This window comes from Marmota monax, unplaced genomic scaffold (assembly GCF_021218885.2).
Source record: "Marmota monax isolate L192 unplaced genomic scaffold, Marmota_monax_Labrador192_F-V1.1 WCK01_AAM20220418_F8-fsc00012, whole genome shotgun sequence".
Lineage (NCBI taxonomy): Eukaryota > Metazoa > Chordata > Mammalia > Rodentia > Sciuridae > Marmota > Marmota monax.
This window is the reverse complement of record NW_026695227.1, coordinates 10151548-10223636: the sequence shown is the minus strand read 5'-3', so window position 1 is coordinate 10223636 and position 72089 is coordinate 10151548. Positions and strand designations below refer to the sequence as shown.

Here is a 72089-nt window from a genome sequence, read left to right as displayed (position 1 = left end):
TAAAGACCTAATAAATATTTAACTGTATAATAAGGTGATCAGTATATGTTCTATCTTGCCTCCTTTTCCTGTTCTGAGAATTAGATTATAAATCTATTCCATACAGTTGATCACCATCTGAGAGCAGGAATTTTGTCATTTTCTTGTTTATATTCTCCATGATCTTAAGTCAGTGTTCTTGTGACTATAAATCACAATTTGGGGCTTAATTAACAAAGAAACATAAACAGTTCCTAATTTTCATCATCTAAAATATACATGGGAGAACAAATTTTTTTAAAAGATCATTGAATGGATAATGAAAGAGGATGTACCTTACCAAAAGTCAGATCACATTTTAAAGCCATAAATTGTGGGGTTGGCAGCAAAAGAAATAGATCAATACATAAGAAAGATCCAATAAAAAAGAATAATTTTATTACTTAATGTGTAATAAGGTAACAGAGTTTGCCTATGTTGCTCAGGCTGGATGAACTCCGGGGCTCAAGTGATCCTCCTGCCTCACTTTGCTGGGACTACAGGTGTATGCCACTGTACCTGGTTCATAAAGGTAATTTGGGGGTGGGGGGAGTATTGGAATTTGAAGCCAGGGGCACTCAGCCACTCAGCTGCATTCCCAGCCCTTTTTATTTTCTGTTTTAAGATAGGGTCTCACTAGTTGCTGAGAACCTTACTTCCTGAGGTTGGGTGGAACTTGCAATCCTCCTGCTTCAGCTTCCCAAATTGCTGGGATTACAGACATAGGCTGCACACCCAGTTTAGATTAAATTTTTAATCTCTCTAGTTTGTGCCTGCTAAGAGCCATAGCCAAGTAGTATGATGCATGGCATTTTTGGTTGAAAGGTGACGCCAGCAAGCAATTGAGATGATATGATTATGTTAAGATCTGCATTCATATGGATATTAGACCCCTGCTGTCCACCTCAGCCTGCTACGAGAGTTCCCATTGGTTGGGAAGTGCAGTAGGAGGGAATTCCGGAGGAGGGATTTCCTGTTGCCGGTCGGGGAAACGCCTTTCCCCCCCCCCCCCCCAGAGCATACAGGGCATTGGCAGGAGTTTAAAAATAAAGTTTATTCCTGTTTGAGTGGCTCGTGATTTTGTGCCCAGCCAGACTGCGGCATGTGCCTATTTGATCCTTTGTAACAAGTATTTGAAACAATATTTTGATATTTTGAAGAAAATGTATTTTGGTAGAAAAATATATTTTGGTAGAAAAATCTAAGTAATACAAAACATTATAATTAACTATAAAAGAAATGTGAAGTGTATATCAGAGAAATTGTGTGTGCACACAAAAAAAACTAATGCCTACTATTTGTGTCTATAGTATCTGCAAAGCACACAAGAAAGGGCCATTTTCTCTAACTTCAGATTCTACTTGGCCTTGCTCAAAAGGATACAAGGTTGGTTTCTTATTCTTTAAGACTATCAAATTAATGAAGGAGATTAAAAGAATTTGAGCTTTGTAATTAGTCCTGCTATAGAATTTGAACATTTTAATCTCTTTTAATCTCAGTTTTTTCATTTGCAAAATGGTGATAATAATAGAATTGCAGAGACAATTTAAATACAGAGATGAAGGCCAGGAATACAGTTTAGTGTAGAATATGTGCAAGGACCTAAGTTTGATCCCTAGTATGCACACAAGCACACACACATGCACAAACATACATGATTGTTAAATAATTAAAATAATGCCTTGTCCTAATAAGGACTCACATATGTTTGAGAGCTTATTATTAAATTTTATCCAGATTAAATAAAATGATACTCAATAGGCTATTACTAAATGAGATTTTGTTGTTATTATTATGTAGTAAGAAAAGGTAAAACATTTGCTTAACACAATCCAAGGGAATTGTTCCAGTGTTTAAATCCTAGTTCAGGGCTGGGGATGTGGCTCAAGCGGTAGCGTGCTCGCCTGGCATGCGTGCGGCCCAGGTTCGATCCTCAGTACCACATACAAAGAAAGATGTTGTGTCCGCCGAAAAAAAAACAACTAATAAATAAATACAATAAATAAATAAATAAATAAAAATAAACCCTAGTTCAGTAAAGGAACTTTGAGCCAGGCACAGTGGCACACACCTGTAATTCCAATGACTTGGAGGATAGTTCAAGGCCAGCCTTGGCAACTTAGTGAAAACCTGCCTCAAAATAAAAAAGGGCTATGGTGTAGCTCAGTGCTAGAGTGCCCCTGAGTTCAATCCCCAGTACTAAAAAAAAAAAAAAAAAGTGAAAGAAATTCAAAATCCAGACTTGAGTTATAGATTTAGGGTTTGTCTTTCTTCTTTCTTTGAGATAGAAGACTTTATCAGAGGCTAGAACAGTATATTCTGGGGAAAAGGTAAAGAGAATATCAAAGACCTACTTTCTGTGGTCCTTTGTAGTCTACCAAGTCTACTCAAGTTACTCTCCTTTTCTTCCCATTGTATTTTAAACCAGTAACATGACCTGGGAAGAGCACAATGGCAAGGAATGAGTAGCGAAATGACTAGTGGCTCTGTTATAATGTGTGCAAGTCACCTACAACAACAGTAGTTGCAGGATGATTGGCTGTTTGAAATTTGACAGATTTATGGATGTGAAAACTCTGGATATTACTAAAGAGGTAAACGAAATTCTAGGTTTTTTTTTTGTTTTTTTTGTTTTAATTCATACAGGCAGAATATAACCCTATTAACTATAAGTTCACTCTGATGCCTAGGTAACAGCTAAACAGATTGCCAGGCAATCCAATAATAACCATTCAGAAGAGCTTAAAGTACAGTGAGGCAAAATCTCCATGGCTTTACAAGAGCACTTCCTACTACACTATTAATTGACTTTTATGATGATGTGAGGCCATTAGAGATAATGAGGAAACACTGGATTTGATCTATGTGGTAAAATGTAATTCTTGGGCTAAGGATATAGTTCAGTTGTAGAACACTTGACTAGTATGCTCAAAACCCTGGGTTTGATCTTCAGCACTACAAAGGCAAAAAAAAAAAAAAAGTGATTCTTTCTTATAAACACTAAATTTATGTGATCTAGAATCCAGCATTATTAGAAAGAAAATTGATGGTTAACCAAATGGTTAACAAGTATCACTGCTGCTGGAATGTACCAAATGGGGCTATTTAAGAATCAGTCCTTGGGAGCTCATAACCCACTTGAATCAAATTGTGAAATATGATATATCAAGAACTATGTAATGTTTTGAACAACCAACAATAAAAATTAAAAAAAAAGAAAAAAAAAAAAAAAAAAAAAAAAGAATCAGTCCAAGGGAGTTTTAATATGTAACAAGGATAAGACACTTTATAAAAGCCAGTAGCAGTTTCTATTCACTCCCACACTTCTGAGTCACGGTGCAGAAACAGTAATTTGTAAACTGAGGTATACCTTCTTGAACCAAATATATGAGGTGGTCAGTACAAAGGCCCTCAGATGGAAAAATAAGAAGGTAGAGGAGAAAAGGGAAGAGACAGAGTGGTAGAAAAATCTAAGTAATACAAAGCATTGTAATTAACTATGAAAGAAATGTGAAGTGTATATATATCAACTGGTAGTAAAGCTCAGTAGTAGTGAGCTTACCTAACATATGCAAGACCCTGGGTTAGATTCTGTTCATCCCCCAGGGCTGCAAAATTCCCAGCATACTATTTACTGATCCCAAAGAAAAATCTTGGAGAACTCCACAGAGAAGGTTTGAACATTTTATTACTCACGTGCTCCTCAGAGACAGCAGACAGGACAAAATAGAGGGCTGCCCTGCATCTACAAGCAGGGAAAAATAAATACAGGATAGTTGGCATGCCAACTGCACATATGGATTTCTCCAGATGTTTTATGAGTGCATGTTTTACTTCACAGCCTAGGTTGTTCTGCTTTGATCCCCACCTAAATATTGGAGATAAGAGAAGTTTCCCTCCTCCTTGTCTCACCAACATATTCTCAGCAGTCCTTCTGAGTTCACATGCAGGAACAAGACTTTCTAGGCACTGACTTGTCTATTGGCATTGACCCAATAGATCACCAGTATCATTAAATATATATATATATATATATATATATATATCCAGAGAGATACAAATTGATTTTTTTAATGTTAATTCTCTCTCTCTCTCTCTCTCTCTCTCTCTCTCTCTCTCTCTCTCTCTCTCTCTCTCTTTTTTTTTTTTGGTACCAGGGATTGAACCCAGGGGCACTTAGCCACTTAGGCACACACCCAGCCCGTTCTATGTTTTATTTTGAGTCAGAGGCTTGCTGAATTGCCTAGGGTCTCACTAAGTTGCTGAGGCTGGTTTTGAACTCTGAATCCTCCTGCCTCAGCCTCCAAGTTGCTGGGATTATAGGCATACAGCATGGTGCCCAGCTGTTATAATTATATCTTGAGCTGATTACAAAGTAATAACACCTGAAACCTGAGCCAATCAGGAAGCTGAAGCAAGAGGGTCACAAGTTTGAGTCTAGCCTCAGCAATTTAGCAAGACCCTGTCTCAAAATAAAAAGAGCTGGGATGTAGCTCAGGGGTAGAGCACCCTGGGTTCAATCCCTAGTACTGCAAAAAAAAAAAAAAGTGGGGGGGAGGGGGATACATGATGAATCATACAAAATCAAAATTAATAACCTGAAGTTGAAAGAAGGGCCCCAATATTAAGAAATAAATAAATGAATATTCTCTTAAATAAAAACCAAGTCAAAAAGGAAATTAAGAGGCTGGCAGTATAGCTCAGTGATAGAGCATTTGCATAAGCCCTAGGTTGAATCCCCAGCACTACCAAAAAAGAAAGAAAGAAAATAAAAACACATTTACAATATTTGGAAAATAATTGGAATAAAACAATATGTAGTAGAAGATGGGCCACTGCTAAATTGGTACTAAGACTTGTAGGCAAATTCTTCAATTTAGATGTTTTATCAACAAAAATGGAAAAGAGATAATAAGCACTGTACTTATCATTTTTAAAATAACCCAGGGAAAGGAAGTGGGAAGAGCACAGGCTCCATAAAATTAATCTTTTTTTTTTTTTTTTAGCTCAACCAAGACTTATACCTTATCTATAGTAGAATATGCAAATATAAATGGGGGCTGAGAATATGGCTCAGTGGTAGAGTACTTGTCTGGCATACATCAGGCCCTGGGTTCAATTCTTAGCACTGCAAAAAAAAAAAAAAAAAAAAAGGAAATGGGATTCTTATGTGTCAATAATAACTAGTTTGATTAAATATCATTATTAGTCAAAACAAAGTAGTTAAAACAAAGTATCTAACTTTCACATATGATATCCCATTTTTTTAATTTTTTTTTTATTAGTTACACATGACAGTATAATGATCTTGACATTTCATACATTTGAATCAAATGGGGTACCATTTCTCATTTTTCTGATTGTACAGGTTGCAGAATCACATTGGTCATACAGTCACGTATATACATACAGCAATAATTTCTCAATCTTTACATATAGTTAATAATTTTTGTCTATTTTCAGAATTTTTTTCAGGTTTTCTTTTTTTCAGAAATATTTTCACGGGGCTGGGGATGTGGCTCAAGCGGTAGCGCACTTGCCTGGCATGCGTGCGGCCCGGGTTCGATCCTCAGCACCACATACAAACAAAGATGTTGTGTCCACCGAAAACTAAAAAATAAATATTAAAAAAAGAAAGAAAAGAAATATTTTCAGTGAATTCTACTGGCCTAAGCTATGTGACTTTTTGTCTTATAAATTGACAAATTATGAAGTACAAAGTGATGTTATGTTCTATGTATACAGTCTGGAATCATTAAATCAAGCTAATTAACATACCCACCACTTTCAATATATATCTTTTCTTTTATTGAGAACATTTGATATATATATATATTTTTTTTTTTTGAGGAGTATTCATACTGTTTTCCATAATGGCTGTACTCACATTCTTACCAAAAATGTACAAGTGTTCCCTTTTTGCCACATACTCATCAACACTTGTTATTTGTGTCTTTTTGATAATAACCATTCTGACATATGTGAAGTGATATCTCATTGTGATTTTAAGTTGCATTTTCCTAATGGTTGGCCATTTGTATGTCTTCTTTTGAGTCTTTTGCCCATTTTTTAAAATTTATATATGACAGTGGAATGCATTACAATTCTTATTACACATATAGAGCACAAATTTTCATATCTTTGGTTGTATACATAGTATATTTTCACCAATTCGTGTCTTCATACCTGTACTTTGGATAATAATGATCATCACATTCCACCATCATTAATAACCCCATGCCCTCTCCCTTCCCCTCCAACCCCTCTGCCCTATCTAGAGTTTATCTATTCCTCCCGTGCTCCCTCTCCCTCTTTCACTATGAATCAGCCTCCTTATCAAATGAAACAAAAGGCATTTGGTTTTTTGGGATTGGCTAACTTCACTTAGCATTATCTTCTCTAACTACATCCATTTACCTGCAGATGTCATGATTTTATTCTCTTTTATCTCTGAGTAATATTCCATTGTGTGTATATGCCACATTTTTTTTTATCCATTCATCTACTGAAGGGCATCTAGGTTGGTTCCACAGTTTAGCTACTGTGAATTGTGCTGCTATAAACATTGATGTGGCTGTGTCCCTGTAGTAAGCTGTTTTTAAGCCCTTTGGGTATAGACCTTTTGCCCATTCTTGAATGGAGTTATTTGACTACTCCTCCTTCTCCTTCTCCAAGATGGACTCTAACTATATTTGTTACCTGAGTTGACCTGGAACTTCTGAGCTCAAGCTATCCTCCTACCTTATTCTCCCAAGTACGTGGGTGCACCTGGCATTGTTTTCTTCCTGTTGAGTTGTTTGAGTTAATTATGTATTTTGGATATTAACCCCTTACCTGATGTGTAGCTGGCCAATATTTTCTCCCAATCATAGGTTGTCTCTTTACTCTGCTAATTGCTTCCTTTGCTATGAAGATATCTAGTTTGAAGTAATCCCATTTGTCTATTTTTGCCCCTTTTTTTTATTGGTTGTTCAAAACATTACAAAGCTCATGACATTATTTTTGCCCTTTGTCTATTTTGCCATTTTTTTATTACTTGCCCAGATCAATTTGCATATTTTCCAACTGTTTTCTTCTACTAATCTCATAGTTTCAGGTCTTATGTTTAAGTCTTTAATCCATTTTGAGTTGGTTTTTATATATGATGTGTGATTAAGACTTCAATTTTATTATTCTGCATGTTGATATCCAATTTTCCCAGCACATGTCTTTGAAGAGACTGTCATTTTCCTTTTGTATGTTCTTGGCAACTTTGTTGAAAATCCTTTGACTGGGCTGGGTAGATAGCTTAGTGTTAGCGCACTTGACTAGCATATGCAAAGCCCTACCTGGATTTGATCCCCAGCACAACAAAAATTAAAATTAGCTGTAAATGTGTAGGTTCATTTCTGGGTTCTGGGCTCTGTTCAATTGGTTGGTGGGTCTGTTTTTATGCCAGTGCCATGCTATTTTAATTACTATCAGTTTGTAGTTTAGTTTTAAATCAGGTAGCAGGATATCTTCAACTTTATTCTTTTTGCTTAAGATTGCATTGGATATTTAGAGTTACTTGTGGTTCCAGATGAATTTTACAATTATTTTTCCATATCTGTGAAAAATGACATTGGAATTTTGATAGGGAATCAATTGAATCTGTAGATTGCTTTGGGTAGTATGAACATTTTAGCAATGTTATTTGCTCCAACCCATGAACATGGAATATCTTCCATTTAATTTGTCTTCAATTTCTTTCTTCAATATTTTAAAGTTTTCAGGTATAGATTACCTTCCCAATTCAATTTATTTCTAAATTTTGTTTTGGTTTTTTAGCTATTGGCAATAGGATTGATTTCTTGATTTCTTTCTCAATTTTTTTAACATATAAAAAGTTTATTGATTTTTATATGTTGATTGGTATTCTACAACTTTAATTAAATTTATTAATTCTAACGTTATTTGGTGGAATCTAAGTTTTATATATGTAAGATTATGTTGGCAGCAAACAGTGACAATTTCACTTCCTCCTTTCTGATTTAAACTTTTTGTTTGTTTGTTTAATCTCTCTAGGTTAATTGCTCTGATTAGGACTTTGAGTACTATGTTCAATAGATTTAGTGGGAATGAGCATCCTCGTTTTTTTTCTGACCTTAAAGGAAAACCTTCAAGTTTTTATCATCAAGTATAATGTTAGCTGTGAGCTGGTCACATGTGATCTTAATTATGTTGAAGTATATTCCGTCTATCCCTAATTTGTTGAGTTTTTACACAAAAGAATATTGAATTTTTGTAAATGCCTTTTCTATATCTAATAATATGTTCATATGATTTTTGTCTTTCATTCTGTTAATGAGATGTATCACATACATTGCTTTGTCTATGTTGATCCATCCTTGAATTCCATGGAAAAATCTCACTTGATCTTGGTGAATAATCCTTTTAATATGCTGTTGAATTTGGTTTGTTAGGTTCTTGGAGTTTTGGGGTTTTTGATTGATTGTTTTTGTTTTTGGTACTAGGGATTGAGCCCAGGGGCACTTTACCACTGAACTGCATCCTCAATTTTTTTATTTTTTAATTTGAGATCAGGTTTCTCTAAGTTGCTGAGACTGGACTTGAACTTGAGATCCACTTGCTTCAACCTCCTGAATAATTGGAATTACAGATATGTGCCACCACACCCATCTGGTTTGTTGGTATTTAGTGGAGTGTTTTTATATTTATATAACCAGATATTTTTGGCCTGTAATTTTCTTTTCTTGTAGTGTACCTGACTTTGGTTTTAGGGTAATCTTACCTTGTAAAGTGAGTTTGGGAGGTGCTCCCTCCTCCTCAGTTTTTTGGAAGAGTTAGAGAATTGGTGTTGGTTCTCCTTTAATTATTTGGTATGATTCACCTGTAAAGCCATTAGGCTTTTCTTTGATGGGAGACTTTAAAATAATAATAACTGATTCAATCTCCTTATTCATTACTGGTCTATTCAGATTTTCTATTTCTTTAAGATTCAGTCATGGCAGATTATGTGTGCCTAAGAATTTATCCATTTCTTCTTGTCTATCCAATTTGTTGATATATTACCATTTATAGCAGCATTTCATCATTGTGTAATTTGGGAGTATCAGTTGTAGTGTCTCCTCTTTCACTTCTGATTTTATTTATTTGAGTCTACATTTTTATTCTCATTCTAGATAAGGGTTTGTCCATTTTATCTTCTCAAAGAACCAAGCTCTTCATGTCATTTAATTTTTGTAATTTTTTTAGTTTTTATTTCATTTATTTTTGCTCTGATCGTTGTTCCCTTCTTCCTGCTCACTTTGGGATCAGTTTATTCTTTTTCAAGTACCTTTAGGTATAATATTAGATTGAGACCTTTTCTCTTTGAAATAGGCATTTCTTGCCATAATATTCCCCCTTAGAACTTCTTTTGCTGCATCTCATAAATTTTAGTATGCTGGGTTTATATTTTTAAATTCCCTTTTGGTTTCTTCTTTGAGTCTCCATTTGTTCAGGAAGATGTTATTTAATTTCCATGAATCTGTGAATTTTCCAATATTTATTATTGATTTCTAGTTTCATACCATTGTAAACAGAAAAGTTACTTGACATGAATTCAATTCTCTAAAATTTGTTAAGACTTGTTTTTTGACCTAATACTAACTATCTTGGAGAATGGTTTCACCTAATGCTAACTATCTTGGAGAATGGAGAATGGTTCTGTACAGAACCATTCTCCAGGATAGTTAGCATTAGATCAAAAATATAGACTCCAATAAATAAAATCAGAAGTGAAAGAGGGGACACTACAACTGAACCATTTTTCTTGAGAAAAAAGTGATCTATTGTTGGATGGAATGCTCTGTATTGTCTATTAGGTCCTTTTGATTTGAAGTTAGATACAATGTTTCCTCATTAATTTTCTGTGTGGATGATCTGTCCATTATTGAAGTGGGGTATTCAAGGCCCATCATTATTATATGGCAATCTACCTCTTTCTTCAGGTGCTTTACTATTTGCTTTCTATATTTAGGTGCTCCACTGTTGGTTGCATATAAATTTATAATTGTTTCATTCTTTTGATGAATATACCCCTTTATCAATATATAATAATATTTTTTTTCTGTTTTTACTATTTTAGACTTCAAGTGTTTTTAAAAATCAGATATAAATATAGCTTTCCCCCTTTTTTTCCCTAGTTTTTACTTATGTGAAATATCTTTTCCAATTCTATCCCTTTCAGGTTTGTTCTGAAAAGAGAAGTGAGTTGTAGGTAGCACATAGTCATGTGTTAATTTTATTTCTTTGTTTCCCATTCTGTCACTCTATTTATTAGAGAATTTAATCCATTACTTAAGTCTTAGTCTGTTTAGTGCTACTATAACAGAATATCTCAGACTGGATAAATGAACAGAAGTGTATTGACTCAAGGTTCTAGAGGCTAGAAAGTCCAAGATCAAGGTGCTAGCATTTGGTGAGAGCTTTCTTGATGCATAACATTGTGGGGGCCATCACATGAACAAGAGGGAGAGGAAGAGAGTGCTGAATACATCCAGTGAATAGACATTCACTGCCCTCAGGAGCCTAACACCATCCATTAGCCTGCATTGCCCAATACTGATGGCTTGGGAAGCAGGTTTCCAACACTTGAACTTTGAGGGACACATCTAAACCATAGCAACAAAGTAATTATTGACCAGTAAAGACTTGCCACTGCTATTTTGTAATTTGTTTTCTGGTCATTTTGTGGATGCTTTGTTTCTTCTCTTACTGTTGTCCCCTGTGGTCTGGTGGGTTTCTGTAAGTGGTATTCTTTGAATTGTTTCTATCTTTTTTTTTAATCTACTATAGATATTTTGCTCTATGGTGCAAAAAAAACATAAAACATCTTAACATTTATAAGTTACTTTTAGCTGATAACAATTTAACTTTGATTTTATACAAGAACTCCAATAGACCCTCACTATTTTGTTTAGTCTGAATGAGCCAGCTGCTGACAACCCTGGGAAGTCAGAACACTCAATTGGGTTCTTTAACTGTGTATAGTAGGCTCAGCTGTCTGGTAATACCACTAAGGTTCTGTAATCAGGCAGACCTACTACCTGGTCATGGCAAATGCCTCTCATCAGACCAGATCACAGGGTATATTCCCAAGCCAAATAGTTTCCTAGTTGAGTTCTCTATTTGGACAAGGCTTCAGGTTGAGCTCCAAGGTTAAGATGAATTGAACCAGTGTGTAGTCTCTGTAGAAATTCATAGTTGAGGCTTAACTCCTTGCACAGACAGGGCCTTGGAGTGTGCTCTGAAGTTGGGCAGAGTTGCCATCTGGCTAGGAGCTTAAGCTATGCTGATCATCATCATATCCCCGCCCCCCCCCCCCCCCCAGTGCTTCTAGGAGTGAGGAGCTGGGCTTTGAAGGTAGGCTGTGCTATTGCCTGGTATATCAGATTAGACACTATCACTACTGATAGAAACATGGACCCATTACCAAGACTTAAACAGGTGGTTACTGGGATCTCCACCCTTTATTTCTGTTTCTGCCTGGTCCCAAGCAGTCTAATCCTGCCTTATCCCCAATGATCCTCATGAGGTCAGACTGGAATGAACTTCCTGGAAAGTACCTTGGAATGTTAGGGTAGCTGAGTATCTGTCTTCTATTCTCATTTATCACCATAGGAGCCAGGGAAATCCTCTCTGTGGGTCATTGTTCTGACTTAGGAAGGAGAGATCAATATGGTCAAATTGAAAATTTGCATAAGCCATAGTTACTTTCTTTAGCCAATCTGAAAATAAAACTAAGATAATAAAAAAAGAGAGAGAGAGAGAGTGTTAATTTTACCCTATTAATGTGTTCTTTATTTGGGTCTGTGGTCCTTGCAGATGTCTTGTCTCAAGTTTTGTAAATTTCACAAAGTTACTCTGGTCTGTGGATTGCTGCTCATTGGACATTCTGGGGTGGAGGGAATGAAACCTGGAACCTTATCTTGTTTTTCTGATTCATCAGTTATAAGTGTAGGAAATATGAAAAATAATTGTAATAAAAGACAATGAAATGTTAAAACAAAATGATCTTGGATTTGAGCCAAATGAACTTTTGTTTTCAGCTTTTACTTTTCACTCTATAATTTAGCTATTATATCTCCTCATCCTTGTAGGCAATGTTTTTATTATTGTTTTTTCTTTTTCTCTTTTCTCTTTTTGTTTTGCTTTTCCCCCAGCTGATCAAAACCAAATTATTCTAATTAGCAATTCACAATTTTGTCTTTTTTCAAGACTATATCCCAAGTCTGGCTAAAATATATTTAGATGTATAAAGTAGAGGAAAAGAAATCTGAAAATGTATGATAATCAATATGTGAAAACTAATGACTAGAAAAATTGTTTGAACAAATTTTTTTCAAAGAATTAATTTACTATATGTAGCATACAGCCATAAGATTGTGATATATGTACTACATATACATATACATAATTTTACACACACACACACACACACATATATATATATATTTATATATATATATATATATATATTTTTGGTGGTGCTGAGGATTGAATCCAGGGCCTTGTGCATGCGAGGCAAGCACCCTACCAACTGAGCTATGTCCCCAGCCCAACATATCTCTCTCTCTCTCTCTCTCTCTCTCTCTCTCTCTCTCTCTATATATATATATATATATATATATATATATATATATACACACACACACACACACACACATACATATCTTACATAATTTATATCATATTGTATATCAGGTTTTATATATAAAGATTTTTATTAATATGTCATGCATTTTTTATGTGATTAAACTCAGGGTGAGCATAAATTTGATGACTGCATACATTCTATCATAAAACCTTCCTTCTTTCTGTCATGGAAAAAAAACAATGTGAAATAGAACATCTTGATTTTTTTTTTTCCTGCAATACTAGGGATTGAATCCAGGGGCATTTACCACTGAGCTACATAAGGTACATTCCTAGCCTTTTCATTTTTTATTTTGAGACAGGATCACACTAAGTTGCTGAGGCTGGCCTTAAACTTGTGCTCCTCCTGCCTCAGTCTCCCCAGTTGTTACAGGCATGCACCACTCTTCCTGCCATCTCTTAATCACATTTTAAGTGTACAATAGATTACTGTTAATTATATGCCCTCCATGGCTCTAATCAGTCAATTTGTTGCCCAGCTGACTTCTGAATTGGAGTTCACCACTTGCTTAGCAGGTACATAAAATTAAGCTAACTTAATGACCATTCTCACTCAGTTTTCTCATTGTAAAATGGGCATAATATTATAATATTACTATCTCATCAGAGTACTATCTAGATTAAATAAAAACATGTAAATCATTTAAGGTAGCAAATAGAATTACTCAATCTGTCTTTTGTTGCTAGTATAAGTCAACCTAAATTGTCAATCACAATAGGAACTTGAAATACTTAGTTGCAACTTACGTAATTTAGATTGATTTTGCCTCAGTAAAAAGAAAATGTTCTCTTTGGACTACCTAAGATCATTTTTTCACTTTTTAAAATGTAGCATGTCAGTTGGGTGCAGTGGCATAGGAACTATAGTCCCAACTACACAGAGAGATCACCTGAGCCCAAGAGCTCAAGATTCTCCTATCAAAAAAAAAAAAAAAAAGTGGTATATCCAAATGAAATCTTTTATTTCCCTCTCTGTGGTTTGACCTATATAACACAATGCCTGACACAGAGTAGAAAATCAATAATGTTTTTCCTTTTTTTCCCCCTTTCTGTGTGTATGTGTGTGTGTGTGTGCGCGCGCGCGCCCTCACACATACATGTGCATGCTGGACATTGAACCCAGGGTTTTGCATATGTATACTACCACTGAGCTAAACCCTCATGCTTCAAAATGTAACTGTTTGTTCTGAGTCTACATGAGATATATCATTGAATCCTTGGTTAATAGTGGTAGATGATAAAACTTTTAATAAGTTCACTGACTTCACACAAATAACTCACAGAGCCCATTACCCTTTTGCTGAAAAAGATACTACCATACCTACCTACTAACAGATCTGACCAGGAGGAAAAAACAAGTTTTCCTACCCATTTCATGTCCCTCACACTACTACTGGCTAACATTGTTGGGGAGAGGGGCACTTACGTGAGTAGAAGTAGGTCAAACAAGGCTGAATTTTTCAATAACTAAATACAATTAGAAATCTGTGGGGTCTGCCTAAGATATCATAAAGGATAATTCAGAAAAGATAGGCATAGGGGCGCACACCTATAATCCCAGCCTTAGAACTAAGAAAGAGTTAATGCTACTTAGGATATAAGATATTTAAGTGTATGTGCTGCTGAAGCAAGCACTAATATATTTAAGAAGACAATAATTTACAGTATATGCAAATCACAGCTTGGGAGGCTGAGGCAGGAGAATCACCAGTTCAAAGCCAACCTTACCAACAGAGAGACGTTAAGCAACTCAGTGAGACCCTGTCTCTAAATAAAATACAAAATAGGACTTGGGATGTAGCTCTGTGGCTGGGTGCCCCTGAGTTCAATCCCTGGTGCCAAAAAATAAAATAAAATAAAATTTTTAAAAATAAAAAATTTTAAAAATAAAAATATATGCAAATCATCTGATATTAACAGTAATAGTATAATGAATATGTACCCAAACTGTTTTATTATTTGTTTTAGTCAATTTTACCATGCTAAAATATCACTTGTGAATTATTTTAGTAATTTATAATAAAGACAGTAGAATTCTCAAAGCAAGTGCCTCTAGTTTGCTGCTTGACAAAAACTCTTACTTATATTTAAAGATCAGTACATTTGTAATCTCTAGAAAAATTATAAATATTATAGTCCCGTGACAATTTTAATTATCTAATTATGTTTCTTTTTTCCTAACTAGATGTGTGTTTTGTTATTGTTTTTTTGCAATGTTGGGTATCAGACCCAGGGCCTCATGCATACTAAACAAGTGCTCTATTACTAAGCTACATCCCCAGCCTCTGGATGTGTGTATATGGTTGTTTTGTTTCGTTGTTTTGTTTTTGTTTGGGGTTTTTTGCTTTGTTTTGTTTTTTGGGTTTCTTTTGGTTTGCTTTAGTATATTGGACATCCTTCTAATATAAACTATGAGAAAGCAACTCTGATTCAATGGAAGAGATGCTGAAAGATTCAAGATTAATGTCATCCATTATTAGCATGTAAAACTGAGGGAAAGATCAGTGAATTGTGCTCATAGAATTCTGCCCCCATGGGTGATGTAAGTGTCAAGTCCAAAGTCATCAATGGGAAAGATGAAGAACAATGGACTCACAGAGCATGGGACCTGGAATCTGTTCATTACTACTCACTATGTCAATATTTTATCCCAGCCCCCTCAGGCTGATTCTAGGTTAATATGGTGGTAATCATGTTTGCTATAGTAGGGAAAGGAGGTGACAAACTGAACCCAGTGGTAGTGCTGAAAAACTTCCCGAGTCACACTTGGTCCAGGATTTTCCAGGGAAGATGGACAGAGGGAAAGGAGGTGCTGGCACCAAATGAGGGCTTGGCACAGGGCTCTGGAAAGTTCAGAGGAGCTGGAAGCCAAGGTGGCAGGACACACATGGATAGCAATGAACTCTATGGCCATGAGCGTCTGCAATGCCCATACAAGGGACAGCAGTCCAAACCCTATCATGCCTAAGCAGATAGAGCCATATGGGGGATGACAGACTTGCCCTAACCTGTCTCCCATATGGGACTGACCCAGCCTCATTTAAGCCCATTGTGGGCAGTGTGAGAGAGTGGTGGTCAGGGTAGCCCAGTGTTGGACAGGACACCCTAGTAAACACTCTATCTAGTTTCTGGTTCATCTCCATCCCTCAAAGCTTTTGGATATGCACATGGCTGAAGGAAGTCTTGCTGGCTGAGAACTCTGGAAAGCTCCCTCTAGTAAGACTGGGCAGGGGTGGCAGGGTGAGGGTGGGGACTGCTTTCAGAAAGCCGCTTAGTAATGGATGGATCCAGATTTCTTAGACTTCAGAGATGATGCCTGTTCTGATAGGAACATGATTCAATGCTCCAACTTGGGGCTAATTTGCCAAATGAGGTAGTTCCATCCTGATCTCTCTAGGCAGGGTTGGTCTGGGAAAACAGAAAACAGGCCTTCCCAAAACCCACAGGGATAAAAAGTGGCCAAGAAAAGCCAGATTTGGTTTCCCAGAATGCAATGAGAAAAATAGAGAGGGCTGTAAAGAATTCTAGGTACAGGCTGAGCTAATGGTGACTTCTATTTATGATTCTGATCCTGCAATTGGCTTGGGTGGATGCATTTTTAAGGACAGGAACTACATTCTATTTGTTTTTATATCCCCTACCTAGCACAATGCCTGACACATAGTAGGCATCTAAAAAGTGATTGAGGCAACAGATTAAATAAGTGACATATTATTCATCATTGAAAAGTTGAAATTAAGTTGTTGATAGCAAGCACATTTTGGCAAAGTCATTGATGTTATTAAGCATGAAGTGCTAAATGTGCTAGGGTACGAAGACCTATTTCCATAAGGCTATAGACTTACTGAGCAGAGCTGATAATTGACTTTATTGCTCAACAAATTGCCGACACAAACATAGGCATTATAATGATGAAAAAAATATAAATTGTGTTGGCTTTTTAAAAGTCACTTCATTTATTTTAAGCTGTGATGAACTTATTACTGTGAACAGTTTGAAGGAGTTCTTAATTTCCCAGTAATGTGATAGTGAGCTGGAAGGTGGAATATGACCTAAGGGTTGCAATTCTACACGGGTATTTAACTTCTTCAAGTAACTCATTAACTATTTGTATTACTAATGCAAAGTGCATGATGATTCTGGAATAAGTAAATAGACAAATGCTTTGGGAAATGGTAAATATTTCATGATTTTATGCTGTAAGATGCTCTCTGCTTTGTGAGTTGTCTTATATCCACAGAGATATTGCCTCAAATTTATTGCTTGCTGTGTAAGTTTTCACCCTCAAATGTGGTGCAGAGTTGTAAAGCTTTTGCTTGAACTGTGTTTGTGATTCATTTCTCATAACAATTACTTGCAAGTTGGCACATACTCAGATACCTGCATGGAAACTTTTTTCAGAAACTATAAACAGTGGTGTGGTGCTGAATTTAAAAATACAGTCTATTAAAAAGGCAAATTTAATATCATTTTGTTTATATCCTTAACTGTGATAGTCTACCTCTTAGGTTCTAAACCATAGTGATATCTGTATTAATATGGCTATTGTCTTAATTTTACAAGCCTAACCTCATGTTTTTTTTGTTTTGTTTTTTAATTTATTTTTTTTAGTTTTCGGTGGACACAACATCTTTGTTTGTATGTGGTGCTGAGGATCGAACCTGGGCCGCACGCATGCCAGGCAAGCGCGCTACCGCTTGAGCCACATCCCCAGCCCAAGCCACATCCCCAGCCCTCTCATGTTTTCATGTCTGTTGACTTCAGTAAAACATTGAATGTAAAGATGAAGTTTCTTAAAATAAAGATGAAATATTTTCCTAAATACTACCAAGTGAAAATCCAGCCCACCAACAATCTAGACATTTATGTCTGATTTGTTTATCTTTTGTTTCCTAGTACCTAAATGAATCTGGCATAAAAAGAACCTGAACTAGTTATCTTCCAATGTCAGATACGTAAACTGAACTGCAAATAAATAATTTTCTATTCTTTTGATACATATTTTTGTTTTGCACAAATAAATGATAGAAAATAATAAAGGGAAATGTTCTCATTCTTATTAATAATTACAGTTTAGATTAATCCTATCTTAGGTTGCAATTAAAAAAAAAAAAAAAAAAAAAAGCTTGGCCAAGAAAGAAATAGTTCTACTAAGTTCAGTTCAAATCAGACTTTTCTAGGATATTGTGAATTTATTATTTATTTATTTTGGTACTGGGGTTTGAACCCAGAGGCATTTACACTTAGTTACATCGCTGACCCTTTTAATTATTATTATTTTTATGCTGAATCAGGGTCTCACTAAATTGCTTAGGGCCTCACTATGTTGCTGAACTTGCAATACTCTTGCTTCAGCCTCCTGAGTTGCTGGGATTACAGGCACGTGACACTGCTTCCAGTAGATGTTATGCATTTATAATGTCACAAAATAAATATAAAGAAAAAGACTCTTAATGATGTTTTAGATAAATGAAACCAGAACATCTACACTGATTACAAAAAGTTCACAAGTATTCTGAAAGAAAACATTGAATGTAAAGATGAAATTTCTTAAAATAAAGATGAAATATTTTCCTAAATACTACCTGCTGAGAGCCACGGCCAAGTCTGTATGGCCCCTGGCATTTTGCCAACAGTATTGATTGACAGGCGAGGCATTACTATCCGCCTCTGCCGCAACTTTTGAGTTCTCGCACTATTTTGGAGTTCTCATGGGGATTTCCGGGGATTCCCCGAGAGTTCCCATTGGTTGGGGAAGTGCAGGAGGAGGGATTTCCGGGAGAGATATTTCCGGCTGGGGGTTCCTGGACAAGCCTCCTGGCACGTTCGGGAGGATTCCCCGGGAGCTGTGTGAAGTGTTTTCCTGCAGTTTAAAAATAAAGTTTGTTCCTGCTTCAGTGGCTCGTGATTTGTGCCCAGCCAGACTGCGGCAACTACCAAGTGAAAACCCAGCCCATCAACAATCTAGACAAACACAGTTCATTGGTGCATGGTTACATTGACAGTAATAGTGGTACATTATCCTCTTACAAGAAAGAAAAACTTTTTACTAAATCTAAACAATACTTTTTAAAATTTTTTTTATTTTTATTTTTTAGTTCTCGGCGGACACAACATCTTTGTGGAGGATCGAACCCGGGCCGCACGCATGCCAGACCAGCGCGCTACCGCTTGAGCCACATGCCCAGCCCCAAATCTAAACAATATTAAGGAATTGTTGTGTGAATCATTCTTAAGGGGTATGGCCAACATAATGGACAATTGTTTTTAGTCACAATTGTACAAAGTGTGAATAATGCCATTACTAAAATGCTGTCCCTTCTGAAAAAGAATAAAGAATGTGACCAGAGAAAGTTGAGCAGGTTAGTGAAGCATCCCAAAAGGATGTTACTTGTGAAAGGGTTAAAGTCAATGTAGAGAGAAGAGAATAATATTTAAAGAGATATCTTCAGGCTGGGCGAGGTGGCGCACACCTGTAATCCCAGTGGCTCAAGAGGCTGAGACCGGAGGATCACAAGATCAAAACCAGCTTCAGCAAAAAGTAAGGTGCTAAGCAACTCAGTGAGACCCTGTCTCCAACTAAAATACAAAATAGGGCTGGGGATGTGGCTCAGTGGTCGAGTGCCCCGGAGTTCAATCCCTGATCCAAAAAAAAAAAAAAAAAAAAAAGAGTTATCTTCAAATATTTGTAGAGTATTTTATATAGGACATAATAGATCTTATTTGGTTTTGCTGGGAGACAAATAAGATTTATTAAATGGGATAGGGGGACTGTGAATCAATGAATTCCCTGTGCATTTCCAAAAGTGCTCAATATTATCATTACCAGGGTAATTTGTCTTTATTCTCTCTAAAATATATTTCAAAATAAATATAAAACAGCTATACCCAAAAAGTGAAAGATAAAAAAGGCAGTAGGCAGATAGGCAAGAAGGCAGGCAGGCTGACAGGCTCAGAAAAATCATAAGAAATAATCTATCAAAGATTTCCTTAATGGGTGAATGCAATGTAATTTGAGATGATGGTTACTAGTTTCTTATGAGAATAGAGAAGTGTATTCATGTATGAGCTAGCAAGCATACCAAAAAATTATAAAAACAATCATATAAAAATCCTAAAAAATAATGTTGATTAAAGTATATGTGATGGATATTTTCATATATTTCTGGTGGAGTTGATAATATTTAAACAAAACAAAAAATTTTGCAATATAGAACATTTATAACTTTAACACTGTAGTTAGTTCTGCTTTTGAGACTATATCCTAGTAGAAAAGATTCTTAAATAAGAAATGTGAGAAAAAGAAAGTCAAGTGGTTCATTTTCAAAATACAGTATTCAGCCTTAATTGGATCCAACTGTAGTAGCCATTCCCTTTTGCCTGCTCTAATTCTAAAATTAGCCAATCACATAGATTGTCCCAATTGGCATGAAGGGCAGTGCTGCACTGCGTTAAGCAGGCGGACTGCCTGACCAGTGCTTCCTAACCAGACTCTTGGTAGCATGCCCTTCTAGCAGAATCAAAGGTTTGCTTTGCCCACCCACTTTCAAGCACGAATTTGATTTCTTGAAGCAACTCCTTATTTCTAACCAGAAAGAAGCTATGAGCACAAATATATTAATTACAATGGTTTGTAAATAAAAGAAAATTAAAAATAATATAAATCCAATTATAGAGGAAAAGTACATTAAGTACAGTGTATTTACTGAACAGAACATTATGTTGTCATCAAAATTAATTTTTTATTTTTATTTTTTGATAGTGAGGATTGAACCCAGGGCACTTTACCACTAAATTATCTCCCCAACCTTTTTTATTTTATTTTTTATTGTGAGAAGTGGTTTCATTAAGTTGCTGCATGTTTTGTCAAGTTGCTCAGCCTGGCTTTGAACTTGCCATCCTCCCACCTCAGCCTCCTGAGCTGCTGGGCTTACAGGTATGAGCCATGCGCCTGGCCCAAAAAGATGTTTTCAAAAAATGAGTGCCAGCATAGAAAAATGTTTGTGGATAAATGGAAATACTTTCAAAGAAGTACAGTTCAAATACTGAAAATATTTTTAAAGGAATTCTAATAATTTATATAACTCGCTTTTAAAATTGTTAATAATCTTATATAATTTCATTCATATACCTAAGTGACATTTCCCACATCCTCTTATTTCCTTTTCTATTTTCTGCAAGCCCAATTATTCTGGAGTTTCTTATTTCAAATAACATTGTAATATTCTTACTTCCCCTTTTCTCAACTGTTCTTCCTCTCCAATCCCTCTCTAGATGATAAGAGTTTTTTTGTTGCTGTTATTTTGATTTTTGTGGTGCTAGGGATCAAACCTAAGGTCCACCACGTGCTAAGCAATTACCATTTATTTTTTAAATTGATCCAGATTAGTTTAGCTTTTCAGTTCTCACTATTTTTTTTTAACCTTGAAATCTGCATCTCAAAAGTCACTACAGTCTGACAAATAAGGGGTGGGGGTGAAGGCAGAGACCAGAAAGGCTAGAATGGAATAAACAAAGTCAGCATCCTCTCTTGTGGTAGAGGGAGGGTCAGTCCACATTAATTATTTTCGATCCTAGTTAGTGTAGTTATGAACAGGCTAACAGAATTTGAGATACCAAACACTGAAACAATATCAAATTTCAAATGTTGAAATTTCATACCAAATTCCAAATATTGAAACTTGGTATTCAAATATTGCTGTCAAACAGGTTTTTGTTTAAATATATCAGGTTGTGTGTACTTCCACCAGAAAAATTCATTAACATTGGGTATTTTCTTTCTTTGTCTTCCTTTTTTATGAGACTAACACAAAAAATAATGTTATTATTTACTTTTTATTTCTTAAAAGATAGGGTTTCACTATGTTTCCCAGGTTGGAGAACAGGGGCTATCCATCCACAGGCATGATCAGCACATGAACCCTGGTAGTCCCTTGCTCCTGGGAGGTCACTATATTGATGCACAACTTAGTGCTGACAGCCATCAGCAAAGGGCACTACAGTCTTGAATTCCTGGGCTCCAATGATTCTTTTGCCTCAGCCAATCAAGCAGATAAGATTATGATGCACATCACTATACCTGGTTCAAAAAAATTTACAATAATAACAACAACAATAATAACAATATAAGCAGTTATGCTAACATGTAAGGGACTAGACAGTTCTCCCACATAGAAGAGTGAAGATTCAACTGTAAAGATAAAAACTTCTTTTGAAACTGTGTCCTAGAACCCTTCCAATCACTTGCAGTCACTTGCTGAGTAAACAAGTGTGATGTCCGTACATCCTGGTCACATTGAGGGAAGAGATTGCTGGGGAGTAGCCAGCTGTTAATGGGGAATGTGTCAAGAGGAAAGAAAACAGAAGTTAGGGCTTTTAAGAATACTTAAAATTGCTTCCTTATTTTTGATTTTTAAAAATTTCCATTTCTAAGCATAATTGATATTACTTGAACCCTGCTGCTCTCTTTGATTAAATGAGAAAAGATTAATTGCTGCACTTTGCACCTCACTAGATACTTCCTGGGATATCCTGTTTTCTGTTAACTAGTTATTTAACAATCCAATTAAAAATCAGTAGAATTTTAAATATGTAGAATGAAGTCTGAAGAAGTCTTGGATTTGCTTTAAAATACTCTACCAACAAGAAGAAAAATGATGAGGGTAAGATGAAACCAGAATTGTAAAATAATGATAATTTTTAATTCAAGGGGTGCACATATGAGTATTCATTATACTAATCTCTCTCCTTTTGTGAATGTCTGAAATTTTTCATAATAAGATTAAAATCAGTAGTTATATGGAAGGCAATTTCAAAGTCTTATTTTTATTTATTACTAATATTAATTAATTTGCAGTACTGGGAATGGAACCTAGGGGTGTAAGGATCTCACGAAACGTTGGAGAAAGAGACCACCAAGTGACCACTCATGCAATTGGCAGAAGGGGGGGATTTATTGAACCAGCATGCTGGGGCTCCGTGCCCACTCAAGAAGGGAGAGCAGCTCAGAGCCCCGAGCAGGGGCTGAGCACTGCTTAAGTACACTTTTTGGGGAGGGTGGAGGGCTTTGTATACATCAGAACAAATCATCATGAGGCACGGGAAAACTGAATAACAACTCCTAAACATGATTGGTTCATTCATTGGCTGGAACAGGTCAGGCTGGAGTGATAGGTCATTCCTAAGGAGGGGGTTACATTTAAACTGATTGGTCCAGGCCCTGCAATGCCTACGTGGGACCACACAGAGCCCTTATTAAACAACCAATAGTCAGGGGAAATATTTACTGGGCAGTTCCAAGCATTGTCTCAACAGCTACAGAAATTTCAGGTTTTGCAGGTAGCATAGAATCCTAACAATACCTAATCCTTTACATTTTAACTCAGACCTTGCAGCTTAGAAACTTTACAACACCCGGTCTTTTACCCTTTAACTTTTACACTTTAACTTCAATTTCTTTTACCCTTACAGGGGCCTTGTTCATGCAAGGGCTTTACCGATGACTACTATTCTTTTTGTTTTGAACTCTATTTCTAAGAATCTTCACTAGCTTTTTCCCAAGACCCACCAAATTCTTCTTGCCTTCATATAACTCATATCCCTCAGTCTTGGAGTTAGCCTTAACACACTTTTCTTTCACAATTGTTCTTTTATTGATTCACTTGAATGGGAAAAAAAAAGTTTAAAAAGCTATGTAGGATTCAAGAGAAAAAGACTCTTAAGATCAAAAAGAATCTAAGAAGAACGAATAGCTGGAGTGATGGCAAGTAAAGACTGAAGACAAAGGAATGAACAGTTTTGAGCTCTATTTTATGTGCCAAGGCAGTATTATGAATATTTTACACTTAATAAGGTAAGCATTCTAGACATTCTTCTTCTTTTTTCCTTCAGAGCTGGGAATTAAATTCAGGGCTTTAAGCATGCCAGGAAGTGCTCTACCACTAAGCCACACCCAGCTAGCCTGCTTATTTATTTCTTGAAGAATCACTAAAATAGCCTTTTCTTTTCTTTTTATAAATTTAAGGCAGGTAGAATCCCTTGCTCTTTAAGGAGGGTATAGCAAAGGTTCCTGTGATTCTGAGGATATAACGCTGGTTACTAGGGCCAAAGTAGACCGATTTGCCTAAGGAGTTCACAGCTTTATGGGGGAAGGAAAAAAAATCCTAAATATTTTCTACTGAGATATTAATATACACCCTCTTTTAGACATGAAATTAGAGAATAATGCTGACAGAAAACGTAGGCTATTTTACCCAAGGGCCAGTGGTACGAATGGGCAGCATGTCTCCTAAGATTACCGTAGAGAGTTTATCTCTACTGGTAACTTATGGCACTCAAACCATACAAAACTAAGTAGGATAATAAATATTTTCCTACTCTTTTTCAACATAAAGAATTAATTGGGTCGGGGAAATTGAGGAAGGAGTTTGGCAATTTGAGGCCAGCTTAGGAAAACCCTGCCTCAGAATACAAAACAGAAAGGGCTAGGGATGCAGCTGAATGACAAAGTGTCCCTTTCAATCTCCAGTACCAAAATAAAAACAATAAAAAATAAAGAAAGAGAGAGAGAGATAAAAATCGAAAGCTCCGCCCTTGTCCCCCATGCCAATCAATGCCAATTTAATAAAGAGGACACAGTTTTAAGAAAAAGGAAAATGAAAACGAAGCTTTTTTGCTTTGCTAGCAAAGACTCGTTTCCGAAAGGCTGTGACTCCCTATCAAGAGGGGAGGGGGGGTGCCAGGGGGCAGGGGGGGCGGAGGGAATTAAAGGAACTCTTCAAGGGTTACATTCCAGGTGTGCTCTGATAGGGAGGATCCCAGGGCACCCTGTTGGCTATTGGGATTCATTTGTTAATTTGGGAGATATTCACTTCCCCATCCTTAGCAGGCATTTCCTTCCTGTAGTGGGTGTGTTCAAGAGCAATTAACTAGGGGAAGAAAAGATTACACTTTCTCCTTAATCTTGTTAGGGAGGGGGAAAGGGGAAAAGAGAGATTTTTTTTTTTTTTTTTGTAAAGATAGACCTTAAAGAGTGCTCTATTCAGAAGGTGAAGGGACCACTGTTACACACACACATACACAAAGAAAGAAAGAGGGAAGGGAGGGAGAAAGGGAATTAGTTCAGAGCTAGGAAAATAGCTCAATGGTAGAGCACTTGTCGAGCAATATGCAAGGCCCTGGGTTGGCTCTGGCACTGTTAAAAAAAAAATTAATTGGTATTTACATACTTCTCCTGAATAAGACTGAACTTCTGTGCCGCATTGAATGTTCCTCTACTTTAAAATGAAATTTTGATCTAAATTAGTTTTTTTTTATACCATACCTCTATTTAGGAAAATTATGTTTTAAATACTGTTGCCTGCATTTCAAGGAAAATAATTTGGAGTCAATTAAAGTGAAGTAAGAAGCATTCAAATCACATAAGATTTGCTCCATGGCCTCAGACTGGGTCATCCTAAGTCTTTTTCCCCTTGCCTCCATATCTGAATACGACTCACCATTGATTTCCCATCTCATGTCCCATTTTCCTCTTGAAACCTCACCAAGCATCTCACCCTGTAGAGATATTTTCTTCATCTGAATTCCTATCATATTTACCACTTATTTTCATACTCTTGTGAATGTATTTTAAGTATGTAAGCTAAAATGGAACTTAATTTGAGAGAAGTGATTGCCTTTTAAACCTCTCTGGACTTTATAAAGGGGTTAATGTTGTGTTTTACATGTAGGCTGTATGTTAGACTGAAACTCTAATTTGATTCGAACATTTGAGTTCTTCCCTTGGGCAGCTCTTTTTAGCTTAGTAACAGTCATGGGCAACTGGACATGAATCTTGGGGCTATTGTTGCTTTACCTAGCAACCAGGATAATACAGCCTCTGCAGATACGCCCTCATATAAACTGAAATCATATGTCAATATTAGAACTACTGAATAATTACCTGTGGTTTTATGTTCTCAGAAGGAGCCATTATTGCCTTTTCTAATCAAACATTTTGCTTTAATCACTGGAAACAAACATCTCTAAATTTTAAAAATTAAGTAATGAGGTCAGATATAGAATAACATAGCAACTAATAATATACCAAGAATAATATAGCAACTAACCACATACACATAGGCCAGATTTAATGAATGTTAATATTTAGTCCTTTATTTTAAGAAATAAAACATGACAGGATTTAAGCCTTCTGACTGCATTTTCCTCTTCCTTCCCTGGAAGAACTATTATCCTAAAGCTGATACATATACTATTTTTATCAATGGTTTTATATTTTTTATCATACATATTTATATCCATTAATGATATCTAGTATCATTCGGAATCTTCAGAAATATATTCTGCAAACTATTTTTTCATTAAAAATTAAAAGTTCATTAAAAATCAAATCAGCTTCTCAATTTTTTTTTAGTTGTTGATGGACCTTTAGTTTATTTACTTATGTATATGCAGTGCTGAGAATCAAACCCAGTGCCTCACATGTGAGGCACTCTGAGCTGCAACTCCAGCCCCAGCTTCTCAATTTTTTATTTTCTACCTTTTGCTCCTATTTTATTATTTTCTTACACTTATTGTTATTTTTTTCTACTTTCTTTAGCTTTGCTGTATTTTTTCTTTTTTAAAAAAATATTCCATGTGTGCTTGAAAAAATATACATATTCTTTAATTGTTGTGTATAGGTGTATAAAACATGGTTCAACCTTGTTAAATTGGATTACTCAAATATTCTACATCCTTTTGAAGTATTAGTCTGTTGGAGTTGTCAGTTTCTGATACAGCTATTGGAGACCTAACAAGTTTTTCTTGTATTCTTGAAACTATATTACTAGGAATATACTAATTCAACATTATTATAACTTTTAATAGGTAATCTTTTCTCATTATGCAGCATTAATTTTTTTATTTATATTTTTTAGTTATAGTTGGACACAACATCTTTATCTTATTTATTTATTTATTTATTTTTATGTGGTGCTGAGGATCTAACCCAGGGCCTCACACGTGCTAGGTGAGCACTCTACCGCTGGGCCCCAACCCTAGCCCACAGCATTCATTTTTAATGCTATTAATTTACTGCCTTAACTTTTTTTGTGTGTGTGTGGTGTTAGGGATTGAACCCAGGGCCTTGTGCATGCAAGGTAAGCACTCTACCAACTGAGCTATATCCCTAGCCGTGGCTTAAATTTTATTATATGTAGTTGATATTTCCTTTTTTTTTCTTGCTTCCTTCCCTTTGTGTGTGTGTGTGTGTGTGTGTGTGTGTGTGTGTGTGTGTGGCAGGGGTAGTGCTGGGATCAAATTCAGAGCCTCACACATGCTAAGTACATGCTCTACCACTGTTTTTCCTTTGTGTAGTATTTTTTTCTTGGCTAATATTTTCTTGTATAGCTAGTTCCATCATTTTGTTCTGTTTTAATACTATTCTGATTTGGGATATATCTCTTATAAGCAGCATTTAGTTGTATTTTTATGAATTTCTATTTTGAAATTATTTGAAATAATAAATTATTTTAGATTTGCAAAATTTTCGAAAATAGTAGAAAGACGTATAACTTTCACAAGGCTTCCCCAAGAATTTACATTTTATATAACCAAAATATAATTATCAAAATCAGGAAAGTAACAATGATATGATGCTATTAACTAACAGACTCATTTAAATTTCGTCAATTCCCCATTAATGTTATTTTTTTAACTTCAGGATTCAATCTGGGTCATACATTTCATTTAGTTGTCATGTCTCCTGTTTTTCTTTAATCTTGACAATTTTCGAGGCTTTCTTTGAATTTCATGACACTGACACTTTTGAAAAGTTGTGTATAGCTCTTTTATAGAATGTCCTCAATTTTGATTTATCTGATTTTTCCTCATGATGATATTCAGGTTGTGTTCTTTTTTGTAACAGGGATTGAACCCAGAGGTGTTTAACAACTGAGCCACATCCCCAGCTCTTTTTAATTATGTTATTTAGAGACAGGGTCTTGCTGGGTTGCTAAGTGCCTCGCTAAATTGCTGAGGCTGGCTTTGAACTGGCAATCCTCCTGCCTTGGTCTCCCATGCCGCTGGGATTACAGGCTTGCGCCACCACACATGGCCAGGTTGTGCATTTTTAAAAAAATTTTTTCTTTTTAGTTGCAAATGGACACAATACCTTTATTTTATTCATTCATTTTTATGTGATGCTGAGAACTGAACCCAGTGCCTTACACATGCTAGGCAAGCACTCTACCACTGAGTTACAACCCTGGCCCAGGTTGTGCATGTTTGACAAGACTAAAACATAAGTGATATTTTATCCTTCTCAGTGCATCCCACTGAGTTTATAATGATAACTTATTGGTGATATAGTTGTCAATAAGTATTTTACTTGGAGATACTTTTACTATGTAAATATCCAACTTTATAGCATACGTCTGTTGCTAATCTTAACATTCATTCATTGACAATACTTGTCTGAAACAGTTATTACTATGGTGTTTGTCAATGGTTACTTTCTATCTGCACCATACCTTTTACATTGATTTATTGGACTTTTATGGTAAAGAAGAGCTTTCTCTTCTCCATCTGTAGTATAATAAGATATATTCTCCTGGTATAAAACTCCCCAAACACTTAGAATTTCCTGAGTGAAGGAGTGTCTTTTGTTCTAAGGAGACAACTCTTGGAAGGCCCCTAGACAGTCTCAGGATGGTTGCCAGAAAGACCAAACTTTTGTTAGAAGCTTGAAACTTTTTGTATTATCTCCAACCTTCAGGGAGGGGAGAAGGGCCGGAAATTGTGTTAGTCACCAATGTCCACAGTACCTCTGCAATTAAACCTCCCTAAACAACTTTAAAGACAGCTTTCAGAGGGCTGGGGCTGTAGCTTAGTGGCAGAGTTCTTGCCTAGCACATGTGAGGCACCGGGTTGGATCCTCAGCACCACATAAAAATAAATAAATAAAATAAAGGTATTGTGTCCATCTACAACTAAAATAAATAAATAAATAAATAAATAAATAAACAAACAAATAAATAAAAGGTGGCATCATTCAGGGAGCTTCTAATGTGCTAGAGACTCACAAGACTGAGGCTCCTATACTTGGGACCCTTTCATACCTCACTTTATTATCTCTTCATCCAGCTATTCATTTGTCACCTTTATTATAAAAGAAAAGAGGTGGTTTGGTGGAAACCAGCATTTGAAGATATAATAAATATTTCAGAATTAAATGGAGTCATAAGTCTTGAAAATCATAGTGTACTGCAAAGTCCCAAAATAATCTATGGTCATAGTAAAGGAAAAGTATCCTTTCAATTCTTTCAAAAGTAAAAAAGGAATGAAATGCAGCTGTAAAAAAGATTTTTCTCTATATATTAATATAGAACAATTTCCAAGATAACTTTGTTTTCTGAAGTCCTATAATTGCTTACTTCACAAATATCTATATATATTTTTTTAATATTTATTTTTAGGTGTAGATAGATACAACACAATACCTTTATTTTTATGTGGTGCTGAGGATCGAACCCGGGTCCCGCCTGTGCTAGGTGAATGCTCTACCACTGAGCCACAATCCCAGCTCCTCTATATGATATTTGCAAATACATTATTTTAGGTTTAGTAACAGAAACTACACCTTGTTTCTTTTCTTTTTTCTTCTTTTTTTTTTTTTTTCCGGTACTGGGAATTGAACCAGAAGGAGTTTATCATTGAGCTACTTTCCCAGTTCTTTTTATTTTTTATTTTGAGATAGGGTCTTGCGAGTTTGCTGAGACTGGCCATGAACTGACCATCCATCCCTGTGTGTGTGACACCATGCCCCACCCTGTTTATTTCTGAAGGTAAACCACTGGTAGAAAAGATACTTCAGCTGGTAGTGCATACCTGTAATCCCAGCAACTCAGGAGGCTGAGGTAGAAGCATCACAAGTCTGAGACCAGCCTCAGCAATTTAATGAGACCCTTCTTTATTATAAAAAATACAAAGGGCTGGGGGTGTAGCTTGTGGTAAAGTGTCTATGGGAATCAATCCTCAGTAACTCCCACCCTCTAAAGAAGAAAAAAAAATGGAAAGAAAGAAAGAAAGAAAGAAAGAAAGAAAGAAAGAAAGAAAGAAAGAAAGAAAAAGATAATGCTAAGTGAAGTTAGCCAATCCCCAAAAAACAAATGCCGAATGTTTTCTCTGATATAAGGAGGCTGACTCAGTGGGATAGGGAAGGAGAGCGTGGGAGGATTAGATGAATTCTAGTTAGGGAAGAAGAGTGGGAGGAAAAGGGAGGGGACAGGGGATTAGCAAGGATGGTGGAATGTGATGGACATCATTATAAGTACATGTATGAAGACTCAAATTGGGTGTCAACATACTTTATATATAAACAGATATGAAAAATTGTGCTGTATATGTGTAATAAGAATTGTAATGCCAAACAAACAAAACAAAACACACACAAAAAAAACCCCAAAGTACATATATAAAGGCATGAGTTGGCATGAACTTACTCTATATACAAAGATATGAAAAATTGTACTCTAGTAGTAAGAATTGTAATGCATTTTGCTGTCGTGTATTTAAAAAAATAAAATCAATAAAACTAAAAAAAAAGAAAAGAAAAGATACTTCAATATAAAGTTGCTTAAAAATGTAGTTCTTTAGTGTTCTCATATTAGGCTAAGTTTTCTGGCTGGCTTTTCTATACAATCATCAAATTGTCAAGATTCCTCCCATCCTCTGTCTCTACCATTGCCTCGAGCAAGCATTCTTAACCATTTTCCTGCATGGACTTCTTTGGTACTTTATTCAAGTATTTGGACTCTCAGAATAACTTAATGAATAAAATGGTTTCAAGGGAAACTAATTATAATGGATTGTGGTTATCAAAATATAAATATACTTCTTAACTCATTAAACAATACAATCTAGGCAATGGGTCTAATAACTTCCATAATTTTGAAGAAGGATTTGAGTCATAAATGACATTTGAAAAAATCATAATTTGATGTGAAGACATTATTTTGGGTGGCAAATTCATAAATGTTGCTAATACTCCAATGTGGTTTGTTGTCTACATCATAATTGAAAAAACATTGATTTTAGCTAAACACTTTTGAATATAAGGAAGTAATATTTTCCCACCCAAGTTCATGAACCTAAAGTTAAGAATCTCTGCGTAGGGTGTCTCTATGGCTTGAAGCTGAGTCACAAGTGGCTTGGTGTTCCTACTTACAGAAAGAGGAAGGGCATAAAGTGCATACTCAGTATTTTGAATCTCTGTTCTTAAAGTGTAGTGGATTATTCCTTCATAAGGACCTAGGCAATGCCACATCTAGCTACAGCATAAACCCAGTCTTTAAATATAATTGTGTTATATTAATTTTGGTAAGCAATTAGCGGCCTTCTCCATGCTCCATATAAAAAATATTTTAGCAAATTTGATTATCAATCAATAAATAATAAATAATATTTATCAAAACAGATAAATAAGAGGGTAGATTTCCTTAAGAATTTCTTTGACATACAAACATCATTCATGTGCATTTTAAACATGTTGATAGATCTTAATAACATAAAATATACTTCTAAGTTGTAAGCCTAAAGCAAATAACTTAACTAGGTTAGAATCTTGGAACTGCCACAAAGCTGTGAATTAAGTAAGGTTTATTTCAATCTTTACAACCTTCTCATTCATATTCAATTTTTAAAACATCCTCTCTCTTTTTTTCCCATTTTGTAGATTTGGATCTTTAAGCCTTGGTCTATTTCCAATGTTTTATTTTGAAAAATTTCAAACATACAAAAAAGTTGAAAAAACAGTGTAATGAATACCATGTAAACTTTTCATCTAGATTAAATAATTGTTAATTGTTGATATTTTGCCACATGTGTGCTCTCTCTCTCTCTCTCTCTCTCTCTCTCACACACACACACACATACATACACACACACACACACACACACACACTGAACATTTCTAATCTGAAATTCAAAATGCTCCAAATTCTGAAACTTTTGAATACCAACATGATACTTCAAATGGAAAAATTTGACACCTGACCTCATATGATAGGTCATAGCCAAAATGAAGGTGCAATAAAATTTTTGTACAAAATTACCTTCAGTATTTGTATATAAACCGTGTATGAAACATAAATGAATTTCATGTCTGGATTTATGTCCCATATCAAGATATTTTGGGGCTGGGATTGTGGCTCAGTGGTAGAGCACTCGCCTAGCACAGGCAGGACCCGGGTTCGATCCTCAGCACCACATAAAAATAAAGGCATTGTGTTCTGTCCATCTATACCTAAAAAATAAATATATATTTTTTAAAAAGATATCTTATTACAAGTATTCAAAAATCTGAAATCCAAAACATGGATTTGGATTCCAAAATGCTGGTCCCAAGCATTTCAGGTAAGGGACATTGAACATGTACATAATATATATGCAATCATGTATTGCATAATGTTTTTGTCAATGAAAGAACACAATACCACAGGGTCTCATAAGAGTATATTATCTAGTGACATTGTGACTGTCTTGGTTTGTGTAAGAATATTCTGTGGGGCCACGTTCAGCGGAGACAGGAGCAAGATGGCGATTCCGGGTAGGCAACCTCCGTGAGTGAAAGCCTTCAGAGAGAAGCTGCTAAGAAGCAAGCCATGAAACAGACCAAACTGGAAATTCAGAAGGCCCTTGCAGAAGATTCTACTGTGTATGAATATGACAGTATTTATGATGAAATGCAGGAAAAAAAGGAGGAAAATAATCCCAAATTGCTTTTGGGAAAAGATCAGAAGCCAAAATATATTCATAACTTACTAAAAGCAGTTGAACTCCGAAAAAAGGAACAGGAAAAAAGAATGGAAAAGAAAATACAAAGAGAACGAGAAATGGAAAAGGGAGAATTTGATGATAAAGAGGCATTTGTGACATCTGCTTATAAAAAAAAATTGCAAGAGAGAGCTGAAGAGGAAGAAAGAGAAAAGAAGGCTGCTGCACTTGAAGCACGTTTGGATGTAACCAAACAGAAAGACCTCAGTGGATTTTATAGGCACCTATTAAATCAAGCAGTTGGAGAAGAGGAAGTACCTAAATGCAGCTTTCGTGAAGCTAGTTTTGAAAGGACTGGAATAAAGGAAGAGAAATCAAGAGGTTACTCTGATGAAGTAAATTCAGAGAACAGAGTACTACAGGAGAAATGCATTATCCAGACTGGTGTAAAGAAGGAGGAAAACCCAGATGCAGACAGTGACTTTGATACCAAGAGCAGTGAGGATGATGAAATTGAAGAAAACAAAATGAACTGCCGAAGGCCAAAGGTCATAGAGACCTCTAGGAATTACTCCAAGCATCACAGGAATCAATCCCACTCACTGTCATCTAGTGAAGAAAGAGGACATGGTTCCAGACACCACACCAAAAGTTCCAAGTCAAGAGGGCATGAGAAGAGGGAAGATCCACACCAAGAGAGGCAGTCCAGAGACCAAGAGAATTATTATACTGACCGTGACCACCAAAAACAAAAGGATTCTCATAGGCACAGAGAGGCCAGTCATAGAGATTCCCACTGGAAGAGGCATGAACAAAAAGATGCATCAAGGGGAAGAGATCAGAGAGAAAGAGACGATAGAGAATGGAAAAGGGGGAGAGAGAGGGAGAAATATTCCTCTAGAGAACAAGAAAGAGATAAACAACAAAATGATCATGACCGATACATTGAGAGAGGAGGAGAGAAGGAAGAGAAAAGCAAAACAAAGAAGGAACACATGAAAATAAGGAAGGAAAGATATGAAAATAATGATAAGTACAGAGATAGGGAAAAACAAGAGGTAAGTGTTCAGCCTTCAGAAAGAAATCGAGACAGACGGGAAGGCAGCCCAAATTCTAAGGCAAAAGATGAGTTTCTTGACCATGAAAGATTCAGCAAAATAAGAAACATGGAAAAGGACAAAGAAAGAAGAAAAGACAAACCCTCTAGTTCTGAAACACCACTGGGAGCAAAACACAGACTCACAGAGGAAAGGCAAGAACAGGACAATGAACAAGAGAGACCACCTGAGGCAATGAGCAAGTTTGCAAAGCGGAACAAAGAGGAAACTGTAATGTCAGCTAGAGACAGGTACTTGGCCAGGCAAATGGCACGGGTTAATGCAAAGACCTATATTGAAAAAGAAGATGATTGATGGCTGCTCCCAACAGGAAGATCTGTGGAAGAACAAAACATTGTTAACTCCTGGAATTTGCTTTGTAAAGGCATAAAGAAATATATTAGGAGTGGCTTGGGAAGGTATTTTTAAACATAATCCAAAATTCACTTTTTTATTTAGGTTTAAATTAGAAGTCAGTCTTTTTATCTTGAATGTTTAGCTGAATTTATATATATATATTTCCTTGTTAATAGCACATTCTTGATTGTATGCAAGAACCATGAGTGTGTACCAACCCCCCCCCCCCCAGGTTCTTAGAGAGGAAAATTGGCTCTATACAACTATTAAAAAATAAACAACTGGGGCTGGGTTTGTGGCTCAGTGGTAGCGCGCTTGCCCCACACGTGCAAGGCTCTGGGTTCGATCCTCAGCACCACATATAAATAAATAAAATAAAGTTATCATGTCCAACTACAACTACTAAAAATAAATATTTAAAAAAAATAAAAATAAAAAAAATAAACAACTCTCCTAATAATGTAGCTTTTGTTGCAGGATATGTTTTGTTTTATAAATATTTTAGATAAAAATATGTTAGTTTGATAAGTATAATAGAGGAAATTGTGACTTTTTATGTTCTGAAATTTGTAAAAAAGTGTAAAATATGTATCATGCATCTTGTTTAACTTCTTGACCTACAACATACTTGACTAAATGAAAATAAAAATAATGATATGCCTGTACTTTTAATTCATGCTTTTATGTTTAAAGTAATTTCATTTATGTCACAATTCCTCTTTTTGTTTAGTAAAAATCACTTTACTTTGTAATTCTGAAAAAAAAAAAAAGAATATTCTGTGATGTTTGCACAATAACAAAATTACCTAATGAAACGTTTATCAGAACATAGCCATGTAGTAATAAGACTAATAACTTTGGTTATATGTACACACATTATATAATTTTCTAAACAATTCAAAAGTAAGTTAAAGGTAATATGAAACTTTATTCCTAGATACTTCATCATGAATCTTCTAAGAATAAGGACATTCCCCCACATAACTACAATGTTACCACTTTTTAGGAAATTAACAATAACTCCATATCTCTAATATCCATTCAATATTTAAAATTTCTCAAATTAAAAAAATGTTTTCTATAGTAGTTTTGTTCCAATATGCTTCTTTCAGTTTGATAATTGATCCTATATTTTATTTAGTTCCTGTTTTGTTTTGTTTTTTTCTTTTTCTTTTTTCAGTACTGAGGATCAAAACCAGGGTTTCTTGAATGTTAGGCAAGCAGTTCACCACTGGGCTACATCCCCTGCCCCAGTCTTGACAATTTTAAATGAAACTCCTTTTGCACCAAAGTATTATCTTCCTTTTTTCTAGAACTTTTATTTTTACTTGTGGAACACTGTATACAATTTAGACAAAGAAAGGGAGAAATAAGATTTATTTTTATTTATTTATTTATTTGTAATTGGACACAATATTTTTATTTGTTTGTTTTTATGTGCTGCTGAGGATTGAACCTAGCACCTTGCACATGCTAAGCAAGTGCTCTACCACTGAGCCACAACCTCAGCCCCAAGATTTATTGTTTTGTTTGTTTGTTTGTAGTGCTGGAGATTAGCAAGCACTCTGCCACTGAGCTACATCCCCAGCCCAATAATTAATATTTTAATTATAAGAAAACAATCACATTTATTGAACTCCTACCATGCAATGGCTCAGTGCACTTATTGCTGCAATAATGCTACAGAATAAATCATCCCCATACTCAGCGGCTTAGATCTACAAGCATTTACCTTCCCCCTACAGGTCTGTGAATTAGTTGGTTACTCCTTGGTCATGTCAGATAAGAAGCTTACCTCGGGCCTCTGGGTTCCAGGTTCCAGATTGCTAGTTGAGTTGAGGTGTGTTCTGTGTGTTTCCACAGTAACTACCTGGGTTACTTCACTGAAGCACAAAGCAAGACAAACTTTACAAGCACACTTAGAGCCCATGCTTGTTTCCATTCATATTTTATTGGATAAAGCAAATGATATAGCCAAGCCCCACGTCAATGGAGTAGTGAAATAGAGCACACTGTCAGTTGGAAGGCAAGTGCAGTGAATATTTGCTGACATCAGTTTAATCTATTACATAAGACTTCCAGGAAGAAGAGCGCAAAACGGAAGAAAAAAGTATAAGCTCCAACCAGGTACAGGGATGCACACTTGTAAACCCAGTGATTTGGGAGGCTGAGGTAGGAGGATCTGAAGTTTGAGGCCAGCCTGGACAACTTAGTGGGACCCTATCTCTAAAAAATTAAAAGGGCTGGGATTGTAGCTTAGTGGTAGGGAACATCCTGGGTTCAATCACCAGTACTGCAAAAAAAAAAAGCTCCCAAGGGGTAGGAGAAAAGCTTAATTTTGTTTATGGTTAGAGATAGAAGAGGAGGAATAGGCCTCTCAAAACACCATCAAAAAATAATATAGAGGAGCACTATGTGTGATAAGGATAGTGATGAAATGCAACAAGATATCATATACACATACATTGATACTGGTGAGAAAATTCATGATCAACAAATAAGAGGAAAATTAAAATTTTATTTGATTATATATGATGAATAATGGCTATTTGTGTAAGTTCTTACCTCCAATGAATCACATTCTTTAGGTACCTAAGTAATCATCAAATATATCAAATTGTGTTATTTTAATTATAGCATAAAAACTTATAAGCCAAGTGTCCACAGATTTTTGTCATGTAATCTGATTTTTTGCTGATAATTAGAGAGATGCATGATCTGCTCTTAGGGTAAAAGCAGAGGGAATAGAAATAAAAGAATACATTTAAAGGTGTTTTGCAGAAGTTATTTATCCTCCCAACCCCCACCCCCATTTCTCTTCTGTTTTTTTTTCAGAGGAGTTCTTGCTATATTGCCAGGTCTTGAATTTGTAATCCTTCTGCCTCTGTCCCTTAAGTTACTGGGATTGTAGGTATGTACCATAGTGCCTGATGTTTATAGAAATTACTAATGGAAGATAGGAAATAATAGGATATGGGCTTAAAGAATATGTTTGAACCCAAGATATTATCATATACAAGTCCATATAACTTCTTGAATAGTACAGTCAACAAAAGCAAGTAAATGTTAAGGGGTTTGCTAAGGTTGGGACCTGGAATATCCCCCAAAGGCTCATGTGTTAAAAGGCTTGGTTCCCAGGGTGGTGCTATTGAGAGGTGGTAGAAACTTTAAGATGTGAGGAAGGCCTAGCCAGGCACCATGGCACACATCTGTAATCCCAGCAGCTTGGGAAGCTGAGGCAGGAGGATCACAAGTTCAAAGTTCAGCCTCAACAATGGCAAGATGCTAAGCATCTCAGTAAGACCCTGTCTCTAAATAAAATACAAAATAGGGCTGGGTATGTGACTCAGTGGTTGAATGCCCCTGAGTTCAATCCCCAGTACCCCACCAAAAAAAAAAAAAAAAGATGTGAGGCCTAGTGGGAGATTGGTTTGTTATCGGGGGTATGACCTTAAAGGGGATCATGAAGCCCTACTCTCTTCCTCTTTTCCTTTTTCTTCTTGGTGATAAAATGAGCAGTTTTACTCCCTCACATATTCCCACCATGTGATCTTGCCATTTTGTCATATGTCCCAAAGAAACAAGATCATAGTCCTTGTCACAGTCCCAAAGAAACAAGATCAACCAGTCATAGACTGTAAACTCTAAAACTGAACCAAACTGGTTAGGCGGGTAGCTCAGTGGGAGTGAGCTTGCCTAGAATGTACAAGGTCCTGTGTTAGATTCCCAGCATGGCAAAAATAAAACTGAGCCAAAATAAATCTTTTCTCTTTTTAAGGTAGTTATCTCAGGTATTTTGTTATTGTGATGGAAAGCTAACTAACATAGTGTCTGAGAGATGGTCTCCAAAGATGGTTACCAGCAATTCCTTTCTATCCTATACAAACATGCTGTTCCTCCCATCCAGAGGAGAAGTATTTTTATTCTCTCCTTAAATCTGATGTATTTTTGGATGTCTTTTTGTTTTGTTTTGTTTGCAGTGCTGGGGATCAAACCCAGGGCCTCACATAATGCTGTGGTAGCACTTTACCACTTTGCTATATCACCAGCCCTTTGTGATTTGTTTTGACCAGTGAAATATGGCAAAATTTATATGGTACAATTGTGGGCCTTTCTTTTAAGGAATCATGTTAAATATTTCAGCTTCAGGGGAACTCTCAGCAGAATGTAATCATACGGGTAACCCTAGCTAATGCCATGTTGGCAGTTACCATTCAACTGAGTCTAGACAACACAGAGAATCATGAAAAAGTACAGTGTTATTTCAAGCTAATACATTTTGGGATGGTTTGGTTTTCTTCAATAGACAGAAACTGGCATTGGGTGTGGAAGTCAGCCATAACAATAACCTTAAAATACATAGCAATGACTTTTGGACCAAGTGGTGGACAGAGAATAGAATGTGAGAAGACTGTGGAAGTGGACCGGTAAGGCAGTGAGGAAGCAGTTGATAAGTACTAGAAAGAACAAAAGTAACAATAGTGGAAGCCAGAGAGGCACCAAGGGAAATTATTATTATTGGAGATTAGGAAAAAGAAACCTCAAGTATGTAGTAACAGAACAATCAGTAAGCTGGTCATCTGTAACAACTGACTTAAGAACTGAATTATCCAACATAGATCTACTGATGATCTATTATGTTCTGGACATTAGGCTAGGGATTAGGGGATAAGTGAGTGTTACAAGATGACAAGTTTAACAGTTTTCTGAATAATCCTGAAAGTATTGGTATCTTCTAGCAATTAAAGGTGGTAGGGCTATTTCTCTACACACACCCCACCCTTCCCTTTGATATCAGTTATATCCCATTGAACTTATTGATCTGTTTATGGAGATTTCCAGGCAGGATGTTGATTCCAATTGGTTTCTTTTAGGAACAGCATATGATAATATATTAATAGAAAGGTGAGAGTGGAAAAAAAAAAAAGGATTGTTCAGATTTAAAACAAAATTTAGAGGGCATAAAGGATCCCAGGCTATTTTTCTAGTGGGCAAAAAAAAAAATTCTAAAAACAAGAAAAGTCTCCAGGGAACAGTTCAAGTCCAGAGTTCTGCCAGTAAATCTGTGAAGATAAGAGCATACTGTAAGACCCTCTGGTGACTTGTAGATCCTTAGAGATTTATAGAAGGGATTTTTAGAATTGTAAAACCATTATCATGTGGCAACCAATAGGCTCCAAATAGAGAGAGGTCTATATTGAAAAAAAATTATCAAACTTGCTTTCAAGGCATGAAGTGAAAAAGGTTTATATAAAACTTCCAGCCAGGATTCATGGTGCTCACCTATAATCCCAGTTATCCAGGAGGCTGTGGTTGGACAACCTCAAATTTAAGGCCAGCCTGGGCAACATAGCAAAACCCTATCACCCCCTAAGAGAATTGCCCTAAAATCACCATTAAAAGCACTATCATCTCATACTGAAGGACAGAGACATTCAAAGAAGTCTCTGGGCCCAATTACTAACCACAGAGAATGATTTATAGAAAAGGAATGAAAATTTAGGTGTAACAAAGATCTCACAGTAGATAATGACAAGAAATCAACAGAACAATGAATTTGGAAAACTCCTAGAGAAGAGAACTGGGATATGTCCTTAGAATTGGGGAAATGTGCTATAGGAAGTGGCCAGATGTCAGATTGTTAAGTAAGCATTAGTGACTACTACGTGTCTTTCATTTTGCTTTTAGAACATGAGTTTGTATTATGGTTATTCTTTTCTCACCAATGTATTTTGTGTATGGCCAGAGGGGAGGAGGGATGAAGGTGGAAATGTTTTTAATTCACACTTCTTCAGATCAAAATGAACTGAACCTGAGAATCTTATCTACATCTAAACCTAACACAGATGAAAAGATCCTAGACTTCGAGCTAGCAAAGAATGGGATGAGATTTGGGTAGAGAGGTGCATGTATCTTGCATGTGAGAGAAAGGCACATGCTCACAGTCCCACTTGGAGGATCCCAAGTTCAAGCTCAGCCTGGGCAATAGAGTGAGTCTTTCTTTAAAAAAAAAAAAAGTTGTTACCAGAGGGTAGACTATGATAGATTAGTTCTAAAGATACCTGCCAACAATTTCTCCCACCCCTGCCGATGAGTGTCCCTCTACCACTCAAAGAATAGAAACTAATTCCCCAACAGTTTGGGCTCAAGAGTGACTTCCTATAAGTTATAGAATATATTTGAAGTGACACTTTGAAATACCAAGCACAGGTCCTATGAAGCTTCTGCTTTGGGGGGAATGAGCTGCCAAATAAATTTGCTTGGGTCAGTCTCACTGAATAGTGAGAGACCAGGATTTTAAGATAAAATTCTTTCCTTGCATCTCTCTCTGCCAAGGCCCCAGACATATGGGGGAATCCATTTTGGGTAGTTTAACCCCAGTTTAGCTCCCAGATGTACCAGTGACTTCAGGTGACACTATATGAAGCAGACATAAGCCATTACCACTAAACCCTACTCACACTGCAGAACAAATGTCTTTAAAAGCCACTAAATTGTTGGGTTGGTTTATTACACAGCAATAAATAACCAAAACAGTATAATTGAGACCTTTTGGGAGAAGGTGCATTTCAGGAAATCAGACAGTGGTGTGTGTGTGTTGAGAGCCACAGCCGAAGGGGCCCCAGCAAACTTCCAGCTGCCAGCAAACTTCCAGCTGCTGGCTGATGATTGGCTCACAGCAGCCCCAGCAACATCTAGCTGATTGGCTCCTCTGCGGTGATGCTCATTGGGCTGTTTCCCTGCCCTTTCAGACCACGGAGCTGCTCATTGGGGGACTTTTTTGGCTCCGCCCATGTGACCCAGCCAATCGGCCTCAAGAGCAGGAGGATTGTGGGAGGTGGAGAGAGGCTTGTGTTGGAGAGAGAGGCTTGTGGGAAGCCGGTGGTGGCAGTTGGGGCTCTGAGGGTTTTTCCTGAGAGGCTGTTTTGTTTGGCGTGTGTGGTTCTAAAAATAAAGTTAGTTTCTTTTGACAAGTGGCTCCTGATTGTGCCCAGCCAGACTGCGGCATTTGGTGGCTCGCACGGGGAGCGACTGAGGGTAAGTGAAACTGCTTGCCCCTGAGGGCAGGGCGAGAGGATGGGTAGCCATTTTAAGATTCTTCTTTTGTTATTTTGTTTCACTTTTGTTTTAAGTTGCCTGTCCCTGGAGATGTGTAAGATGGAAGAAAAACCGTTCACATCTGAGGAACAGATAAGGAGAAAGGACAGATGGACATTTCAGGAGGCTATTATAATGATTTTGTGTTGTTCCAATTTTGTTTCACTCTGTTTCAGTTTTGTTAGGCGTTATCTTGTTGGGTTGTATTATAGTAGAAATATGGGATCAGAAATTAGTAAAAAACAAACTGAAAGAGTGTTAAGTAAATTGTTAGAGGAAGGAGGCATCTCAGTAAAATCAAGAACTGTCAGGGCATACGTTGATACAATACAAAAATGTAGCCCATGGCTTTTTAAGGAGGACTTAAGGGACTCTGCCAGTTGGCACATTGCCATTGTGGACGTTGGTATCTTGTTTGCTTAGTCCAAAACCTTCAGTTCAGACAAAGGTAGAGGAAGGAGAAGACATATTGATTCAAGTAAAAGAGAAGGTCTCTCAAGTTAGTCAGAAAGAGGAAAAAAATCAAGTAAAAGAGAAGGTCTCTCGAACTAGTCAGACAGAGGAAAAAATTCAAGTAAAAGAGAAGGCCTCTCAAGCTAGTCAGACAGAGAAAGAAAGTGTAAAGCAGAAAAAGCCATCAGGGGGAAAGTTAAAACAGGAGACTGCTACTAACACCTTTCTATCACCAGAGGGTGTAAGTGTCCAACCAACAGCACCACCTCTACAGGAGACTGCTACTAATACTTTTCTATCACCAGAGGACGTAAGTGTCCAACTAACAAGGCCACCTCCATATGCTGGGAGGCCCCCAACCCCCGCAGTTGATAGTTGGGATCCTGAGACAAGATCTCAAATATTAACATGCCCTGTATTTGAGGCAGGAGGGCAGCGAGTTTACCGTGTTTTAAATTTCAAAACAGTGAAGCAGCTAAAAGAGGCTGTAACAACCTATGGTCCTCAAGCACCCTTCACTGTAAGCATGGTCGAATCCATTAACAACTTGAACATGACGCCAGCAGATTGGGCTAATATGTGTAAAGCTGTGCTAAATGGAGGACAATACCTGTTATGGAAGGTTGCCAATGAGGAATTTTGCAAGGAGACGGCTAGGCGAAATGCAGCAGCTGGTTATCCTCAGAGAAATCTAGATATGTTGTTAGGAAAGGGACCTTATGAGGATCAGCAGCAACAAATTGCATATGATCCTGGTGTATATGCACAAATTGCTGTAGATGCAATTAAGGCATGGAAGACTTTACAAGGACATGGAGGTTTACAAGGTCAATTATCTAAGGTAATACAAGGAGCTAATGAACCTTATGCTGAATTTGTAGATAGGCTTATTCAAACAGCTACCAGAGTTTTTGGGAATACAGAACAAGCAATGCCATTACTAAAACACCTGGCTTATGAGCAAGCGAATCGTTGGTGCAGAGATATCATTAGACCATGGAAACATGAAGATTTAAACACATATATTAAATTATGTAGAGACATTAATGAACAAGAGCAAGTCGTGGCAGCTGCAGTAAAACAGGCTTTAGATGCCAGAGACATTAATGAACAAGGGCAAATTGTGGCAGCTGCAGTAAAACAGGCTTTAGATGCCAGGCCAAGAACATGCTACAATTGTGAACAAACAGGACATTTTAAAAGGAATTGCCCCATTGGAGGAGGGTTTAACAAAACTAGGTATCAAAGGAGTAGAATACCAGGTATTTGCCCACGATGCCGTAGAGGGAGACATTGGGCTAATGAATGCCGTTCTCAAACCACCATAGAGGGTACTCCATTATCAAAAAACGAACAAGGACCAGGTGTTTATCCACGATATCGTGGAGAAAGGCATCGGGCTCCATTGCCAAAAAATGGACAGGGGGACCCAATGCTCCAGGGCCCAAAACCACAAATATACGGAGCACTGGAGGAACCCAGCAACCCCATCAGGGTAGTGCCCAGGACACATTGTCCATCAGATCCCTCATCAGACAAACCAGAGGGAGAACAGGGTTGGACATCTGTGCCTCCGCCAGAGCAGTACTAACTCCAGAAATGGGAGTTCAAATCATTCCCAAAGGGGTAAAAGGACCTCTTCCCAAAGGAACAGTAGGCTTATTATTGGGACGCAGCTCTTCTACTCTAAAAGGACTTATGATAAGTCCTGGGGTAATTGATCCTGATTATGAAGGTGAAATAAAAATTATAGCCAGTTCTCCAAAGGGTATATCAATAATTTCACCAGGAGATAGGATAGCACAGTTACTAATAATACCCAGCCTACATGATAAATTTTCCAGTCGTGCTGTAGAAAGAGGTTCCAAGGGATTAGGCTCCACAGGTGTAGATTGGGCTATGCTTTCTTTAAATTTAGATTCTCGCCCCATGCTAAAACTAAATATTCAAGGACATGAATTTAATGGGCTACTGGATATAGGCGCAGACCTTAGCATCATCTCTCGTCAAGAGTGGCCAAAACATTGGCCATTACAACAAGCCACTCAAACACTTCGAGGCCTAGGAATGGCGACTAATCCCCATAGAAGTGCAATGGTATTAGACTGGAAGGATCCTTAAGGATGTGAAGGAACTATACAGCCATATGTATTGGATCATCTTCCTGTAAATTTATGGGGACGAGATGTCCTAGATCAATTAGGTTTGACATTAACAAATAACATCAACCAAAATGCACCCACTATTATGGCTAGACAATATTTTAGGAAAGGAAAAAGAGTAGAAAAACAAGAACAAGGTATAGCAGCTCCAATACAAATAGATCAAGGAACAGACAGACATGGGTTGGATTTTCAGAAAGGGCCACTGAGACAATAAAAATTACTTGGAAATCAGAAAGACCAGTATGGGTTCCTCAGTGGCCCCTGACTAAATAAAAGATACAAGCAGCCCGTGACCTGGTCAAACAACAATTAGCGGAAGGACATATACAACCTTCTGTATCTCCCCATAATACTCCCATTTTTGTCATCAAAAAGAAATCTGGTAAATGGAGATTATTGCAAGATTTAAGAGCCATTAATAATGAGATGGTTATTATGGGACCCGCTCAATCAGGGATTCCTCAATTGTCTGCTTTGCCAAAAACCTGGTATGTTTTAGTTATAGATATTAAAGATTGTTTTTTTTCAATTCCAGTTCATCCTGAGGATAGTCCACGTTTTGCATTTACTATCCCTGCACTGAATCATGAAGGCCCTGATCAGAGATATGAATGGAAAGTACTCCCTCAAGGGATGGCTAACAGCCCAACTATGTGTCAAATTTATGTTAACAAAGTAATCCAGCCACTTAGAAATAAAAATCCTGAACTACAAATATTTCACTATATGGATGATGTATTATTAGCACACAAAGATAAAAACACATTGCTAGAATGTTATGCCACACTTACAAACTTATTAAAAAATTATAATCTAGAGATAGCAATAGATAAAGTACAATTAAATTTTCCAATTAATTATTTAGGAGTTCTATTATCCTCAACCATGGTCCGTCCACCAAAAATTCAAATACGAGTAGATCAACTCAAATCACTTAATGACTTTCAAAAGTTATTAGGAGACATAAATTGGATAAGGACTTATCTAGGTATACCAACAGGAGAGTTGGGACCTTTATTTGATATCCTAAAAGGTCCATCAGATCCAAATTCACCCCGAATGTTAACGCCTGAAGCAAGAAAGGCATTAAAAATCATTGAAACATATATGGAAAATATGCATTTGGATAGAATTGATATAAGTTTGCCTTTATTATTTATTGTACTACCAACAAAAAATATTCCTACAGGAGTATTTTGGCAAGAAGGTCCATTATTATGGATACATTTATATTATTCTCCTAACACTATTCTTACTAGGTATCCTGAGGCTGTAGGACAATTAATACTCAAAGGAATAAAAGCAGCAAAGGGAGTGTTTGGAATTTCTCCCAGTAAAATTATTACTCCATATACTATGAATCAAATTGATGAGTTAGCTAATGAGTTAAATACTTGGGCAATAATCATGTGCAAATCTAATGTTTCATTTGATAACCACTTACCATCTAATCCTTTATTGTCTTTTTGGTCATCGCATCCTGTAATTTTTCCAAAAATGACAAGAAAAACACCTATCATGAATGCTCCAAATATATTCACTGATGGATCAAATAATGGTACAGCAGCAATAGTTACACCTGATCAAACTTTTACATTTTTAGTACCCAAACAATCAGCTCAAAAGGTAGAGCTTAATGCATTATTACAAGCTTTTGTGATGTTTAAAGATTGTGTGTTTAATTTATTTTCCGATAGTCAGTATATAGTTAACGCTATAGTATCCCTTGAAGATGCTGGTAGGATTTCCCCTTCCTCTACTGTTTTCTCTTTGCTTTCCACTATACAAAGTCTAATCTGGGACAGAAAAGATCCATTCTTTATAGGACATATCAGGGCACATACAGGATTGCCTGGAGCCCTTAGTTTGGGCAATGATTTAGCAGATAAAACTACACATGACATACATATTTTCCTCTACACTAGAAGAAGCTATAAATTTTCATAAAAAGTTCCATGTCAATGCTAATACTTTACAAAAGCGTTTTAAAATAACTAAGGAACAAGCTAGACAAATAATAAAACGATGTCAAAATTGTGTGACCTTTTTACCACAAGTTAATCTTGGAGTCAATCCTAGAGGATTGATACCTAACCATATTTGGCAGATGGACGTCACACACTTGCCAGAATTTGGAAAATTAAAATATTTGCATGTTACAGTTGATACTTCTTCTGGATTTTTGATGGGCTCCCTTCATGCCGGAGAAAAAACTAAAGATGTTATAGCTCATTGCTTACAAAATTTTGCCACTGTGGGTGTTCCAAAACAGTTAAAAACAGATAATGCCCCTGGTTATACTTCTACCTCTTTTAAACAATTTTGCTCAACATTTGGCATTACTCATATAACAGGAATCCCATACAATCCACAGGGACAAGGCATAGTTGAAAGAGCTCATCAAACTATTAAAATGTACTTATTAAAGCAAAAAGAAGGAATTGGGAAGGGGTATATATTCCCCAAAGATAAACTTAAAATAACCCTTTTTACTCTAAACTTTTTAAATTTGGATTCATCAGGACTTAGTGCTGCGGAAAGGCATATGTGTCCAAAAAATGTGCATAAGCCCAAGGTACTTTGGAAGGATATTCTAACAGGACAATGGAAAGGTCCTGACCCAGTAATTGTCTGGAGTTGGGGGTCTGTTTGTGTGTTTCCACAGGGAGAACAGCAGCCAATTTGGATTCCAGAGAGATTAACCAAGGTCCTGATCCAGTGATTATCTGGAGTCGGGGGTCTGTTTATGTGTTTTCACAGGGAGAACAGCAGCCGATTTGGATTCCAGAAAGATTAACTAAAGCGATTTCTACAGACCAAAAAGAAGATGATTTGGCTCAAATCCATAACAACTGATATCCAAAACTCCAGTTTGGCTCTTCTTACATCTGCAACAGAACCAGGATGCTTTTTTCAATATCTATGTTATTATTGCCCTTTGCCATATCATGAAGTTCTATTTTGTTTTTTGAGCTCATACAGACCTAGGTTAATGTTTTGCTGATCAGTTCTATTTTTTGACTATAGAGTTTTTAAACATTGCAATGGAGATTTCACCTGTAAAAAGTTATAAGGCCTTTACTATAATGTTATGTGTTGTATGTATTATATTATGTGTGCACACTTGTGTTTTGTGTTATATGTTTGAATGTATGTATGTCCATATATCATATATGATGAGCGCTCATGATAAAATGGATCCAAATATTTTTTTTTTCACGTGATTTATATGGTTTAATTTAAATTGGGTAAACAACTGTTGAGGATTGTTTTAATATGTAAACAAAAAAGGAGGTTAACAGATCTGTTTGTTTACTTTCACCTTTCCTTTTCATTATATTTAATAATTCTCTTAAAGATAATGTAAATTGTTAAGAAAATTGTTTTCTTTTAGTGCCTTCTGTAATGTTACATAATTTTTTCTTTAGCCATTATTGCCAGAATTCCTATCTTCATCCCAGTGCTGGTGAAGTCAAAGATAAAACCAATCTACAGCTTCTGCAATAGCCATCACTGAACTGCTTGCAGAACTTGCCTGGACACATTGTGAACTCACCTGTATGCATTGTGAACTATCTGTTGGTGCAGCGACTTGTGGTAGTGTTGGGGTATTTTTGCTGATGATGTCATCGGTGGTACAATTTTTCCAAAAGGAGCCGTCAATTGGCTTGGTGTATCTTCCTCCCTTCTGCTTGTCATGATCGTCCAGCTAAAATTTGGGGGCCAACAGAGGTGAGGCAAAGAACCTCACCCCCCCACTGGTACAAAGACCTCTCCACAGGTGTGGCTGTATACTGGACCGGTAGTCAGTGACGGGTAAGATCCAATTGCAATGGTACCAACCTAATGGGTAAGGACCATATGTACTATTGGACAACCTAAAGCAGGCACGGTCCCTAAGCCACATGCTTGTTGTTTAAACAGAGAGGGGGAGATGTTGAGAGCCACAGCCGAAGGGGCCCCAGCAAACTTCCAGCTGCCAGCAAACTTCCAGCTGCCGGCTGATGACTGGCTCACAGCAGCCCCAGCAACATCTAGCTGATTGGCTCCTCTGCGGTGATGCTCATTGGGCTGTTTCCCTGCCCTTTCAGACCACGGAGCTGCTCATTGGGGGACTTTTTTGGCTCTACCCACGTGACCCAGCCAATTGGCCTCAAGAGCAGGAGGATTGTGGGAGGTGGAGAGAGGCTTGTGTTGGAGAGAGAGGCTTGTGGGAAGCTGGTGGTGGCAGTTGGGGCTCTGAGGGTTTTTCCTGAGAGGCTGTTTTGTTTGGCGTGTGTGGTTCTAAAAATAAAGTTAGTTTCTTTTGACAAGTGGCTCCTGATTGTGCCCAGCCAGACTGCGGCATGTGTGTGTGTGTGTGTGTGTTATGCTGAGGGTATAACTAAGGACATTGTCCATCCTAGGCAAGCACTCTATCACTAAGCTACATCTCCAGTCTTTAGACAATGATTTCATAGTAATTGGGGATTCAAATATGTTCAATTTCAGATCAGAGTGGGCTTTTGGGTTAGTGATAGACAGAAATGTTCTGCTGTCAAATTTATAATACTTTTAAACTTTTGAGATGAAGAGGCCTCTGAGATTTATTGAGCTGTGTACAGATGCAAGCCAAAAGCAAGATTGTTCCTGGGGCAAATTTCTCAGCTATCAGCACCATGGCCAGATAGCAGCTGGAAAAATATCAATCAGACCTAAGGAGCCAGGATGTTTATTTTATGAATGTATGCATGTATGTATTTTGGGCACTAGAGATGGAAATCCGGGCCTCACACCTGCTAGGCAAGTACTCTACCATTGAGCTACATCTCCAGCTTTCCGGGTTGTTTTTCAATGAAATTTGGGGGAGAAGCAGCATATATTGTTTACACTGAACCTATACAGGCTACAGATAAGACGTTCAGGACAATGAGAAGTGGGTAAACTTCTGGGAGAGGGACTATAAAGTCCTCTATGAAGAGGTTAGTCAATACAGAGAAGTTTTTGCTGATTCTCAGTTGGTTGAGTCTAAAAGCAGAATGCAATGTGGCCTTGATGGCTAATTTTCAACATGAAAAGGAATGTGGAACAGTTTTTTTCTGTTGACTTAGCTTGAAACTGTAAGTTACAATGAACTTATCTCTTTTCCTCCCTCCATTCTCTGGCCTGTAACTTAATTTAGAACATCTCAGAATTCTTTCTTTATCAGTACCTTAGAGAAGAGTAAAACAGGGGCATTCATTTACATCACATTTTAAGCACTAATTTAACCAACAGATGTTTATTGAAAATCTGTATGTGCCAGACACTATGCTAAGGACTGAGAGACCATGTATGTGTTGCAAATTGACTTAAGTTAATTTTACCAATTAGTAATTTTCAGAGCATTTTAAAAATATACATAGTTAATCCTAGCTACTGAGGAGGCTAAGGCAGGAGGATCAAAAGTTCAAGGTCAACCTGGCCAATTTATCAAGACCATGTCTCAGAATAAAATAAAACAGGACAAGGATGCAGCTCAGTGTTAGAGCACTTGTGTAGAACAAAATAAATAAAATAAAAGCACTTGTAAAGGCTTAGGTTCAATCCCAAGTATTGGGGGTTGGGGGAGAAATACATAGTAAGATGATAAAGCAAACAAAAATCACAGTGTTAATATTTTGGCAGTAAGTTTGGAAATAAGTTGTTTGTCATTGGCATAATTTAATGTTTTATAATTTAAGACATATGGCATATTTAATATTATAATCTTTATGATTCCAATATAGAATGTATCATTGATTCAGATCTGCAATTTTAAGTTCAAAAATAAAAAATAATTCTATTAGTTTTATGAATAGTATTTTAACTTTTAAAATAACTTGGGATTCAATATAGATACATATGTTTAATTTTCTAGATTTGTAAGTGAGATATAAACAAAATATTTTGGAAGTTTTATTAAACAATTGAAATATTTGATGAAAATTGTAAATGACACCAAATATTAAAGTCCTCTTTAAAGTAATGATTAAAATCTTTCAGATTTATAAAGTAACAACTTGTTTTATAAAGTGAAGTTAAAAGCTTAAGAAAAGGGCTGGGGATGTGGCTCAAGCGATAGCGCGCTTGCCTGGCGTGTGTGCGGCCCGGGTTTGATCCTCAGCACCACATACAAACAAAGATGTTGTGTCCGCCGATAACTAAAAAATAAATATTAAAATTCTCTCTCTCTCTCTCTCTCTCTCTCTCTCTCTCTCTCTCTCTCTCTAAGAAATTCTTTAAAAAAAAAGCTTAAGAAAAAATAGGTCTTTAATTTTATAACTTAAATAATTCACACATTAATTTTAATAATCTCAAGTAATATTTTCCTAGTCATTCTCAAGGATACCCAAACTACTCTTTTTATGTCAATAAATGAATCAAATATTCTCAAATGTTAGATAATAGCTTTTTTTTTTTAAAGAAGCATCATTTTTAAAAAAGAATTTAAACTTTACTTATTTGTTGTTCTTTCTTTCTTTTGTAGTGCTGGAGATTGAACCCAGGGCCTTGTGCATACAAGGCAAGCACTTTACCTACTGAGCTATATCCCCAGCCCTCTTTCTTTATTTTTTATGTGGTGCTGAGGATAGAACCCAGGGCCTCACCCATTCTAGGCAAGCTCTCTACCACTGAGCCATAACCCCAGCTCACATAATAGCTTTTAATGAAAAGGAATATAATGCTACCATGTATGTGTGTGTGCTTTTTCATTATATTCTATCTAATTAAGTAGCTGAAATTTACATTTCTAAAATTTAATTTGAATCTTTAATTATTTTAAGTAATACTGCTGAGAGAGTTGTTTTTTTTTTTTTTTTTTGGTTTTGCTTCGTAATGCAAGGGGCAAAATTGTCCAAGAGTTGCCCAGAGGACTCACTATAGGTTTCCCAGACATTAACTTGCTTCCTCTCTTCGTGGGTGGGGCTGTGAGTGTACTCAGATCTTCACAGGTGTTATTTTCTTATTCCTTGGCAGGAGGCTTACAATTTTCTGTGAGTGCCATCATCTCTAGGAAGGTGTGGATCTAGACTTTTGTGGGGCCTGAAGTTTATACATCTCTTCATATTGATCCTTGATTTTTGTTTCTCAGATGAATCATTCTCTAAGCTGTACAAGGTGACATGGTGAAATTAACCTTTACCCTCTTCATCTTAGCGCTACTATTTGTATGTTTAATCAGTGCTATTACTTTATCTGTGTTTTATCATGTAGTTATGGAGGAAATTAGATAGAATTTTTTTCCTGATCAAATGCAATGTAAACGTAAAATATAGTCCTGCAGTCACAATTATATGTAAATGGAATTTAGAAATGTTAGAAAGAGCCTGACTCAATGGTAGTTTGTCTAGAATGTGTGAGGCCATGGGTCCCAGCACAATAAAAAGATAAAAAATAAAAAATAAAAAAGCTTAGGATACTTGCAGTTTTAAAATTAGAAATTGTCATTCCCATCATCAAATTTTGACAGATTTGAAAAATCTAACAAGTGTGGTCATTGCTGCAAATTATACGTTTTTACACTAACCTTTTTTTATTTATGTCATTAACTTGCTTTTATGATTGAACACAAGATATTCAACAGCAAACCTATCTTGAGCAGAGATATTCTCAATATTTTATTTTTTTGTATTGATATGCAAAATAATTTCAGTTCAAATACTTTCAGAGCTTTTTTTCCCTTCTATTTAAAAAATTTATTTCCAATCATATATTCTTTTTTTTTTTTAAAGAATTTTAATATTTATTTTCTTAGTTTTCAGCGGACACAACATCTTTGTTTGTATGTGGTGCTGAGGTTCGAACCCGGGCCGCACGGGCCAGGCGAGCGCGCTACCGCTTGAGCCACATCCCCAGCCCCTCCAATCATATATTCTTACTTCTTTTCTTTCTTCTTTTTTTTTTTTTTTTAATTTTTTTGTAGTAGTAGATGGTCAGAATGTCTTTATTTGTTTATTTTTATGTGGTGCTGGGGATCAACCCAGTGCCTCACGCATGCTTGGCAAGCGCTCTGCTGCTGAGCTACAGCCCCAGCCCTCCTTTCTTCTTAAGCAATATTTTGTTGCTGGGAATTGGCCATGCCCTACCATTGAGCTAATCCATAGCCCCAACAAAGGTTTTTTTTTGTTTTATTTTGTTTTTTAAGAGAAAACTTTTAAATAATTTGTCTCTAGCGTTTGTAAGAATATTTTATAAGATTCAGAGCAACTAAATTACTGGGCTTCTATTTTCATTCTACTCCATTATAAAATATATAAATATATTCAAAATATGATTGTATTGTATCAAAATTTAATTTTTTATAACTTTTAATTCTCAATATTTAATGTTTTGTTCCTTCCTTGCATCCACAGAGATGATTTTAATGTCCTCTGATTTGAAAGTATGATTTTTTAAGATTTATTTATTTATTCTAATTTGTTATATATGACAGCAGAATGCATTTCAATTCATAGTGAAAGTGTTATTTTTAATAATCAAAATTTCCTGAGCTTCAAAAGTTAAATCTTTTTTTTTTTTTTTAACTAGGAATTGACCCTAGGGGCGTTTTACAGGGTCTCTCTAAATTGCCCATGCTGGCCTTGAACTTGCAATCCTCCTGCCTCAGCCTCCCTACTCACTTGAATTACAGACATGTGCCATGAACCCCAGCACTAAAGTTGAAGTCTTTTGATGTTCCAACGTTTTGGTTAAATTTTGCAACTGATTTTTAAAAATTTTTTTTAAAATTATACATGGCACAATATCTTTATTTTGTTTATTTATTTTTATGTGGTGCTGAGGATCAAACCCAGGGTCTCACACATTCGAGGCAAGCACTCTACCGCTGAGCCACAACCCCAGCCCTTGCAACTGATTTTGAACAAAATGAACTGCAGATTTAGAGTATTTGTTAAAAGTTCAACACCATTATAAGACAGATTGACCCAGTAGTCCTTTCTCCCTCAGCTACATCCCCAGCCCTATTTATTTATTTATTTATTTAAAGATTTTTTTCTAGATTGATGTGTTGCCTCACCTTGGGCCTAGAACAATGAAGTTATCCATTTATGGACTGAGATCTCTGAAACCATGACCCCAAATAAGCTTTTCTTCACTGAATTGTTCTTTGTTGGGTATTTTGGTCACAGCAACAAACAGCTGACTAAAACAATTATTTAGCTTATTTTTAAAGTTGATTTATTTTCATTTCACTTATTTTTAGCTTTTCTTTTTGCTATAAAAAGTAGCCACATTTGGACAACAAATTATAGAGCTGCCTTCGTTATAAGGCCCTACTTAATATGTCCCTCCCCATGTTGTTGATGTGTGTATGGTTGTGAGTGTATATGAAATATGGATGTGAAACAGAATAAAAAGGCAGAAACAGAACCACACACATATGCAGCCAATTGACTTTCCCCTCAGTAATGGAGATTGAACTTAAGAGTGTGTTGCCATTGGGCTACATCCTCAACTCTTTTTATTTTCTATTTTGAGACAGGGTCTAAGTTGCTCAGACTGGTCTTGAATTTATGAACTCAGCCTTCTGAGTTGCTGGGATTATAGGCATGCATCTTGGCTCCTGACCAGCCAATTGATTTTAACATAGATGTGAAGATTTTTCAATGGGGAGAATAATATCTTTTTTGACAAAATTTTACTAAAAGAACTGAATACTCAGAGGGAAAGAAATAAAGCTTAATTCTTAATTTATATTGTACAGAACATAACTTGATATAGGCCAGAGAAATAAATGTAAATGTTAAAACTGTAAAACATTTAGAAGACGAAATAGAAGAAAATCTTTGTGAACTTGAGATAGGTAAAAATTTCTTAGATGGGACATAAAAAAATCATGAAATATGATAAAGAAAATTGACAATTAGAATAAAACTTTTGCTCTAAAAATATAATTGAGGAAATGAAAGGCAAATAACAATATGAAAATAATTGCAACACATACATCTAATAAAGATTTTATAACCCAAACTTATAACTCACTAAGATGAGGAAACCAGATTTTTGGTTTTTTTTTTTAATATTTATTTTTTAGTTATAGGTGGATGCAATACCTTTGTTTTATTTTTATATAGTGCTGAGAATCAAACCCAGTGCCTCACACATGCTAGGTGAGTACTCTACCTCCAAGCCGCAACCCCAGCATCCCCCCTTTTTGTTAAATGATGGGAACTGAACTCAGAGGTAACTGTTCTACAATTGAAATATATCCCCAGCCAAAATTCTATAAATAAATTTAACTGATTTTTCTATTGAAGTATCTGATAACACTGGCATAAAAGCTATGATCTTTTAACTGTTTGCAAAGCCTCTTCTGCTAATGGTGCCAACATTTTAACAGCTACTGTTTTCCTTTTCATAAGTGCACAATGAGAATTTTAATTAAAATTAATAAAATTAGTGGGCTGGGGTTGTGGCTTAGTGGCAGAGCACCTGCCTTGCACATGTGAGGCACTGGGTTGGATCCTCAGCACCACATAAAAATAAATAAATAAAATAAAGATATTGCATCCATCTATAACTAAAAGAATATTTTTTTTAAAAAATGAATAAAATTAATTGAAACACCATTTCACCTAATCCACAATTAGGTTTCACAAAGTGATAAGTAAATGAACTTTGTATATTTGCACATGTTAAATTTTTGTCTTTGGGTCTTTTAAAAGTCAGTACTTACTGTGGGGCTGGTGGGTATAATTCAGTGGTAAAGTACTCCTGGGTTCAATCCTCAGTATCAAAAAAAAAAAAAAAAAAAAAAAAGAATTAACGTTCATGGTGCTAAAAAAAAAATCAAATCAACTTTCATTAGGTTTTAGTATTATCTCAAAATTCTCAATAAGTGATATATCTCCTCAGTGTCTGCTAAGTAGGGTACAGAGCTCCTTCTTTCTACTCTCAGCATACCACACATCCACTCCTTAGTATGGTCTCTTCCCACATTGATTTGAGTCTTGGCCCTGTGATTTTGCTTTGCTCTGTCTTTGCAGTCTTAAGAATGTCATGTAAAGAAATTTAAGCTAGTTGGCTACATGCTATACTCCTGTGGCCCAAGCAGCTACAGCACTAACCACCAGACAAGTGAATTCTTCAAGCCACCATCTAACTTCATTCAGTCACATGAGTAGCTACAGGAAAGACCAGGAAATGAATCTCTCACAGATGTCCAGCCAACTTGCCTTGATCCATGAAATTATGAGCAAATAAAATAGATGTTGTTTTAAGGCCCTAATTTGTGAGTTTGATTTTTATATAGCTATAGATAATTAATACACATAGTGTGAATTTTGGCTTTTATTCTGAGATGGGAAGACATTAGATGGTTGAAAAAGAAAGGAAACAAAAGAGAAAAAGAAAGAAGGTTATGAGCCAAGAAGGGACATAATCTGATATTTCAAAAGCATTACTCTGGTTGCTATACTGATATAGCAACTGATATATATAAAGATAATAAGGTAATCAAGGAAAGAAATAGGGAGACCACTTTGCAAGGTAATACATGAAACTGGATAAAATACAATGGGGGATTGGACCACTTAAGTAGTAGTAGTGTGAATGATGAGAAATGGTCAGAATCTGGGTTCCAGATGTACAAGAAAGTTTTGTTGACACATTGAATGGGAAGTATAAAAGAAAGAAGTAAATGAGAATGACTCAATTTTTTTTTTTTTAATTTTAACTGAGCAGCTGGATAGATGATGGGATCATTAAATGGATGGGGAAGAATGCAAAAATAGTGAATTGAGGTAGGGCAGTAACATCATGAATTCTGTTTGGGAATGTTAATTTTGAAATACCCATCTATAGGACAGGGATTCAGACGGGTGTAGTGTGAAGGCCTAAGAACCTAGATCTTGACATCCAAGATAAGGAAAAGATGAATGTCTAATGTGGGAAGAGAGAGTCAATTTGCCTTTTCTCTACCTTTTGGTTCTAATCTGACCTTCAAAGGATTGGATGGTGGCCACCCACAATAATGAGGGCGGATCTCCTTTGCTTAGTTCACTGATTCAAATGTTAACCTCTTCCAGAAACACTCTCCTAGACACACCCAGATAATAATATTTATTTGCTATTTGGGCTTCTCTTGACCTTGTCAAATCGATACATAAAACTTAACCATCATAGCACTAGTTGAAGAAGATTTGCTTTAAATGAGTAAAAAGTCCCCACTCCTACTGAAACCATATGTAGTAAACACAGAAGGAAGGCAAGGCAACTATAGGCAAGTTTGTAGATGAAGTAGCAAGAAACTGAGGGAGTGTCAGTCTGATGGCTTCTACTTCTATTTTCAATTTGAAGTAGGAGTGAGGCATCTGTTGAGATGGCGTTTGGGGGCTTAAGGGTAGAAAATGTGAAAGGATGAGGAAAGACAGAGAGCCAACTAGGAAGATCAGAGGGTTTCCAAGTGATGTTGACTTTTCAGGTGGGGTTAGAGATCACAGGCTTTGTGGCACCAACTACATTAATTGATAGATTTTTCTCTAGCAAATATTTAACAGTCCAGGGGGTTGGTACACTGAAGGCAGATAATATACCTGTTAGACCAGGGGCAGGCAATTTTTTTCTGAAATAAACCATATAGTTCATATTTTAGGATTCACAGGCCACATAGTAGGGTACAGAGCTCCTTCTTTCTACTCTCAGCATATCACACATCCACACCTTAGTATGGTCTCTTCCCACATTGACTTGAGGCTTGGCCCTGTGATTTGCTTTGCAAATCAGCTATTCAACTCTATAGTTTGTGTAAGAGCAGTAGTAGATAATAAGAAAACAAATGAGAGTTGCTGTATTATAGTAAAACTTTATTTATGGACATAAAATTTGAATTTAATACAATTTTCATATTCCACAAAATAAATCTTCCTTTGATTTTTAAAATTGCTTAAACATATAAATACCATTCTTAGGTTTTGAGCCATACAAACACAGACCGCAGGTAGATTTGGTTTGTGGGGCCCATAGGTTTGTGAATCTCTGTTCTAGATTGTGTGGCATATTAGAAAAAGGCACATCTTTAGGGCAGAACTATCCCAAGACTCTAAGCAAACTTGAGTTTGTTTCCATTTGTCCCCTTTGCAGGGTATTCTTGTGCAGTGCACAATCAGTCCCTATGTTTGTGATGGTTATGGCAGAGTTAGGGGTTTATCAGTTGGTATGACACCAGGAAACAAACCATGGATAGGGAGAATATTGGCAGATGTGGCTGAAGTGATGTTTCTGCAGTATTATCTGGATGAAAATGGAAAGGAAGGTGGAATGAGGTTGATAGATATCCTACTCAAGGGGTCAAGGGTCATTAAGTATTGATGAATTCAAGGAAACTTGTAGTAGAAGTGATTGAGAAAAGAGTTGGAAGGTTAAAGTCCTAGAGTGGTGTGTTTGAATTCAAAATCTTAGAGTGAAAGAATTCCAGGCAATAACTTGATGTACTATGTGGCTTATACATGGGTCAAAGTCTTTGGAGAGAAAGAGGAAATGACCAGGTTGTCAGTATGTGACAGTAACAGGATCAGAGGTTGGGACAGCTGGTGACATAAACCATAAAAGAATAATGAGAATGAAAATGCAATGATCTGGAAATGGTTCAGGAGCAAAAGGAAGATGCACAATTGCTCTAACAGATGGTTGACATTTGTTATCTTTGATCATCTCTCTTCCACAAATTAGTTCTCAATTTTTGTTCTTACACAGCAAGGTGTTAGGTCCATTAAGATGTTTTCCCTTATTCCCAAAGAATAAAAAAGGAAAAAAATAGTGAAGAAATTTAGAGGTTAAATGATAAAGAATAGAAAAGCTGAGACTGTGCGTAAGGTAATGAATTTTGCTTCATTTTGTTCATGTATTTCAACTGCCCACTGGAATAGGCCTCCTAATCTCAGTATTTCTGAAACAGAACTTCATTTCCTCCCATGATACACTTTGCCACCTCTCCCTCTGTAAGCTTGTCTACTTTGGTGTTCTCTCAGTAAAAGTCATCATCAGCAGCCCACATCTGCATCCCCTCACTCCCTTCATAGTTCTCCTTAATCCATTGGACTATCTTTTTATCCAGCAACTCCTCTGCTTCAGGCACTCATCATCTCTCATTTGGATCATTTTAACATATTTTCAATAAATTCCCTAATAACCATGTCTTTCAAATTTTCACAAGTTACCCATCATGAATTTCCCTGACATTAATTTGATTTTCTAAAATATTATATTAAATATCATTTATCTTTATTACTGAATCTTTAGTATCTCTTTAAGTTGTGTACACTAAGCAAGTCCTTCACTCACTTCATGCTTGTCCCAGCTCTGCTCCCTACCTCAAGTCTCATCTCCCTCTGTTTTCCACTCAGCAAGGACAGATAGATAGTCAACTAAAATACAAACATGATCATGCTACATTCTTGCTTAAAATTCACTGGTGTATCCCCCTGAGGTTCATTCAACAAGATTGCAATAAGCTCAATCTTTCTCTGGTTCCTGCTTACTACTTTAGCTTCTTTGCAAACTTTGCTCCTCCTCCTCTGTTCTTCATTGCCAGGGCTAATGTTACATAGCACAAATGAACACATTATGTTCTTAGAGCTTTATATGTATCACTTTATCCAATGTGATGAGGAAATATAGATACCATTATTTTAATTCCATAATTGTGTGTGTGTGTGTGTGTGTGTGTGTGTGTGTGTGTGTGATGTGCTGGGATTGAATCCAGGGCCTTGCACAAATTAGGCAAATACTCTACTACTGAGCTACATTTCCTGCTTGTATTATTTTATAGCCATAACACTAAGCTATGAAGTTCCACGACTCTCCTCCTGTAGGTATCTTTTAGGTTTCTCTATGTTTCTATTGCCTGGAGGACTCTCCAGTACTTCCTTCCTTGGTTACTTCCTGTGGTTAGGAGGAAGAATGCTCCCCTGAACCCACAAAGATGTCCATATCCCAGTTCTTGTTCTTGTTACTTTACATAGTAAAAAGGAGTTTGCAAATGTGATTAGGCTAAGAATCTTGAGATGGGGAGATTGTCTAGTATTACTAGGCAGACTCAATGTAATTAAAAAGGGCTTTTCCAAGGGAGGCAAGAGGATCAGAGTGAGAGAGAAGTGACGGGGGGAATACAATGGTCAAGTGATTCTACTGCTGAATGTAATCTTGAGGAATGTAGGTTGCCTCTGGAAGTCTGGAAAGGCAAGGAACTGGTTATCCCTGAAAGTATCCAACCTGATGACACCTTGATTTTGGATTCTGAGTCCAGAACTGCAAGATAATAATTATGTTTATATTAAACCATTATATTTGTCATAGTTTGTTATAGTCAGCCATGGGAAATGAATACACTTCCTCTTGTATCTATAGCTTTTTTCCTGATCTCCCAAGCTGGGTTATGTACTCTTTCCAAATGTTCCCACAACTTCTGGTCCTTGCTTCTCTCATAGCACTTGCTTTGATGATTTGTACTTTCTGGTTCTGAGCCCTTCTCCATTGTCCCGTCATTCTGAGCCCTTCTCCATTGTCAAAGTACATTGTATTGTACTTGGATTTGACAAAGGGGAATGAAGGGTGTCCCGTCCGGCAGGCAGGACACATCAACGTGGGCAGTGAACCTAGATGGGGAGGAATGAAGGGACAAGAGACACGAAAGGTGACAGCAAGACAGGTGTCTGATCAAGCTGCAAACTTTTATTGTTCACACAGGGGTATTTATATGCTGGGGATGGGGAAGCTCTCTAATCAACAATTGCTGGATGTGGGTGGTAAAACTGCCAGGTGCAAGATGTCTGATGATCCTGATAACCGCAGGATGTTCCAGGGAGATAGGTGGCTGCAGGATGCCTTCCAGGCAGGATGTCTCCCAGGGGGCTGTCAGGCTAATCTTTGAAGGAGAATTTCCTTCTAGTCCCTGACATCTCCCCCTTTCTTATATAAAATATTTGACCATACCTTACCGGCCATGTTTTTAGGGGGTGATAGAGGCTCTGTTCCTCTAGGAGGACTTAGAATATCTCCTGATCCGAGCGAGCGTCTTCACTAGGAGATTTCGTGGTGGCCTTGGCATGTTTTTGGAGGAGATGGCTTTGAGGGGGGAGCATGCCAACCGCCATGCACTCAGAGGTCTTGGGTTTTGGGATCCGTGGATCCATCCTCCTGCAGTCCTTCCTGCACCCTCCGTCATTATGGCCTAATGTCCTCACTCCATGGGTGAGTCCTCCCCCAAGTGGAGGGGCCCATGGAGGAGCGAACCCTTATGGCAAGGGCAGAAGATGGTTGGTCAGAGCTGTTACTTATACTTTTATATAAGAAAGAGAGATCTGTGGGGATGTAAACTTAAGAAATAAGCCTGAAAGAAGGGTAGAACATCCTTTTAAATGTTGGCAGCATGGTCTTCCATCTCCGGATGATGATACTGGACCTGTATGGGCTTAGAGGCCAAAATATTAATCTGTTCTTTAATAAATTTTACCAGCCTGTTTATAATGCAGGGTCCTATGGACACCATTAAAAGTAAACCCAACAAAGGGCCCAATAGTGGAAGAAGGTAGGGTAAAAATCCATTAAGCCCAGTCCAGAGGGGATTTTCAAATAGATCCCTTCTTCTTTTTTCTAGATCTTCTTGAAGCTGCTTAATTTTAGTGCGTACTATGCCTGATTTATTGGCATAAAAGCAGCATCTTTCCCCTAAGGCCAAGCAAATACCTCCCTGGTTAGCTGTCAGCAAATCTAAGCCTCGTCTGTTTTGAAGGACCACTTCTGCCAGGGAGTCTATTTGGTCCTGTAATTCTTTAATGGTTCCTGATAGAGTTTGTACATCATCTATAAGTTGTTGAGATAGGCGAGTGTATAGCTGTGCCTAAGCCAGCTGTACCTGTGCCCACAGCAGCTGTTATTCCAAGGCTGGCAAGGAGTGGTAAGGCCTGTATTGCCCACCTGTGTCTTTTGACTAAGGTGTCTAGGCTAGGAATGGGTAGAAGTTCATCTCCTGGGACAATAGTTATATCAGGGAGTAATAAGGCAAGAACACAGCCACCGGTCCAATTCGCTGGAAGCCTGGGGAAGGCTGAGTTTCCTCCACACATAAAAACTGTGCCATTGGGGGGACAAAGAGATGGGGTGGGTGAGGAATAATTTTTTACTGTTGAGTAATTTCCAAAGGAAGTAACTCCAACATCAATATCATAGGTATTATTCTGCATCGCACCTAAAAGTCATGATGTAAAAGTGCCTATAGGCTGTACTTTAAAAGGAAATCCAGGTTGGCATGTATTATCATTGTCTAAGATAGAATTAATAGGAACTGCCATAGGCATAATTGCCCCTGTTGTCATGCAGAGCCAGCAATCACCAGCAAGGGTGGGGTTGGAATTATTAAGCAAGGAGAAGGTAGTTTCCAAAATATCTAATGTATTGGTATCTAAATCTGGGAGCTGGGATTTAGGCAGCATTAAGGGATGATATGTGAGCTCAGGGATTTGGGGTTTCAAAAGTTTGATTATCTGAAGATGCTTGACAGCATCAGTGGGTCCTCCACCATCAGAGACCCCTGTAGGGGCCTTAATGAGCCAGCAGGAGGGTTTACCGACAGTGCCTTGGCATCCAGCTGACTGTAACTTGGTGTATATGCCTTCTCCTCCCGGGTCAAAGAGAAGGGGGGTATAATGAATAGTGGTCCCCTCTGCTGCATGAGTTTTAGTTAGGGTGGCTTCAAAAAATTGTTCTCCCTGCTTGTTAACACAAATTGAGGCTGACGCATAACAGGAGACATGCATCACCTGGGTATGCATGCAAGTTGCAGAACAATTTTGGAGAGCTTTACTTGTACTGGGGGGAATAATCTTTGGCTTGCTAACACATACCCATTTAGGCTGATGAACTCCTCTGAGTTTATGGTCAACCTCAGCATGGAGGTAAGCCACCTTAGTCACGCAGTCAGCAATCTGGGTCCAACTAGTGGGAGCCTGAGTCCAAGATCCTCCCCTGCATTCGCAGGGGGCCCAAAAAGGTACTCCCTGATGTTGGAAGGTGGAGGGTCAAGGCCTCGGTATACAAACCTGTTCAGCAGAAGTGCCTTAAGCAGGATCCTCACACAGATTGTTGGCTGCATCTGCAAAAGAGGAAAATTTGTCCTCAGGGGGAGGGCCTCCATCCCTGGGTTGAGGTAAGTCATTAACCTGTATAACCAGGCGTTCTGGTAACCATCTTGGGGCTGCTTGCTCTTGGTCCAAAACACAAGCTGAGCCTCGTCCCCAGATGAGGACAGGATCTGGGCCTTTCCATTTATTTGTAAGGGGATCGCGCCACATAACAGGTGGGCGAACAGAATTGGACTAGGGATGCCAGTGTCTGTCTGCGGCCGAATGGCCTTCACTGTCTAGGGTAAGAAAATTAAGGGCAAATAATGCATGGTTAAGGCGATCCCAAAATCTCTGTATTTTAGAATATTATCCTTTAAATAGGTATCTCTTAATTGTCTTTAAAAATATGATTAAGGTTATTTCCTGTGTAGGGAGCAGTATATAAATCTTACTGTATTTTTTATGGACAATAGATCTAGTCAGAGAACTTATATAATATCAATGAATTTTTTTAAGTTTGTAACCTTTATTGTTTAAAATTAATATATAACTTTAATTTGGAGAACCTTAATCTTAATAAAATGTTGTTTTTTGTTTTTTTTAATATTTTTAATTTTTTATTGTGGGTTGTTCAAAACATTACAAAATTCTTGACATATCATATTCCACACTTTGATTCAAGTGGGTTATGAACTCCCACCTTCACCCCATACACAGATTGCAGAATCACATCAGTTACACATCCATTGATTTACATATTGCCATACTAGTGTCTGTTGTGCTCCGCTGCCTTTCCCATCCTCCCCCCTCCCCCCTCCCCACCTCTCCCCTCCCCTCCTCTCTCTCTACCCCCTCCACTGTATAACCCTGAGGGTCTCCTTCCATTACCATGCAATTTCCCTTCTCTCTCCCTTTCCCTCCCACCTCTCATCCCCGTTAAATGTTAATCTTCTTCTCCTGCTCTTTGTCCCTACTCTGATCTTAGTTACTCTCCTTATATCAAAGAAGACATTTGGCATTTGTTTTTTAGGGATTGGCTAGCTTCACTTAGCATAATCTGCTCTAATGCCATCCATTTCCCTGTAAATTCTATGATTTTGTCATTTTTTAATGCAGAGTAATACTCCATTGTGTATAAATACCACATTTTTTTTATCCGTTCGTCTATTGAAGGGCATCTAGGTTGGTTCCACAGTCTTGCTATTGTGAACTGTGCTGCTATGAACATCGATGTAGCAGTGTCCCTGTAGCATGCTCTTTTTAGGTCTTTAGGGAATAGACCAAGAAGGGGAATAGCTGGGTCAAATGGTGGCTCCATTCCCAGCTTTCCAAGAAATCTCCATACTGCTTTCCAAATTGGCTGCACCAATTTGCAGTCCTACCAGCAATGAACAAGTGTACCCTTTTCCCCACATCCTCGCCAGCACTTGTTGTTGTTTGACTTCCTAATGGCTGCCAATCTTACTGGAGTGAGATGGTATCTTAGGGTGGTTTTGATTTGCATTTCTCTGACAGCTAGAGATGGTGAGCATTTTTTCATGTACTTGTTGATTGACTGTATGTCCTCCTCTGTGAAGTGTCTGTTCAGGTCCTTGGCCCATTTGTTGATTGGGTTGTTTGTTCTCTTATTGTCTAATTTTTTGAGTTCTTTGTATACTCTGGATATTAGGGCTCTATCTGAAGTGTGAGGAGTAAAGATTTGTTCCCAGGGTGTAGGCTCCCTATTTACCTCTCTTATTGTATCTTTTGCTGAGAAAAAACTTTTTAGTTTGAGTAAGTCCCATTTGTTGATTCTAGTTATTAACTTTTGTGCTATGGGTGTCCTATTGAGGAATTTGGAGCCCGACCCCACTGACTGTAGATCATAGCCAACTTTTTCTTCTATCAGACGGCGTGTCTCTGATTTGATATCAAGCTCCTTGATCCATTTTGTTTTTTTTTTTTTTTTTTTTTTTAATATTTATTTTTTAGTTTTTGGCGGACACAACATCTTTGTATGTGGTGCTGAGGATCGAACCCAGGCCGCACGCATGCCAGGTGAGCGCACTACCGCTTGAGCCACATCCCCAGCCCTCCTTGATCCATTTTGAATTAACTTTTGTGCATGGCGAGAGAAAGGGATTCAGTTTCATTTTGTTGCATATGGATTTCCAGTTTTCCCAGCACCATTTGTTGAAGATGCTATCCTTCCTCCATTGCATGCTTTTAGCCCCTTTATCAAATATAAGATAGTTGTAGTTTTGTGGATTCGTTTCTGTGTCCTCTATTCTGTACCATTGGTCCACCCGCCTGTTTTGGTACCAGTACCATGCTGTTTTTGTTACTATTGCTCTGTAGTATAGTTTGAAGTCTGGTATCGCTATACCGCCTGATTCACACTTCCTGCTTAGAATTGTTTTTGCTATTCTGGGTCTTTTATTTTTCCATATGAATTTCATGATTGCTTTCTCTATTTCTACAAGAAATTGCCGCAGTCTGGCTGGGCACAAATGCTGCAGTCTGGCTGGGCACACAATCACGAGCCACCACACAGCTTGTAGATTCAAACAGCAACTCTTTATTCCCGAACTCACACCAGCCATCTACAATCACGTTCTGGGGAAATCCACGTTCTCTGCCCAAATCCACGTTCTCTGCCCAAATCCACCTCCACTGGGCTTCTATCTCCAAAATATACTGTCTGAATCCCGTGAGAACTCAAGGGGAACTCAGGCAGCAGGATACGCCCTATTCCCAGCAGGAATAATCTTAAACCTTAAACCTGGAACCTAAACTGGGAACGCCCTAAACACGATTATCTTAAAACCGGGAACACCCTAATCTGCCTTGGTCCTTGAGCAAGGTCACCTACATTCAATGTCACTGCAACATGTCAGCAACATGGGGTACGCTGGCAAGGAAATTGTCATACCTACTTGGCTAATGGCTCCCAGCATCTCTCCCCTTCTGATTAATTAAACAACAAGCAATGTGGCTTAAGGACCGTGCCTGGTAGGTTGTCCAATTCAACATATGGTTCTTACCCGTCATGGGAAAAACTGACCTTTAGGCGTCAGCCTCCTGTCTTAGGTTGATACCACTGCAATTGAATCATACCCGTCACTGACTACCGGTCCAGCATACAGCCATAGTTGTGGATAGGTCTATGCACCAGTGGGGGGGTGAGGTTCTTTGCCTCACCTCTGTTGGCCCCCAAATTTGGCCTTGGTGCCAGTGGGGGAGTGAGGTTAATGTGGCTTATGGACCGTGCCTGGTAGGTTGTCCAATTCAACATATGGTTCTTACCCGTCATCGGAAAACTGACCTTTAGGCGTCAGCCTCCTGTCTTAGGTTGATACCACTGCAATTGGATCATACCTGTCACTGACTACTGGTCCAGCATAAGCCATTGGCCCCCAAATTTTAGACCATCACTAGCAGAAGGGAGGAGGATACAGAAATGCCACGACACCAAGCCAATTGACGGCTCCTTGGGAAAAATTGCATCACTGGTGACACCATCAGCAAAGATATGTCAGCACTACCACAATTAACATGGGGTGCGCTGGCAAGGAAAAATTGCATCACTAGTGACACCATCAGCAAAGATATGCCACCATTACCACAATTCGCTGCACCAAACGATAGTTACATAGTCCAGGCAAGTTCTGCAAGCAGTTCAAAGCAGAGGAATCTATCAATATGTCCATTTCCTCCCAAAATCTGTCTCCTCCCAAAGTAAGTTGACTCTTTGATTGAGCATTACTTGTTGAGTTCTTCACCGGCACTGGGATGGAGATAGGAATTCTGGCAATGATGCTAAAGAGACATTATCCTGAAAAGAATTATTAAATATAATGAAAACGAAAGGTGAAAGTAAACAAACAGATCTGTTATTCTACTTTAGAAACAATCCTTAACAGCTTTTTACCTAATTTAAATTAGTAAACAAACAGATCTGTTAACCACCTTTAAAAACAATCCTTAACAGCTGTTTACCTAATTTAAATTAAACCATTTAAATCACGTGAATAAAAAAAATAATAATAATTCGGATCCATTTTTTCATGAGCGCTCCTCATATAAGAAATATGGACATACGCACATACAGACATACAACACAAAACACAAGAGTGTACACAAACGTACAACACATAAGAAAATAGTAAAGGCCTTGTAGCTTTACCTAGGTGAAATCTCCATTGCAATGTTTAAAAACTCCACAGTCAAAAAATAAAACTGATCAGAAAAATGTTAACCTAGGTTTGTATGAGCTCAAAAAATAAAAATAGAACCTTATGATGTGGAAAAATGCAATAATAAAATAGCTATTGAAAAAAGCATCCTGGTTAATCACTGTCGCAGATGTAAGAATGGCCAAGCTGGAGTTCTGGATATCAGCTGTTATGGATTTGAGTCAAATCATCTTCTTTTCGATCTGTAGAAACTGTTTTAGTTAATCTCTCTGGAATCCAAATGGGCTGCTGTTCTCCCTGTGGAAAAACACAAACAGACCCCCGACTCCAGACAATCACTGGGTCAGGACCTTTCCATTGTCCTGTTAGAATATCTTTCCAAAGTACTTTAGGCTTATATACATTTTTTGGATACATATGCCTTTCCACAGCACTAAGTCCTGATGAATCCAAATTTAAAAAGTTTAGAGTAAAAAGCGTTATTTTAAGTTTATCTTTGGGGGATATATACCCCCTTCCAATTCCCTCTTTTTGCTTTAATAAGTATGTTTTAATAGTTTGATGAGCTCTTTCAACTATGTCTTGTCCCTGTGGATTGTAAGGGATTCCTGTTATATGAGTAATACCAAATGATGAGCAAAATTGTTTAAAAGAGGTAGAGGTATAGCCAGGACCATTATCGGTTTTTAACTGTTTAGGAACGCCCACAGTGGCAAAATTTTGTAAGCAATGAGCTATAACATCTTTAGTTTTTTCTCCGGCATGAAGGGAGCCCATCAAAAATCCAGAAGAAGTATCAACTGTAACATGTAAATATTTTAATTTTCCAAATTCTGGCAAGTGTGTGACGTCCATCTGCCAAATATGGTTAGGTATCAGTCCTCTAGGATTGACTCCAAGATTAACTTGTGGTAAAAATGTCACACAATTTTGACATTGTTTTATTATATGTCTGGCTTGTTCCTTAGTTATTTTAAAATGCTTTTGTAAAGTATTAGCATTAACATGAAACCTTTTATGAAAATTTGTAGCTTCTTCAAATGTAGAGAAAATATGTATGTCATGTGTAGTTTTATCTGCTAAATCATTGCCTAAACTAAGGGCTCCAGGCAATCCTGTATGTGCCCTAATATGTCCTATAAAGAATGGATCTTTTCTGTCCCAGATTAGACTTTGTATAGTGGAAAACAAAGAGAAAACAGTAGAAGAAGGGGAAATCCTACCAGCATCTTCAAGAGATACTATAGCATTAACTACATACTGACTATCAGAAAATAAATTAAATACAGAATCTTTAAACATCAAAAAAGCTTGTAAAACTGCATTAAGCTCTACCTTTTGAGCTGATTGTTTGGGTACTAAAAATGTAAAAGTTTGATCAGGGGTAATTACTGCTGCTGTACCATTATTTGACCCATCAGTGAATATATTTGGAGCATTCATGATAGGTGTTTTTCTTGTCATTTTAGGAAAAACTACAGGATGCTTAGACCAAAAAGACAACAAAGGATTAGATGGTAAATGATTATCAAATGAAACATTAGATTTACACATGATTATTGCCCAAGTATTTAACTCATTAGCTAACTCATCAATTTGATCCATAGTATATGGAGTAATAATTTTATTGGGAGAAATTCCAAACACTCCCTTCGCTGCTTTTATTCCTTTGAGTATTAATTGTCCTACAGCCTCAGGATACCTAGTAAGAATCGTGTTAGGAGAATAAGATAAATGTATCCACAATAATGGACCTTCTTGCCAAAATACTCCTGTAGGAATATTTTTTGTTGGTAGTACAATAAATAATAAAGGCAAACTTATATCAATTCTATCCAAATGTATGTTTTCCATATATGTTTCAATAATTTTTAATGCCTTTCTTGCTTTAGGAGTTAACATGCGGGGTGAATTTGGATCTGATGGACCTTTTAGAATATCAAATAAAGGTCCCAACTCTCCTGTTGGTATACCTAGATAAGGCCTTATCCAATTTATGTCTCCCAATAACTTTTGAAAGTCGTTAAGTGATTTGAGTTGATCTACTCGTATTTGAATTTTTGGTGGACGGACCATGGTTGAGGATAATAGAACTCCTAAATAATTAATTGGAAAATTTAATTGTACTTTATCTATTGCTATCTCTAGATTATAATTTTTTAATAAGTTTGTAAGTGTGGCATAACATTCCAGCAATATGTTTTTATCTTTATGTGCCAATAATACATCATCCATATAGTGAAATATTTGTAGTTCAGGATTTTGATTTCTAAGTGGCTGGATTGCTTTGTTAACATATATTTGACACATAGTTGGACTGTTAGCCATCCCTTGAGGGAGTACTTTCCATTCATATCTCTGATCAGGACCTTCATGATTTAATGCAGGGATAGTAAATGCAAAACGTGGACTATCCTCAGGATGAATTGGAATTGAAAAAAAACAATCTTTAATATCTGTAGCTAAAACATGCCAAGTTTTTGGCAAAGCAGACAATTGAGGAATCCCTGATTGAGCAGGTCCCATAATAACCATCTCATTATTAATGGCTCTTAAATCTTGCAATAATCTCCATTTACGAGACTTCTTTTTGATGACAAAAATGGGAGTATTATGGGGAGATATGGAAGGTTGTATATGTCCTTCCACTAATTGTTGTTTGACCAGATCATGGGCTACTTGTATCTTTTCTTTAGTCAGGGGCCACTGAGGAAGCCACACTGGTCTTTCTGATTTCCAAGTAATTTTGATTGTCTCAGTGGCCCTTTCTGAAAATCCAACCCATGTCTGTCTGTTCCTTGATCTATTTGTACTGGTGCTGCTATAACTTGCCCTTGTTTTCCTAATCTTTTTTCTTTCCTAAAGCCTTGTCTAGCCCTAGTAGTGGGCGCATTAGGATTGATGTTATTTGTTAACGTCAAACCTAATTGATCTAGGACATCTCGTCCCCATAAATTTATAGGAAGATGATCCAATACATATGGCTGTATAGTTCCTTCACATCCTTCAGGATCCTTCCAATCTAATATCATGGAACTTTTATGGGGATTAGTCGCCACTCCTAGGCCTCGAAGCGTTTGAGTGGCTTGTTGTAATGGCCAATGTTTTGGCCATTCTTGACGAGATATGATGCTAAGGTCAGCTCCTGTGTCCAGTAGGCCATTAAACTCATGACCTTGAATATTTAGTTTTAGCATTGGGCGAGAATCTAAATTTAAAGACAACATAGCCCAATCTACACCTGTGGAGCCTAATCCCCTGGAACCTCTTTCTACACTATGACTAGGAAATTTATCATGTAGGCTGGGTATTATTAACAACTGTGCTATTCTATCTCCAGGTGAAATTACTGATATACCTCTTGGAGAACTAGCTATAATTTTTATTTCACCTACATAATCGGGATCAATTACCCCAGGATTTATCATAAGTCCTTTTAATGTAGATGAACCACGTCCCAGTAATAAGCCTACTGTTCCTTGGGGAAGAGGTCCTTTTACTACTGTGGGAATGATTTGAACTCCCATCTCTGGAGTTAATACTGCTCTGGCAGAGGCACAGATGTCCAACCCTGCGCTCCCTCGGGTTTGTCTGATGAGGGATTTAATGGACAATGTGTCCTGGGCACTAGCCTGATGGTGTTTCTGGGTTCCTCCACTGCCCCGTAGATTTGTGGTTGTGGGCCCCGGAGCATTGGGCCCCCCTGTCCGTTTTTTGGCAATGGAGCCTGATGCCTTTCTCCACAATATCGTGGATAAATACCTGGTCTTTGTCCGTTTTTTGATAAAGGAGTACCCTCAATGGTGGTTTGAGAACGGCATTCATTAGCCCAATGTCTCCCTCTACGGCATCGTGGGCAAATACCCGGTATTCTATTCCTTTGATACCTACTTTTGTTAAACCCTCCTCCTATGGGGCAATTCCTTTTAAAATGTCCTGTTTGTTCACAATCATAGCATGTTTTTGGCCTGGCATCTAAAGCCTGTTGTACTGCAGCTGCCAAGACTTGCCCTTGTTCATTAATATCTCTACATAATTTAATATATGTGTTTAAATCTTCATGTCTCCATGGTCTAATAACCTCTCTGCAGCAACGATTTGCTTGGTCATAAGCCAGTTGTTTTATTAATGGCATTGCTTGTTCTGTATCCCCCAAAATTTTGGCAGCCGTTTGAATTAGCCTATCTACAAAGTCAGCGTAAGGTTCATTAGCTCTCTGTATTACCTTAGATAGCTGACCTTGTAAATCTCCATGTCCTTGTAAAGTCTTCCACGCCCTAACTGCGTCTGCAGCAATTTGTGCATATATAGCAGGATCATATTCAATTTGTTGCCGTTGACCCTCATAAGGTCCTTTTCCTAACAACATATCTAGATTTCTTTGAGGGTAACCGGCTGCTGCATTTCGCCTAGCTGTCTCCGCGCAAAATTCCTCATTGGCAACCTTCCATAACAAATATTGTCCTCCATTTAGTACAGATTTACACATGCTAGCCCAATCTGCTGGCGTCATGTCCAAGTTAGTAATGGACTCGACCATGCTTACCGTGAAGGGAGCTTGGGGGCCATAGGTTGTTACAGCCTCCTTTAACTGCTTTACTGTTTTAAAATCTAAAGCACGGTGAATTCGCTGCCCTCCTGCCTGTTCAAGTACAGGGCATGCTAATCTTTGAGGTCCTGTCTCAGGATCCCATTTATCAACTACGGGGTTTGAGGGCCACTCAGCTGTCTCCATCGGTGGGGCTGTTGGTTGAATTACGCCCTCTTGTGATAAAATGGAGTTAGTAACAGCCTCCTGTTGTGGCCTTTTTCCTAACAACCCCTTTTCCTTTAAATTTTCTTCCTCTGTCTGACTAGCTCGAGAGACCTTCTCTTTTGTTTGATCTAAAATGTCTTTCTCCATGGTCTGAACCTCTAACAATTTACTTAACATCTTTTCGGTTTCTTTTTAATAATTTCTAATCTACTATAAAGATAATGCAACCCAATAAGATAGCACAAAACAAAGCCGAAACTGAATGAAACAAAAACGGAATAAAAAATCGTTGTATCAATTTTCTCTTCCTCAGGGCCGACAAACTTCAAACCTTTAGTCAACCATTTTTTCCAGTTTGCCTGAGAAATTTCTAGGGATAGGCAGCTTGAAACAAAAACAAGATAAATCAAAACAATAACACATTGTTTTTTGAGTTGGTCACCCATTCTTTCGCTCTTCCTCAGGGGCGAGCAATTTCACTTACCTCCAAGCTTCAGAAGTTCCCCATACAAGCCGCCAAATGCCGCAGTCTGGCTGGCACAAATGCCGCAGTCTGGCTGGGCACACAATCACGAGCCACCACACAGCTTGTAGATTCAAACAGCAACTCTTTATTCCTGAACTCACACCAGCCGTCTACAATCACGTTCTGGGAAAATCCACGTTCTCTGCCCAAATCCACGTTCTCTGCCAAAATCCACCTCCACTGGGCTTCTATCTCCAAAATATACTGTCTGAATCCCGTGAGAACTCAAGGGGAACTCAGGCAGCAGGATACGCCCTATTCCCAGCAGGAATAATCTTAAACCTTAAACCTGGAACCTAAACTGGGAACGCCCTAAACACGATTATCTTAAAACCGGGAACACCCTAATCTGCCTTGGTCCTTGAGCAAGGTCACGTACATTCAATGTCACTGCAACATGTCAGCAACATGGGGTACGCTGGCAAGGAAATTGTCATACCTACTTGGCTAATGGCTCCCAGCAAGAAATGCCGTTGGGATTTTGATTGGCATTGCATTAAACCTATAGAGAACTTTTGGTAATATCGCCATTTTGATGATGTTAGTTCTGCCTATCCATGAACAGGGTATATTTTTCCATCTTCTAAGATCTTCTTCTATTTCTCTCTTTAGGGTTCTGTAGTTTTCATTGTATAAGTCTTTCACCTCTTTTGTTAGGTTGATTCCCAAGTATTTTATTTTTTATTTATTTTTTTTTTTAAATTTTTTATTGTTGGCTGTTCAAAACATTACATAGTTCTTGATATATCATATTTCACAATTTGATTCAAGTGGGTTATGAGCTCCCATTTTTACCCCATATACAGATAGCAGAATCACATCAGTTACACATCCATTGATTTACATATTGCCATACTAGTGTCTGTTGTATTCTGCTGCCTTTCCTATCCTCTACTATCCCCCCTCCCCTCCCCTCCCCTCCCCTCCCCTCTTCTCTCTCTGCTCCCTC

At 37.3% G+C, this 72089-nt stretch overlaps 1 protein-coding gene across 1 annotated transcript; it reads left to right on the top strand.

Moving 5' to 3' along the window:
- The first annotated feature begins 32249 nt into the window (after window positions 1–32249).
- LOC124087247 (nuclear speckle splicing regulatory protein 1) lies at window positions 32250–34582 on the top strand. The gene has a single exon (XM_046436025.2). It carries the CDS (start codon window positions 32340–32342, stop codon window positions 33861–33863), a length of 1524 nt encoding a protein of 507 aa, XP_046291981.1. The 5' UTR covers window positions 32250–32339; the 3' UTR covers window positions 33864–34582.
- The last annotated feature ends 37507 nt before the right edge of the window (window positions 34583–72089 follow it).

Bases quoted from the DNA above. Each gene is read 5' to 3' on its own strand.
- LOC124087247 (XM_046436025.2), top strand. From the start codon at position 32,340: ATGAAACAGACCAAACTGGAAATTCAGAAGGCCCTTGCAGAAGATTCT.